The 59,472-nt window shown below is 44.6% G+C and overlaps 3 protein-coding genes across 3 annotated transcripts; all 3 read left to right on the top strand.

The window, feature by feature from the left end:
* Window positions 1-18,376: 18,376 nt before the first annotated feature.
* Window positions 18,377-19,691, top strand: GPA1_3 (guanine nucleotide-binding protein subunit alpha; the record flags this gene model as incomplete). The annotated part of the gene is made up of 5 exons (XM_043147833.1): window positions 18,377-18,476; window positions 18,554-18,902; window positions 18,951-19,073; window positions 19,126-19,500; window positions 19,565-19,691. 5 exons carry the CDS (start codon window positions 18,377-18,379, stop codon window positions 19,689-19,691), a joined length of 1,074 nt encoding a protein of 357 aa, XP_043016547.1.
* Window positions 19,692-21,203: 1,512 nt separating this feature from the next.
* E1B28_001859 (uncharacterized protein) lies at window positions 21,204-22,308 on the top strand (the record flags this gene model as incomplete). The annotated part of the gene is made up of 4 exons (XM_043147832.1): window positions 21,204-21,233; window positions 21,284-21,784; window positions 21,834-21,985; window positions 22,050-22,308. 4 exons carry the CDS (start codon window positions 21,204-21,206, stop codon window positions 22,306-22,308), a joined length of 942 nt encoding a protein of 313 aa, XP_043016546.1.
* Window positions 22,309-34,311: 12,003 nt separating this feature from the next.
* Window positions 34,312-35,433, top strand: E1B28_001858 (uncharacterized protein; the record flags this gene model as incomplete). Its single annotated transcript, XM_043147831.1, has 4 exons — window positions 34,312-34,341; window positions 34,392-34,892; window positions 34,949-35,100; window positions 35,160-35,433. The coding sequence occupies 4 exons, from the start codon at window positions 34,312-34,314 to the stop codon at window positions 35,431-35,433; spliced, it is 957 nt and encodes a 318-aa protein (XP_043016545.1).
* Window positions 35,434-59,472: the final 24,039 nt, after the last annotated feature.

Genomic DNA, 59,472 nt, shown 5'->3' with positions numbered 1-59,472 from the left:
TGCAGTGAAACGATAAGATTTGATTTGAACCATATGAGACCGTCGAGGTCAAAACTAGAGAAATATCCGTCCGTAGGCCGCCGAGGTCTTGATTACTGTTTTGTGATCCATCGAGGGTCTTAGCGTTCGTGTCTGCCGAGGACTTAGTTTTCGTGTCCGTCGAGGGCAATAGTCTCCAATCGTTCGAATTAGTCTTACCATAGACGAAATTCACAGTCCCACTCAGTCCACTGGACAATAAACAGAGCCCCTACACACCCTAGAATCCCCGTAGCTGTGGTGTTTTACACTTGCAGTTACACATTGATTTCATAAAACCTTCATAAGATATTGAGACTGTGATCTTGTGCGTAACCTTTGCCAAGCAGTCCACCCTTGCAATCTTTCCTGGTGTGTAGAGTTATTGATAGACTTTACACGGAGGTTTACTAGTTTTTGAGTTGATTTGGTGTTGGTGCTACTCCCGTAGCTCCGATATTAGGTTGACTCTTGAGTGGTATACTTCGCCCATTACCGTTGTTTGCAGGAGATGGCACGCCGTTATGGTTTTTACTTAGATGTACTCTTTGCAATCATTTGTTTGGGTTTCACGGTGTAACGATGATATATACATACTTTACTTTGACTGCCTATGCATGGTTATATAATTGCACATAGATTATCAGCATGGCCTTGTTACTAGATTTATTGGGAACGGACTCTGTGAGTCTTTGTGGTCAATAACCTGTTCACCCACGCGCTATTCTGCCTTCAATACATATCAGTCAACACAACAGGAGAAAGTGTTCTCAGTTCACAGAGATTTATTCAAAATTTAGAGATTCCATCAAAGATTCCGTTGACTCTATGCATGTCAATGGATGACTCTCCATGGCCCATTTCTAAACCAAATCCTATTCTAAACTCTTAGCCAACCTCAGCCGATGACCCAAATGGCAATGAGTCCGTTTCGGCTGGCGGAGCTCAAAAATAAAATTGACCTCATTCTAGATTTTAGTCTGGAGGGAGGGTACACACCCAGACGCACCCCCCCCTCCAGACTAGATTTGCCTTTCTAAATGTTAGCCGAGTTTTGCCAAAGCAAATGGGGATGCGGTTACATCGTCTGACCACATGATGTCTTTCCGTGTCAGCTTCACCATCTCGCTCGACATTCACCTCATGGTGCACATCAGCATTTTGGCACTTTGATTGCCACGGGTTTTCTTGGGTTGTGCAACCCAAGAAAATGTGGAACAACCAACAACCACGCCATCAGCAACCCCAGTCCGTTTATTTGCAATCAATTGATGGACCTGTCTGACCACCCAAAATCTCTACCATTTTGCTACCATTAAACTTCACCACTCACCATAACACTATTCTAAATTATAGTAGCTATTTTAATTCATCCTTTTGGCAGATTTTGAACTGATGTATAAATAAAATTTCGACTAATGTACAATTTATATATGAGGATTGTGGAATTGTCGGGTGGTGCAGTTGTGTGGCCATCCAAAAACCCACAAAAACCCGCAAAAATCCAGGGCAACCACGCCATCAAAGTGCCCAAATGCTGATGCAGCTGTCACTTGTAAGGTCCACAAATCGGTATGGCCATTCTGCTATGTGTTCCCTATGATATCTGAAGTTTTCACTGATTCAATCTTTCTCTACCTTCTTTGACGCCCATTATTTTATCTGTAGAATACGTTGTAAGTACACATAGATCCTCAGACGTAGTGGTAACGGCTGTATATTTTACCTGTAGAATACGTTGTAAGTACACGTAGATCTACGAGGCATGATAAGTATTATAGAAAGAAGAAAGAATACGTAAATACTCACCCTCAGACGTAGTGGTAACGGCTGAGGGTGTCGAAGTAACGTAGGCAGTATAAAAAGAGATGATATTTGAAAAAGAAGGAGAACTCAGATCATGAAGAATGAAGAGAGGTATGGTACTGTAGGTGAAGTGATCGATTGGATATCTGGACTGCATGGTATAGTAGCGTGCGCCACAGCATAACATATCCTTATCAGTTCTCAACACTCCCCCTGGCGCCACGCCTTCTCCAATCTAAATTCATAAGACCTACTATTTTCTGATGAGTGGCTTTTGGAAGCGGTTTAGTGAGGATATCCGCGATATTGTCGTGAGTTGAAATAGGTTCCACAATAATCTCGTTGTCTTGAACCCGATCCCGTACATAATGGTACCGTATCTGTAAATGTTTGGATAAACCATGGGCCTTCATAGTTTCAGTGAGGCTGATGGAACCAAGGTTGTCGCAAAATATAGACATGGGAAAACCTTGAGGCAGAAATATTTCGTCCATCCAATTCTTCATCCACATCCATCGACTGTTGAGCTCCCCTAGCTAGCGCGACGTACTCGGCTTCAGTAGAAGACAAAGCAACGATTGGTTGTCTCTTGGATGACCAAGAGACTGGTGCACTGCCCATGAGGAAAACATACCCAGAAGTCAACCTCCTAGTGTCAACACACCCAGCCCAGTCAGCATCAACATAACCCTGCAGTTTTAACCCAGAACCAGGGGATTCAATTCCGTTCGCCTTGTAGAGAAGGCCAAAATCTAGAGTCCCGCGAACATAGCGGCATACACCTATTAGCAACTCCCAGTGTTCTGGACTAGGGTTGGCTTGGACTTGGCCAAGTACGCTGCACGCGTACGAGATATCTGGTCGAGTACTCGAGCTCCCCCATAATAAGATACCCAGTATTGGATGATAAGGTTTATCCTTCATGAATAGACTCTCGTCATTTGATAGAGCTTGTTCCCGAACACGGACCTGAATTTTGGGAGGTAATGGCGTATCCAAAGGGTGAAGTTCCCATAACCCGAAGTGTTTCAACACTTTCTCGAAGTAGACTGATTGACTGATTGAAATATCACCATTCGGCAATCGTTCAACAGTCAGGCCAAGCAGAAGGTTTAAATGATCGACCTCTTTCAGATCCCATTTGGCGGCAAATTCCTGGACCACATTGTCGGCTTCGTAAGTAGAGGAGGAAGAGCTGAAAACATCGTCGGTATGTGTTGATGTGAGGGTGGCCTTTGATGAGTAGTAACCCAATTCTTGGTAGCTATTCTCGAGTGTTTTGTACCAAATATGGCCAGATTGGACGAAACCATAAAGGGGCCTTTTCATCAAGCAAACCTTTCCCTCCTCCCCCTGCTTGGTGAAGCCCTTAGGTTGCTTCATGTACACCGGTCTATCCATCCACCCGTTCAAGTACACCGCCGAGAAATCGAACTGTCGTGGGACCAGCTTTTTAACAGCAGTCACTGCCATCATCATCCGAACACTCTCCATTCGAGCTACCATCGCCCAGCCCTTATCATAGTCTACACCCGCAATTTGCATGTCACCCCTGCCAACTAACCTCGCCTTGCACTTCACGAGCTTCCCTTCACCGTCAACCTTTACATCATAAACCCACATGCAATCTACAGCATGTTGGCCGTCCGGTAGGTCAACTAGCTCCCAAGTACCTCTTGACACTAATGTGTCATACTCGGCTTGTATAGGCGGCATCCAGCGTTCAGGTTGCTTCATTGCCTGTTCAAAACTTCGTGGAACGACGATGTCACCTGCTTTGACCTCGCTAGCCAGTATCAAAGCACTCGACATCAACACCGCCGGATCAATTTCCGGGCCCCGCACGTCAACAACGTTAGCGGTGGGGTGTGGTCCATCGTTTGCCCAATCTTGTTGTGCTGCACGGTGTTCCTCTTCTCAACGTTTGTATTCATCAAGACGTAGTTGAGCTTCGGAAGGCTTCGCGATCCTTGTGGAGTGACGAAATGGAGGTGGAGGTGGAGGCTTTGGAGCTTGAGCTGTTCTGGCGGGTTTCACTGGCACTGGAGGTGGGACTGGAATTGCAGGTTTTGGAGGCTGAGGAGGAGTTGTTGGGGGATGTATTGGAAGTGGAGGTGGCGTAGCTTCTCGAATTGCTGAAGGTTCGTCTGCGTTTTCGGTTCCGAATCCATCGGGCTGGGCTGTTGACAAATCACCGGACATGTCGTCAAATTCGTCGTCAAATTTTGACGGGTGTGTTCGATGCCCAGAACCTTCTTCGAATACCACATCTCGAACCTCAAATACTCGACTACGTGCCGGGTCAAAAACACGATACCCTCTTCTATCCATGTACCCAACCATTATTCCTTTCCAACCTTGATGGCCTAATTTCCCTTCCACTCGGTCAAGGTCTGGTCAAGGTCTTTGACCCAGACATCTGAGCCCCATCGTCGAAGGTCTACGCCGTCTCGCAGTGAGGGGAAAGAGAAGGGTCAGATGGAGATGAGATTATTGGGGACAAACAAACTGTGTTTGGTCGCCATAGCTCTCTCGCACTGGACCCTGAGATGGGGCCAGAGCTCAAGCCGGCACAGGCGAGTAAGTACATAGTACACGAGACTAGCTAAGAAAAGAAAGAAAACAGAAGTGGGAAAGTGGAAGGGTGGGAGAAAGAAAAAACCTCAAGAGAGGCTATCGAGCAAATGTGAGATGCGAAAGAAATATGAGGACACGAGAGACGTCAATGTATGCGAAAAAATATATATACGAAAAAAAAGAAAGGTGTGGCTGCTGCCACATACGGCGGTGAGACTTGCTTGCCATCGCCTGATACGATTGTGGCAAGAGGGTAAAGTGGATAGAGCCACGTGTCTCGTCCGCATAGACCTCGGTCAAAGGTTTTTGACCGAAACATCTACGCCGTCTCGCAGTGAGGGGAAAGAGAAGGGTCAGATGGAGATGAGATTATTGGGGACAAACAAACTGTGTTTGGTCGCCATAGCTCTCTCGCACTGGACCCTGAGATGGGGCCAGAGCTCAAGCCACCATGGGAGCGAAACGAAGGGCTGGAGGCTCGAAAGGTGAAGTGGGAGCAGAGGCCCCATGAAGGCGAGACGAAAGATGCAAAACCCGATCCCTAGGAACATCCAGATATAGCTTGTAGGCGTCGCTACGCCAACGCCCAAGAAGTTGAATCTCGTAATCGGAATAACCCACTGTTGCTGCTGACGACGCGGCACCCCTACGAAAACTATGTCCTGCAAATCCTGAAGCATCCAGTCCTAATAACGTGATGTGCCTTTTGAGTGTCGAAATAAAAGATGAACGACAGAGGGGTTTCCCAAACTCGTCAGCAAAGAGATGTTGTGATTGATTGAGTGGAAGGCGGGTAAAAAGGGTCTTGAGAGCAGAAACGGCACAAGTGGTTTGACCAGGAGCTGCAGCAACTAAAATAGAGATTCCTTTGCGAAAGGGGTCCGTTTTCGACGAAGGAAGAGTGAGACGGATATACGAAGGGTTGTCAAATGAGGGGATGAACTCAATGCAACCCCGAGTGAGATGTACTGCTGGATTAAACATCTCTTTGTCACCGACAGTAAATTCGCCGGTTCGCAAGAACGCGGACCAGGCGAGCTTTGCTGCTGTATCGAAAACCAAACCAGAGACTGAATTCGCTTCCCGATTTGTGCTCTGAACCAACTTTTTGAGGATGTCCAAGGTAATGGGGAGCTTGGGATTCCTATCCCTTTCTCCAAAATACCTCTTAATACCTCGGATAAGACGCTGCACGGTAGGTGATTCACATTCATCAAAAGGAAGTCCGGCATCAACGTGTAATGACCGAACACTGGACAGGTAAGCTTTGATGGTTTTAGGCATCAAAGCCTTCATGCCGAGAAAGGCAATCCACTCCAAGATTGCACGATGTGAAGCGGGTAGGTATTGACCCGGGGATTTGAGTAGGTTTGGGTGGAGCCGGACAAAGTCGACGTAAGAACGCTGGCCAGTGGAGTAGGTTTTTCGAGTGCTGGATGCGAGGCCATGCCAGAGGAAGAATGCGACATGTGGAGAGAGGTGAGAGTGCGTTTCATACCAATGAGATGGGACCTCTGAGAGCAGGGTTTTGGATTCAGGTACGGGGCAAGGGTGAATAAGCGGCTGTACTGAAAACGGGAAGCTGCATCAGCAAGAGCGTTTTCAGCGGAAGGAACCCAAACACAAGAAAAAGAAAATTGGAGACAGGCTGCCATCATAAATATGATGCGGACAAGTGGCATCGAGTGCGAGGAACGTGAAGTTCCCCTTGACAACCAAGACACGACATCTTGGTTATCACACCAAAATGTAATATGGTGATCTGCCCATTGATCACCCCAACGAAGAATTGCTTGCAGTACTGCGTACAGCTCCTTGTATTGAATATCACGATCCCGGAATCTACGAGGTGTTCGGGTTGAAAACCACTGAGCACCGCAAATGCCTCCCAGACCTTTGCGCCCGCTCGCATCAGTAAACACATCAACAGATGGTTGACTGGGTGTCAGAAGACGAACTCCGTTCCAATGCTGAGAGAATACGATCCACCATGCGATGTCAGACTTGATCCCTTTTGGTATCCGAAGCCTTGAGAAAGGTGTCTTGAACTTTGAGGTAAAGTCGTAGATACGACGTAAGAACGGCTTGGATAGCGGAATTACCTGCGAGCAGAACTGCAGGTAACCTGAAAGTGCCTGGACATCCCAAAGGTTACAGGACTTTTTGCCTTCCCAGGAATTTAAGAGCTCATGAAGATACGAGAGCTTGTCGATCGGTAACCGCGCCTCCATACGAAGTGAGTCAAGTAAAATGCCCAAAAACTCGACCACACAACTTGGCCAAAGAGTTTTACTAGGCTGAAAACTCAAACCTAACTCCTTTCCCAATGCCATAACCCAATCCACTGCAGCAAAGCAAACCGAGAGCGGTGTGGATGGTGAGAAAGTGAGGAGAAAGTCATCTAGATAATGACGAAGTTGACTGGGGATATGACGTTGAATGATCCAATGCAGAGCCTCGGCGAAGAGGTTGAAGATATAAGGTGCTGTTCTCAGCCCAAAAACCAGCACAAGAGAATAGTAAAAGCTACCATTCCACCGGTAGCCAATGAGGTGCCTGTCCTCCACACGCAAGGGAATATGTCGAAATGCATCCTTGAGGTCAAGCTTCGCCATGCGAGACCCCGGTCCTGAAGAAATTAAATCCTCGACCGCGCGTTCAAATCTGTCATAAATGATGTGAGCCTCGGATTCTGGAATGCCATCGTTAACGGATCCTGACTCGGGCCACGAGAGATGATTAATAATACGGAGTTTGGAAGGGTTCCGTTTGCGAGCAACAACACCAATAGGTGAAGCACGAAAGTAGGGATGCGGTGGGCTGACGAAGGGTCCAGCTAAATAGCCGTCTCGAAGGAGAGACTCAACAGATGAGTCAACAAAGCCCGAGTGCTCATAGGCCGATTTGAGATTGCGGCCAGTTTGAAGAATTTGGTCACCCTGATAACCAACATTGCAACCGAACTGTATTATATGGAGGAGGCTAGATACAAAAGTACGATCAGGGTAGTCACGAAGATAGTATTCCCAAGCTGAGTATTTGAGGGAAGAGTCCACAAAAGGTGCTGGAGGTTGATTGGGAAGTATGCGATTGCAACGGGGGTCTGTATTGGGACGAGGAGGAGGAGTGTAAAGAGGCGAGAAAAATGTAGGGAGATTTGGGGAGAATGGAGCGTTGGCCAGAGATGATGGAACCGAAGGAAGACATGTAACCGATTGAAAAAGCTGCCGGCACGAGCGGGCAGCAGAACGAATAAGGCGACGTAAATGCCGACCCGCTCTGCCCCTTCTTCAGTTCTCAGGTTTCTTACAATCTTTTTCGGTATGAGCTTTGGACTGGCACCGAGAGCACTGGTGGATTCGTTGGCAGTTTGCTGTCGTACAGGTGCCGGTATTGAAGGCAAAGCATGTCTGTTGTTCAATAGGAGTGCGCTTTTTCTTTGTAGCGGAACTGGGGTTGGAGGAGGATGACGAAGATTGGGCCGTAAATCTTTTTTCCCTGCCAACGAGGCAACGAGCCATGAGCTTCATGTCAGGATCCCCCCAACTAGTGTATTTACCAGCAGCCATATCTCGTCGCCGAAGGGAATGATAATCCATGTGGTACGCTAGCACGGCACTCCACTCATATTGATGGTTGAGTTCGAGGAGATGGTCCTGGTATTCCAACAATCCGTCTGTGAGAATGGAGACGACGTCCATATTCCCCCCAGAGACTGCGAATTGAATTAGAATTCGGAAGTACAAGGTGAGGGGACGTAAGAGAGCTGCAAGGGATGGGTAATCTTTGTTGGTACTGATACGTGTATTAAAAGCAGAGAGACCAGCTTCGGTATCATCGGCTTTAGCACGGAGCTTCGAGTCTAGTTTTTGAAGGTCCATAGGGCGAAAATTGTGACGGGCAATGTCCAAAAGGTCTTTTGTCTCCACAAAAGGGAACGAGTCGAATAATGACTTACTCTGTGTGACCGGCCCGGATACAAAGGGCGGTAGGGTCGGAACTGGAGGTGCAACCTGAGGGCCAGTCCGAGTCTGCAAGGCATTAGCTTGAGACTGGAGAGCCTGAGCCAGCATAAGCAGGAGTTGATCCGCGTTTGCGCCAGTGAGAGCAGATGCCATGTTAAGGAATGGATTCTGACTGGAAGATGGGAGAGGTGAAGCAGTAGTCTGCGGGTTGCCAGATGGGTCAACGGAAGGGATGGAAGGAGGTTGTGGAGTTGTGTTAGGTACGTTAGAGGTGCCAGCCTGAGCCGAACCCGAAGGTTGATTGGGAGAGGAAGAATCGTCGTGCATGTTTGAATTGGACGAGTATGAATCACGTTCGGCGAGATCTCGTCGAGCTGCCGCGCGAGGACTGAGGTTATCAGTATGAGAAATGAGGGGTGCGGGAGGTGGAGAAGCTGGCGAAGCGTCTATAGCGGTAAGGATCGCCCTCGGAATTTCTAGGCGAGAGACGAATTTTCCGTCCTTCTTGTACACAACTCTTCCTGTGACAGTGAGAGCCCGGGTGTAAACCCCAGCTGAATTGACAGAGTTGGTTTCCGAAGCAATGGTGTCCTCCTAGAAAGAAAAAACCTCAAGAGAGGCTATCGAGCAAATGTGAGATGCGAAAGAAATATGAGGACACGAGAGACGTCAATGTATGCGAAAAAATATATATACGAAAAAGAAAGGTGTGGCTGCTGCCACATACGGCGGTGAGACTTGCTTGCCATCGCCTGATACGATTGTGGCAAGAGGGTAAAGTGGATAGAGCCACGTGTCTCGTCCGCATAGACCTCGGTCAAAGGTTTTTGACCGAAACATGGGATACGTTGGCTTTCGACTTCAGGTTAAACCACTTAACCCACGGCACAACATTTGGATGGCGAGACGATGGGATAAAGCCGCATACATAACAATGCGCAGCAGCTGATTCTGCCCACCAAAAGTTCGCCATTTTTGTGTCCTCAAGTTGGGTCCGTGTACCTTTGATAACTGTTCGGTTTCCTCTCTCAACATGTCCATTCGCTGCAGATGATGCCTTAGGCACCCTCTCCATCAGAATACCTTGTTCCGTACAATACCCCATGAAGAGGCTATTATCAAACTCCCGTCCCAAGTCGAAATGTACTCGCTTTAGCTGGAAACCCATCTGTTTCTTGGCCATTGTACGGAACTTCTTGAAAGTATCAAGAAGCATTGCAGCATCCTTTGAGGAAAGGAAATAAGGTATTTTGATCGATGTTCCACCATCAGCACATAGTAACATGTACCAAGCTCCCCCACAACTCTTTGTCCTAGATCTCCCCCACAAGTCCAAGCTAACACGCTCTAAAGGATTCACTTCGGGTATAACGACATCATCGAATGGGTGCCTGGTAATCTTCCCGTAAATACAATCTTCGCACATCCCGCTAATAACGCTGTGTAACACCACTAAATATGGCTAGTAAACACACCTCAAGCATGAAGTGCGCAAACCAAAACCACACCAAGAAGAGTATACACAAGTGTAAGGGGTGGAGGTCGGTATTCTTAAGGCTTTAGTTTTCACTAAGAGGCACCAAGAAAGATAGAATAAGAGAGGTCTTCGGTTTTATAGTAGTTTCAATCAAGGTTCTTTCACTACAAGAGTGACAATATGATTCACAAATCCCAAAATTCAATATCTGACTTTTCAACAAAGCTTTTACAAGTCTTCGCCGAAGTTCGGTTTCAAGTTCAATATCCAAACTAGACAATAGCAATCCAAATTCAATATAAGTCCAAATTGACTTCAATATCCAGAGTTCAATTCCAAGACAATATGCCAATACCAAATTCAATTGCAATAATCTAATCTATCCTTCCAAACACAGAACACCAACTTCAGTGAAGACTGGGGCAAAGGTCAAATCTCGAGCGAATCCTAGTAGGTGAACTGCATCTCCTCTTGTAGGTTGCTGGGGAAAATCCCTCTTTCCTGCCCTCCTTATATACGGTTTTTCTAATAGATAATAGTAAAAGTCCAAAATGTGTGTGAAACTGGTAAATAATAATGAAATCCCTTTCAGTCGAACAGAAACTCGCTTAATCAGGTATAATACAAGAGTTTTATGTGCTGAAGTGCCCAATCAAATATTAAACTGAATATCTGTTCCTTGTTTCCTGGTTGCGATGTAGGGACTTGACTTCGCCAAAGTACCCGACATATCCGCATTCTCCTGTTTTTCCTAGGGAACGAGTCCCTGTTTCAGGCGTATCCATTCTTCCTGTTCCTGTTCTATTCCTTTTTGGAGAAGATCTAGCCTCGATCCTAGGCCCTGTCCCCAAGGTTTCCCTCTTGAAATCAAATAACACGTGCACTTCGCTGAAGTCCGTGTTTCCTTGGTTTTCTGAGAAATTCCTATTCTTTCCGTTTTCCGTTCGTGAGAATTGGATGTTCCTTCCTTTATCCTTGTTTGGATTTCTATATCCGAGAATTCCAATATCCGAGCAGTCCAACCAGACCTCGTTGAAGTTTCAATAAAGTGTATAATAAAATCCCTATGTTCGCTATGAGCATTCCAGGAGTAAGAGGAGGCCTTCCAATAAAAGAACAAAGGTTTTTAAATGGCTGCTTCCCGAAGTTCGTACAGTTTTCTGAACTTCAGCGAAGTCTCTCATCTTTCCTAATTTTGTACATTTTGTACAGATAAAGTCTCTTGTAGAGGCTCATGCTTTAACTAGAAGTGCAGGCTCACTCTAGTCCTATTAATCCCATAATTTATAACTCATAAGTGTTAAAATTGTATAAATATGCATCTTTAAGGTCTTTTCCGATTTATATCACGATAACGGAAAAAGGAATTCGAGGTCTAACTGAATTCCTCGAGGAATCAGGAGCCTTTACATTCTCGGGGAAACCCAGACAGAAGGAAGAAACACCGACACTAGAAGAAGTTGAATGGGAAGACAAATGGAACATGGCATGGGACAATGGCGGTTGAACTGCCACAGTCACCCCCCTCAAAACGATGGAAGTATTGTATTGGATCTACAACAGTCCATGTACTGTTCTTATAGAATTTGCTGTAATACTGACCCTGGTGTGTCATGAACTGAACCAGGAGTAGTACCTACTGCCGACTTTTCCGCCTATACAGTCAACTGCAGTTGGACTCGGCGTACAATCAAGGGAGATATCATATGAAATGGGTCAATTCATAGGAGAGTACTCCTAATCTTAGAGAAGGGGTCATTGGTATAGGAGTACAACCCTTTCTATTAGATAGATATATAAGGAGTACTTAGTGGTAGATAGTTCCCTAGAATTTGATCTCCTTTGTCCTCTGTCCTTTATCCTTGGTCCTCCCTTATCCTTTCCCATCCTTACCTTTCACCTCTGCCCCATTCACTCTGTCGCTCTACGTTGTCCAGGTCGCCTTTATTAGGAGACTCACTGTCTAATTGTGGTCCAGACTCATCCTAGAGTCCCTTCTCCCATGTTAGAGTACAGGATGGGGTATGCATGGATTAGGTTACAGGTATGTGGTACACTACACTGGTGTATGTTGGGTACCATCTATCATATGCTCTCGTTGTCATTGGAATACCGGCTCGTGAGGATACGGTCCTCATCATAGGACACTCTCATCGCCAAAGGTCTACTCTCATTATAGGAGTACAGTTCGTCGTACGGTTCACCACACAGTTCACGGATATTCACGATACCAGACATCATCATTATTCATTCTCCTTGGTCGCCAGCTCTTGTCATCCTCTATTGCTGATAGGCCCGTGGGATGGTCCGCCAGCATCAGTCTGGAGTATGATCTCGTAGTAGGTCCGGGGTTTGGTACCCCTCCGAGTACGCCCTATGTGGGTGTTGGGTTGTTTTAGGCATATGCTATCCTCAGCATCAGGGCTCAAGGCCCTGTTAAGGACATGCAGAATGACTTGGAACCGAACAGAACCAAAGGGAGAAATGATAAGATAAGATATAAGATATGTACTGAAGGATATACTAGAAGAGGAATGATCTAAGATGGGGAGAGGGAAGAAACCGGAGTTGATCGGAGTGTGTCGGAGAGCGATGAGGACAACGAAGGAGATAGTGAAGAGAATGACGGAGTCTTGACAGTAGCCGAAGTTATTGGACAACAGCTCCCTGAGTCAAGCTGCCTTAGACCAGGTCACTGGGAAACCAGAGTCGAGTTTAATTCTAAAGAATGTAACTACTAAGTCGTACATCTTATATAGGATAGAAATGTACAAGGTCCGAGACGGATCCAGTAGTCGGATCCGCATTCGGACTGCCGACTCCCAAGCCTATGGCCTAGGCTTTAATGGGGAGTACGGAGATTAAGGTAAGTGGAGTAAGTAAGAATAGAATGAAAGTGATTGTGACCAGTCGGTCCGGATCGGTCTGGCATGGATGTAACAGGCCCGGCATATGCATAGGTGGTTCACCCTCCTGACATTGCCACAGTCACCCCCCTCAAAACAACGGAAGTATAGTATTGGATCTACAACAGTCCATGTACTGTTCTTATAGGATTTGCTGTAATACTGACCCTGCTTATAAGATTTGTATGGCGTCGCCCAGGGTGTACTGGCTGACATTTACTGCACATTATCCTATAAGCTAGCTGTGCATTGCTCCACTATAATTTTCTTATAAGCATGCTGGACCCAAGCTGGACCTACTATTTCTGTACTGGCTTCTTGCCTTATAAGAACTGGCACGCGTCCCATAAGTGTGCAAGGTAAGGGATCACATTATATATTTCTAGAAGCTTACATTTCTGGAAGCTACAAGCCCCATTTCAAGCTGGGGCAGAGACACTAAACACGATTGAAGTTGAAGGTACAGTGGTAAAAGTTGAACCTCACTCGCATTTTAATGAGTTCCAATCTGACTTTTTCAAATTACAAGGTAAAAATCACAAAAAAAGAGATTTGGTAGCTCTGGGTATACCATTATAAGCGGTGAGGTTACCACTGGTTGTCAAGCTGAGAGTAATCGTCAAAAAAAAAAAGTTTTCTGGAACAAATACCAAGCGCCCAGCACCCAGCCGGTGCTTGAGCCAAAGAACATGTTCCAGAAACAGAATTTGCCGAGCACTAAAACAGGTTCACCACCCCAAAACCATGTTCTTGACACTCTTGGGCCTCGAATTTTCTCACAAATAAATTCGAAATATTTGTAGTGCTCATGGCATTATAGTAGTACTCTTAAATTGGATTATTTCTATTTTATCATTTGTCACAAGGTACTGCTGTAACAGTGTGACTACACCTGATCCAGTTTGGGATGTTTTGGACCAGATAGAACTATCAAGAAGCGAATTTACGATTAGATACCAGATATCTGATGACCCGATATCACAGATAAACTCTACTAGTACCTAAATAAACACATTTTAACATTTTATATATATAATATAATCAAAATGGGAACATAATATGAGGATTAGAGCAAGCCCAAGCTGCTAGTCAAAGCACGGGTCTATTTGCAGGTTATCTGAAGTACGAAAAGTATAAATTACCTTATAGACGAGAGTCTTCGACGTTCCAAAACCTGTAGGAACCGATGAAGCAGCCTTTTAAAAACCTTCGTTCATTTGCATAGGCCTTGTCTCACTCGCAAATACTTGTAGCAAACATGGGGACACTTGATTTTACTATCAATTTATTGATTTCTTCGATATTGGTTGAAAAGACAGAAACAACTCCTAGAAGTACATCTGGAAGTAACAATCGGACAGATGTAACGATCTAAAGTCCACTTTGGACTTAAGGAACGGAAACAAAGCCGGTGGCTGTAACTTACAGCTGGAAACAAGAAAAAGGGGCAGATGTCGTCGATGTCCAGTCAGAAAGGATATTCTACCAAGAAAGAACCATAGGAACGATCCCCGGAATGTAGATCAAACAGTTTTGGACTATTCCAGATTGGATAGAACAAGAGAGAACAAGGGAGCACATGGGGACTCACCTTGGAAACAAAAAAGGGGTCAGGATGTATCCACATGCAAATGTCAAAGATATCCAACTCGGAACAGGAATAAAGAAAATATGAGGAAAAGAAACAAGGAATACTATATTCTGGACAGTTTTATATCTAATTGACATGTACTATACCTGATTAAGGGTACGTTGGTATCTCTGAAAGGGATTTCTCTATATTTTCGACTTTTTACCATATCTTCAACATTTGATTATTATTTATTCGAAAAAGTGTATATAAGGAAGGGTGGTAGCAGCAGTATTTCCCCAGTAACCTATGACAGAAGCCTAAGTGCTTTCACTAGGGGACTCTGGCTCATACTTTGCCCCACTTCTTCGAAGTTGGTGTTTGTATTTGGAAAAGATTAGATTTGAACTTTGAATTTGATTTGAATTTGTTGCCACTTTGGTACTGGGAACTTTTGAACTTGTAGAGTCGCTTTGACTCGAATTTGAATTGAATTTGATAGTTCTATTTGAACTTAGAAAGAATTGAACACCTCCTCGAAGTAGTGAACTTCGTAGAAAGCCTTTGTCATTTTGACTTGTGAACACAGAATTTAAATTTGTTTTGAACCATATAAAGCCCCACCTTTGAAGTCCTATCTTAGAGTTCTCAGTGAACCTTGCTGAGAGCGTCCATTGATACCGACCTCCACAAATCAACTACGCTAATTGCTAGTGTTGGGTTTGGTTTTGCGCACTTCGTGCTTGGAGTGTGTTTTGCTGCACCTAGTAGTAGTTCTTAGTGCCGTTACCGAACAGTGGCTATCTATATCCTATAAACTGGCTGGGCCCAGTGTACTATTAGAATGACAAGGACTATCAGATGATGTTAATCGATCTGGCTTATAAGCCGCCCCCCCTTGTATTACTGACCATTCTTATGAGAACGTTACATGGACTCCTCGGATCTATGGTATAGGATATGGGTTATGGGATATTATATGCGTGCACTGCAGTGCGAAGAGACAAAATGTGGCCAAGGAAAATGGCACGATTCAAAGGAAAAGAAACCTACAACAGATAATCTCCACATACAAGCTACAGATTACACTGAAGCTGCCATGACAGGCACTGAAAAGAACTCCTGAAACGAACCGTTCAACCTTAGAACCACTGCACCCAACTAGTGGGGTTTTAAGGCTTATGTGGCAAGCTAAACAATAGGGACCACCGAGGCGACAAGATTTACTTGATGGTAAACACTTGCTGGAGAATACTGGGAGGGAGTTTGAAAGTGCTTGTAGCACACTAGAAAAGATACTGGGGCTGAGGACACTGGAATATTTGGGGAACACTTGGGAACACTGAGGAGAGAGAGAGAAAAGCAGAAAGCACAAGAGACAAAACACAAACGGAGGGTTTAAAATTACAAGGCTGGGGAAAAAGCTAGATAAATGGTGGGTTTATATACTACTGAGCTATCTACATGGGGATAAGACTTAGCCAATAGGAAATAAGATGGAATAATCATGGAATGACTGTAAATGACTGGAATGACTGGGAATGACTGGAATGGCTGTGAATAACTGGAATGACTGTGAATATGGCAATGATGTCCAGTATGCCCAAAAATCGATTTCTGGGGATTATTTGCAGCTGGACATGCCCTGGAAAGTGAACGATTCGATTCGTGACAACTCCCAGAAGGCAATCGGTGCAGAATGTGCCCCTGCATCTTAGTACTAGACTACTTGTACCACACTAAACTAGAGAAACAAAAAAAAAAACAGCTATTCATTCCATTGACGTGAAAAAGTGACCAAAGTGACCAACAATCTCCCATGTCATTTACACATCCAAGTGCCATCGGAGTCAGTTTCAGCACCAGCGAATTGAAAGATAGCCGTTTAGCATGAACGACAAAAATAATTTGAAGGTGCCTTGACGACCCTGTCCTCATACATGGTGATTTATCAATTACCGTTTCAAAGCACAAATCCCTGCCTTGGGTTTTGAAATTTGTGGGCAAACGCAGAACAGGATGCAAGTTGGAATGAGCGCTATATAGTTCAGTTGGCGCAACAGTGCGGGGAACTATGCTCACTCGGATGAATAGAGAATGCTTATTTCCAGTGTTTCTAGGGAACGACAAGGAATGCCATGTTGGAATTCTGACAGAAGCTCATTGTAATACGGCAAGATACAGCCCAATCACGTATATCCCAAAAATCTTCCACCTTGGTAGTCGTCGACACTGTATCAGCTTCAAGTTACCTGCCTCACAAGTCCGAATAGCCCAGTATATATTGTTATAACGCCCTAGTCTCGAGCCAGACCTTCTAGTAGAGTGGCAGTGTAGTTTCCTTTTATGGTGAATTAAGCTTGTTTATCTGTTGTTTGTATTATCTGTCAGGATGCACACTCTAGAAGGTCTGGTGCAATTTAGGCGGGTGACCCTCCCTCGGTGACATTCGTCACAACCTCCCATCCGCCAATGCTCTTGATTTGCACTTAGTCGTACCTTTCGTCAGTTCTGAATGCCCGGGAATGCTGTCATAATGCCCAACTACTCATAGATGTTTCAGCTGGACACAGTTTTTGCATGGAAGGCTGAGGAAAATGTGACGAATGTCACCGAGGGAGGGTCGCCCGCCTAAATTGCACCAGACCTTCTAGAGTGTGCATCCTGACAGATAATACAAACAACAGATAAACAAGCTTAATTCACCATAAAAGGAAACTACACTGCCACTCTACTAGAAGGTCTGGCTCAAGACTAATAACGCCCTAGGAATGGACGGCGGTAGATGCAGGTCGGAAATTGCCGATAAATCGGATTTTGCGCCGTCAGCAGCTGACGGCCCTGACCCAATCCTTTGGTCCTGGGATCCTATATATAATGGGACAAAGAGACCTGATTATCAGCGATTATCAGCGATTATCTCCAAAAAATGATCTATGCGACAGGACCAGGGTAAATTAAAGCGGAGATCGAAATTTCCTGCGTGCACGACAATGTCCCCTCCCTTTGAGCTACAGTAACGTAGTATTTTTCATGTTCCTGTTTATTTATTCCTACTGTTATCTGACATGCATCTATACTTCAACTGTTATGAGATGTAACTTTTATATTCCCACACACTTTTTTGGTAATAATTTGTCATCTCTCACTGTCTCCTCTCCCCTTCTCTAACTGTACTGTTTTTCCACAGGTTACAGGTTTTTCTGTGCATGGGACAGGGAGGGAATGGGGTAGGCCACCCTGTACAAAGTTCTGTACACAGTACAAGTCCTCCACCTGCTATTTATGTCACCCACTATACAACATGTACTGATTTGGCACAGAATACTTTCCCCATGGGTTTGTACCTGTAAAATGGGATAGAGCATGGCCATACCTACAGATAGGGAAGTTGGAACAGCACGGGTTGGTGGGTTTTCCTGTGCATGGGATGGGGCTGGAATGGATTAGTCACCCTGTACAAGTCCCATACCCACCATACTTTTTTCCATGGGTAACGGGTAGGACAGGTGTAATTACGCCTCTGACACAGGATGTTCACAGAACAGGTCATGTGATATGAATACAGTGGGCCAAGGGACACAAACTTTCCCCCCATGGGTGATTCATGCTGTTCACTACCTGCAGAACTCCTACAGAGCACAAGTAAGCAGGTGTATAAACATGCAAAAAAACTCGGCACAAAGGGCCGGGTCATAAGCTTGTTCCAATCACAGCGACACCTCCCCGTCCAGCAAAGCGCAACTTGCATAGCATGAACAACAGACACAGCACAAATTGTATCTTCGACAGCGTAATCCATATCGTCGTCTCCCTGTAGATGAGGGTCTCAGCGACGCCGCCCTTCGATCATGTGTTGAGGTTAATCGACCGACAGCAACGAGGAATGATTAGACCGAAAAAAATGTCAAGGTGAACAGCTATTCATTCCGTTGACGTGAAAAAGTGACTAACAAAGGCGAACATGACCCTACCCACGGTTCTTCAATCTCCCACGTCATTAAGACCAGTGCCGCGAGCTCAAACACTCGCTCTTAACGTAGAAAGACACTAAGGAATGGGCTACTCTATGTCGCGGTCAGAGGGAGAAGTGAAGGAAAGAAGCGATGCTATCGACATGCAGCTGCAGAAGGACGCTCAACAGTTCAGGCGCGAATGTAAGATTCTTTTACTTGGTCAGCCTCTGTTTTCTCAACTTGGTTGCATATTCATCCTTTTAATTTCTGCCTTGTAGGTCCTGGCGACTCAGGAAAATCAACAGTCGTGAAGCAAATGCGCATTAATCATGACAACGGCTTCTCCGATTCTGAGCTGGCGATGTATGCACCCATCGTGTACCGAAACCTGGTCGACTCTGCTCAAGCGATTATCATTATGATGAGGAAGCTCACACTCGACTGCGAAACCCCTTCGAATAGGGCTTTGGCGGACAAGATCGCCAACTACGAACTCGACAAGAGCAATGCATCCGTTCTCAGTCCTGAAATTGCTGAAGCGATACATCATTTCTGGCAGGACCCTGTGGTTGCCAAGATTATGGATGAGCATGGAAGTGAATTCTATCTAATGGATAGCGCGTTCTAGTGCGTAGTGCACTCCTTTTCACAATCTACGACTGATGTTCTCTACAGCTTTTTTTCTGAAGTGCTTAGAATCGGTTCTCCACAATACATTCCCAGCGAAACGGACGTGCTGAAGGCACGACAGAGGACCACTGCCATTTCCGAGACCCGCTTTACGATGGGCCAATTATCGTACGTTTCCCCATGCATCTGGTCACAATTTTGTGCCTCACGAAAACCTCAGAATTCACATGTTAGATGTTGGTGGGCAACGATCTGGACATCGAAAGTGGATCCACTGCTTCGAATCCGTCACTAGCATAATTTTTTGTGCCGCATTGAGCGAGTACGACCAGGCCGATTTTGAAGTCGTGGGCACAAGTCGAATGAGTGAAACCCTCATTCTCTTCGAATCCATCGTCAACGCGCGCTGGTTTCTTCGAACGTCAATCATCCTCTTCCTGAACAAGATAGATGTCTTCAAGCAAAAATTGCCAAAGGTGCCGTTGGAGAGATATTTTCCCGAGTACACTGGGGGAAACGATGTCAACAAGGCAACGAAGTTTATTCTATGGAGGTTTATGCAAGCAAATAGGGCCAGGCTTAGTGTCTTTCCCCAGTAAGCTATCGTCTTCTGTCGTTGCTTTGACGATACTGACCGCCCCTGTCTTTGCGTGACCTAGTCTCACTCAAGCGACCGATACGTCAAACACCAGACTGGTGTTTGGACTGGTATTTAGCGCTGTAAAGGAAACGATTTTGCAGAACGCGTTGAAAGATGCGAATATCATCAAAACTCAAGTTCTGTGATCGAATTCTGCGCTCGTCAGGGGACGCAGGGTCGGGTGTCGAGACGAAGAGTCAGAGATTCGTTAAAGTTCTCCCTGTGATGGGGTTTTGGACCGAAGATATGGTTCGCGATGGGCGATTACTTTGACTCTTGAGAGACTCTGCTCTCCTCCGGCTACGAGTCTGGCTGAACACGACGCATCTGCGCAGCAGGCACGACCCGCCAGCCGTATTATGTCGTCACACGCCACCTGTTGCTGTTCGACATTGTCCCACCGTGGAAGCAAGCTGTTTACCGAGCTCGCCTCGCACAGCCCTTCTACAGTGCTCTTCTACTATCATGTTAGGCCTACGAGCCTGGATTTGAAGCTTCAGCTATGCTGCGCTTGTTTTTGAACGTCCATCTATTTGTTGTCTATTTCGGGATGAGGTGCGTCCATATCTTTCAACTGGATTATCATTCACTTAAGTTTCCAGGCTCCGCGTTTCAACTACGTTCTTATGACATCGATCTATTGTATATCATCCTCCGCTGTCAATTGCCATCGTGTCGAAGTGGAGGAAGAGTGCCATTGTCGATTCTCCCATTGGCAGTCCATGTTGCCTATGAGTTGTATTGAGGTCTTTGGATGTCCTCTGACCCTCGGCGAGACCTCAGTTTTATCCGAATGTCACTTGAGCCGTCGAAAGCTATGACAGCTAGGCTTACACGAACGACCGACATCTTGAACGAATGTATGGGGACTTGGTGGAGACCTCGCCACTTGGTGGGGGCTTCGCCACAGGTTGATCGTGAGTGCCGGTGGTTCCCATGTGGGACTATGCCGAGTTATCTATCTTTCGATTTACCAGGCGGTCACCTCGGTTTTGACCACCGCCAATGGTATTATACATGAAGCTTGGCGGGGGAAAGCCAGCTATGGGTTGGTTTGGCAAGAGCCGAAAGCAAGGATTAGGTTATTCTGAAAGGGTGGACCTTTGGAGTTTTTTTGGCAATGAAGCTCGACGATCTCTTTGTGGGGCTCCTTGGGACTCGAAGGCCTGAATGTTGACTCACTCTAGGTACTATGGCGTTCTGTCATGACATTGGTAGATGGAATACATGTACGGTACCAGAGTTGCTCCACAATGGGCTTACAGGAATGTGCGTCATCGTTATTTTAAGTCGTATCTTTACTGAATCCTGATTTTACCGACGCCGGTCTTCTGTAGTGAAGTTGGAGTTACCGGATAGAACTCGTGCTGACAAGAATAGGTATGCATCTCGGATCCGAAGACGGCCAATTTTCTGGAGCATCACACTTACGATGGAATCGGACCGACCGCTCAAGCGCTCACACTTCTATCCTTGACCAGTTCCGTGTACCTGTGCCCGTCGTGATCAACGCTCCGCTTCCGCGTGGCGGCTTTCTTATCTGGGAGAGACTCAATCTCAAGCAAGGAACAACCAAATTCACCACAATCGTATTTAAGATGCATGCTCTGGCAGCACATACGTAGCACCAAACTCGAACTACGTCTCACCTGGCCAACATGAACAATTCACAAACCGAAAACAAAGTGGTGAGCGAATGGCCCTTGAGAGCAAGTCTTGTAACTGATCCTCCCATTAGGCGTCTGAACCATTGTCTGATACTACGAAATCGTTCATCAAGACCCTAGTCCAAAAGCTCCTTGGGAAATCCAAAACCCCGTTCGAGAAACTTCCGTCAATTGAAGGGGAATTGTACGACGATTGCAAGGAGGTTCTGAACTCCAAGTTCCATTTGCCATTGTCTCTTCCCTACATGGAGAAATACCTCTCCGTTGGGGTCGAGTTCATCCTTGCGTGTTACTCGCATCTTCCGAAACGCAATCAAGTGTTTGTTGTCATTTATACAGTACTTACCCTGGTGCTGGATGATTGCTTCTCTCAGAACAACAAACAGATGGAAGGTTTCAATGAACGATTTGCAAAAGGACTCCCGCAGGGTCATCCCGTCCTCGATGCTCTAGCCCAACTTCTTCAGGATACTTCCGAATATTATAACCGAGTACAGGCCAACTTGATTGTAACATCGACGTTGGATTTTGTAACTTCTTTGATTATGGACATAGAATTTCGGGAGATGACAGTGAGATTTCTAGACTCATGTCTTGTTCTGATCCTTACCTTTCGAATAGAGCTTCAAAACACCCGGTTTCGCGACTTACTGGCGGTTGAATATGACTGGTATTGCTGTCGCCTTCACGATGTTCATATTCCCGAAGGACGTCGATGTCGCATCGTATATGCAATGTTTACCTCACCTGGTAGTCTATATGCTCGGCTTAAAGTAAGTACGGTCCATTTGAACTCTAACTAATATCCTGTGTCTGAACTGATTCACTATCGTACAGCGACGTACTTTCGCTTTACAAAGAAGAGGTCGCGGGAGAAGAAGACAATTATCCGACTATGCTCGCGAAGGAATCTGGAGCCACGAAGTATGAGGCTATCCAACGCATTGCTAACGACGCTGCTGAAGCCGACCAACACATCTTGAAAGGGCTGGCTGACAACCAGCCGGCTTTGGACAGTTGGCAGAGCTTCAAAAGAGGATATGTCCCCTTCCATGTCTCGTGCCCCCGCTACAAGCTGGATGAGTTGTTTCATTAATCAGCTTCACGTTCAAGGGTATCCAGAAGAGCGGCTGAAGCTTGTGAGTCCATAATGATACTTATGGTCATTCCCACGAAACGAGGAATTACACGAAATGTATATAGAATGGAGTTCGAGAGCAATCATACTAATCGAATAGTCATCGCCGAATGCTTTCCCTTCCGACTCGGCATTGGCAAACCAACCGGAGACGGTCTGCAAAGGTTTCACTAGTAGCAGACCCGACGAGGAACTCAATATGCATTAACTTTGCCGGGCCCTTTTCGTTTTGCACTTTTCACTTGAGCATTGGGCGAATGCCCTTCAAGTTCACTAGGGTTAACCTTGCGTCTAGAAGTGTACTAACAGTTATGCGACATAGGCTAATCAGGACTTGGGGCCGGAATCGACGGAGTGTCAAAGGCATGCCCTCCCCCTTGTGCGTGCTTTTCTGTCAAAAATTAGTACAATTCTAATTGTATTGTTCTGAGACTCGGATTTTGTCTATTTGAGGCTTACAGGAGTGGTAAGCACGAGCCAGACTGTTGAGATCAGAATGAGACGGTCTCACGCTCTCACGCGGAACTTTTGACTGGATCAGGCCGAGAAGCACGCCACCGATTTCTCCCGAGCTCCTCAACAATACCTGAACTTCCCGTAGGTTTTCCTCGCCTAATACGTTGCAGAAAAAGCCTAGGAGCAGTATACGAGGCCTTGTGAGGCATAACGTTAAAAACAGCCTGGGTAATACCCGATAACGAGACAGAGTCATATCATGCTTCTACATCAGCAAATTTCCGGCCACGCTGCCACTCCGTTATATACGTCAGGATCCCTTGTATAAACCACGATCCGAGGTACCGGGTGGCAGTCCCTTTTAATATAACTCCAGGGTTTGTAAGACTATCGTGACAGTGTCGCGACCGTAGTCGCAAGACTGTCGCCTATGGAACGATTCGTTGTCACACTCGAGGCGGTTTTCAACGAATTGTGGCCGGTTGCAGCGCATTGTAGGGCGTAATGAAGTGTGGTAGGGGTTTCAGTGGCTTGACCGAGTTGCTACCCATTCCGGGTGTTTGCGGAGGGTTGTGAGGCGTTGTGAGGCATAGTGAGCGTCGCAGCACATCCAGAGCTTCGCAGCCAATTGTGGGACTGAGTGAAGCATGCTGGGAATTACAACGAGTAGGTAACTTGACAGCGAAAGGTGAGGGTCGCAGCGAGTTCGTTGGTTTGTAGAAGAACATACGTGATTTATGGAACTGGTGGGCTGGCAATGAATTGTGAGCGTAGCAACGCGTTAAGGGAATGAGAATGAAAGGCAAGGCTTACAGCGAGTAACGTTGTATGATAGCTAGTATCGTGCAACCCGATGCATTACAGACTATGTAACGAATGTGAACCGCAATTTCTCATATTTCCTCAATCACACCACTCAAAAACCACACAAAATAAACAATAGAAACACAGGTAGCATTAGCAGCACTAGCAGCACATTCTACAGAGCAAGCAAGCAAAGCACAAGAAGAGGAAAAAAGGGGGGAGTTCTACGTGGACGTGGAAGCATCGTTGTCGTATCCGCCGTTGCTAACTCCATCGACATCGCTACTGGCACGCCAACCCGCAATCATATTCCCGATCTCGCTTTCAGGGTCGACTTCAAGACTCTCGTCCTCATCATAATTGACAGCAAAGATTTGCCTGTTTACTAGGGTGAGAAGCAGTCCAGCTTAAAGAAATGAGACTTACGAGTTCAGATACTCGAACAATGCCGCCTTCTTGCCTGGAGGCATGGCATCAAGCATGGCACATATGAGGTAGTAGAAGCGTTTGAGGTCGAAGCCAGTCACCACGGGATGCCACTCCTCACCACAAGAAAGGGCGAACCAGATCTGAAGGGTTCTTGTCAGCGAGATGGAGGAACTTGAGAGGGAGAGTACCTGGGCAACGGTGTAAGCAAGCGTACGCTCAGTGACCGAGGTTAGGTTGTGCAGCTTAGCATTGCCAGCACGAGTGGCTTTGCCGGGACACTCGGTGGCAGCGGTTGGCACCAACCATAGAACTCTGAAGGCCTACAATAGATTTTAGCTTATAACTAACAGTCAACCGGCGACAGCTTACCCTTACAATAAGAAACCCTCGGAAAATGGAGTTGTCTTGATTGGGGGCAACAACAACGCCATCTTCGGCGGCTGGAGAGGGTAGCCTGTACTTCGAGTAATCGAAAAGAAACGCGGGCAATTGAGTACAATGAAGTTGTATTGCCTGTCTTTGGAGCTTCAATATCAATCTGAAAGACAAACGTTAAGTCAAGTGAGCACAAAACAAAGAAACACATACTGTTTACGAGTATCGTCCGTCTCTGGACGGTCGATCAATTCTGCCATGTGTTGAGAGGGGCAAAGCAAGGCCGTGGTCATGGGGTGGTTGTGGCCACGGATTGATTTGAGGGCGGGTTTGAGAGCGGGTTTGACGATGCTATCGTCGATAACCGTTTGCTGCAGGTTGTTGGCAATCAGGTGAACGATGTTCTGTTTCAGTTGATGTGTGTCGTTGCGCCTTGCAGCATAGAAAGAATTGGTGATCTAAAGAAGTATAGTTAGGACAAAGCAAAAGATGTAAAATTGCCGTACCATTTTTGTGAGCTTCTTGAACACGTCAATGGCGCCGTACTCGAGGCAGGACTTGAGTTGGCCGTGTAGCTTGGGGTAACGTCCCTTCCATTGCTTGTAAGTTGAGGTGAGCTTCCTTTTTTCAGCCGCGGTCCTGTGGATGTATGTTAGCAATAAGTAAAAAAAGAACGCATATATATGCGCACATATTGTTTCCAACAGAGAACAAGTCGTCAACATCCTTGTCAACACCCTCAACATCCATCTCCTCCTCATCATCATCATTATCTTCGTCTTCTCCATTGTCGTTGGGATCATCAACCGGCTCTTGACACAGTAGGACGCCTTCGGCGACGAGCTCTTCCTTGATGCCATAGCGCAGAGTGCTGTCAACGGATTGAGTAAATACATCGATTCCATGCGGCCACCATGTCCCGCAATCCTTGTATGGACTCAATGCGTTCGCAACACTAGGCTATGTATCAGTACAAGCGACCATGCGAGCATTGAGACGTACCCTTTCTTAACTTTCCTCGCCCATACGTTGAACACCTTTCGTTTTTGTTTCGCCCGCCTTCTCAGAATCTCTTCTTCCGTAGGTCGCCGATCACTGTGATTGAGCCGTCGATCACGTTGAGTGTTGCTGCCGTTGCCGTTGTTACTGCCATTTCCGTTGTTGTTGGTACGTATTGGAGGCATCTAGAAGTGAAATAAATCAGTAGAAGACTCATAAATCAGAGGAGAACAATACGGAGACAGGGATGAGAGGATGATAGAGGTAGAAGACAAGGTAGATGTAGAAAGGGCGATGCAAATTTAAAGAGGCGCCTATTTGTGTATGTTTGGTACACGCGTCCGTCAGACTCGAGCAGTCTCTGTATACAAAGCACTAGATTAACGATAAAAAATACAATAGATCTACAGCTACAAGATAAGATTGATGTGTTACATGGGCCGTCCAAGATGCGTACAATACAAGAAAATCAGGCGATAGGACGTATTTTCGTTTTACGGTTGTTCTTGTGAAGGATATTGTCTCGGACAGGCTTCAACAGCTTGTTGGCCTTTGCCCTGTCTTTTTCAGACTCCTTGACCCTCACTAAATGGCATCTAGGATCCAACTCGAGCCGTTCTTCGGTTAAAACCTCATCGCCAGTGCCTATATCCTTGACGATAACCCCGGCGATGATCCAGTGTTTATCCTCGTGCTTCGCACCAAGATAGAAGTTGGAGAGGCGCCGCACGAGCTTCCCGATGTGTTCAGATGCGCTGGCAACCACCACCATCAAGCTCTTCTCGGTGCTGGGCTTGATCAAGTCTGAAGACCGCTCAATCCTGGAGAGATCCTCGAGATCTTGACTACCCGCGTTGACTTTGACACGTGGTACAACTTCGCCGTTGGGGTTTCGAATAACGCTTACATAGGTGTTTGTTCCGTCTACCGCCGCTTCAACGTCGAGACCGACCAACTTTGGATGGATAATCCAGTGTCGAGGAGGAGCTGCTGCTGCTGCATGGTCTGCGTCAACGGGATCTACAGCAGAGGCGGTGACAGCTGACGACACCGAGACTTCCTGATTTGGATTCCATAGTGGAAAATCTCCTACTTGATCCCTTACAGGAGAGCGTGCTTTCGGATTCCACGCATCTTCTCCTGTCTCTAGCACCCCCGTCAATTCACTGGGTGATGGAAGGGGGGTACCAGGAGGAGTACCAGGAGGAGTACCCGCCAGCAGACCTCTCCATCTCTCGTCTCCCTCCCGGTACATTCTGATCAGCTCCTCGAGCGACGGCATTTCAGGATTTGTTGGGATATCCCAGACGTCAATGGCTGCGATAGCTGCGATGGCATCGAACGGGTTTTTTAGGCCTTCGTGAGGAAGCCAGAACTGGTGGCTACGACCAAGTGGGCGCCAGACGTTGAGGTGTTTCTTTGAACTGAACTCAACGACGTGGAGGTAGTCGATGACTTCAATGGCCTGACTTTGATGCACCTGGATAAGGTCCAGTTCAACTTTCAGGTGCAGTCCAGACTTGGGATCAGGAGACCTGTCCAACAGAACCGCGCGAACTGTACCGGTCGAGCCCTTGAAGTGAGAATCTATGACCCGCACTCTCGTCCCTAACCAAGGCTCTCTCACCACTGACATCTTGGGTCCCACACCATAAATCCGTTCTTGAACCTCATTCAGAGGTCGCCAGTCCAACAGCTTCATTTGCGAACTCGACTCAACTACATCATTGTGGTTGAGGAGCGCATGGCATTGCAGCTCAAGGACGTGGACGCTCAGCATCAAGCGTCTTCCCTCCCTTCGCTCCTGCCGCACAACATCCTTCACGATACACCGTCTGTAGGTATGAGGGCCGCGCTGTACGCTGACAGTCACTCCTACCCAAGGTGTATCGGTGTTTGTGGAGGCGATGACCTCAGTAGAGTTGGAATGGACCTTGAACTGTGGAGATGTTAATATTCAAATTTTAGCATAGAAAACAAGAGAAAACATACCCTAGTCCGGTGAACATCTTCTTGCGCGACTTCTAAGATACCTTCCGAAGACCCAAACACAAGGCCTTCTTTCTCTGCATGGAAACCCTTCAAGACGCTAACGGCACTAAAAACTACTACTAGGTGCAGCAAAACACACTCCAAGCACGAAGTGCGCAAAACCAAACCCAACACTAGCAATTAGCGTAGTTGATTTGTGGAGGTCGGTATCAATGGACGCTCTCAGCAAGGTTTACTGAGAACTCTATGATAAGACTTCAAGGGTGGGGCTTTATATGGTTCAAAACAAATTCAAATTCTGTGTTCACAAGTCAAAATGACAAAGGCTTTCTACGAAGTTCACTACTTCGAGGAGGTGTTCAATTCTTTCTAAGTTCAAATAGAACTATCAAATTCAATTCAAATTCGAGTCAAAGCGACTCTACAAGTTCAAAGTTTCCAAGTACCAAAGTGGCAACAAATTCAAATCAAATTCAAAGTTCAAATCCAATCTTTTCCAAATACAAACACCAACTTCGAAGAAGTGGGGCAAAGTATGAGCCAGAGTCCCCTAGTGAAAGCACTTAGGCTTCTGTCGTAGGTTACTGGGGAAAATACTGCTGCTACCATCCTCCCTTATATACGCCTTTTCGAATAAATAATAATCAAACGTCAAAGATATGGTAAAAGTCGAAAATATAGAGAAATCCCTTTCAGAGATACCAAAGTACCCTTAATCAGGTATAGTACATGTCAATTAGATATAAAACTGTCCAGAATATAGTATTCCTTATTCCTTTTCCTCATATTTTCTTTATTCCTGTTCCGAGTTGGATATCTTTGACATTTGCATGTGGATACATCCTGACCCCTTTTTGTTTCCAAGGTGAGTCCCCATGTGCTCCCTTGTTCTCTCTTGTTCTATCCGATCTGGAATAGTCCAAAACTGCTCGATCTACATTCCAGGGATCGTTCCTATGGTTCTTTCCTGGTAGAATGTTCTTTCTGACTGGACATCGTCGACATCCACCCCTTTTCTTGTTTCCAGCTGTAAGTTACAGCCACCGGCATTGTTTCTGTTCCTTAAGTCCGAAGTGGACTTTAGATAGTTAGATCCGTCCGATTGTTACTTCCAGATGTACTTCTAAGAGTTGTTTCCGTCTTTTCAACCAATATCGAAGAAATCAATAAATTGATAGTAAAATCAAGTGTCCCCATGTTTGCTACAGGTAATTGCGAGTGAGACGAGGCCTATCCAAATGAACGAAGGTTTTTAAAGGCTGCTTCATCAGTTCCTACAGGTTTTGGAACGTCGAAGACTCTCATCTATAGGGTGTTTTGTACTTTCTGTACTTCGGATAACCCGCAAATAGACCCGTGCTTTGACTAGCAGCTTGGGCTTGCTCTAATCCTCATATTATGTTCCCATTTTGATTATATTATATATAAAAATGTTAAAAATGCGTTTATTTAGGTACTAGTAGATTATATCCGCGATAACGCGAATGAAGTCTCCGGGCTCGATAGCCTTGCGAACCTGTCGAACAGGGAGGCTGAATTCGCCATCGTCAAAGGAAACGGTACAAGTTTGGGGAAGGGTATGGTTGATTCTTGTATCCAGGCGTACGAAGGAGCTGCAAGATTTGATCAAAGACGGTTTGGAGTGGGATATCTGTTCGTCAACCGCAAAGTGCCAGTCTTCTGAATATGGCATAGTAGACTGCTTGATGAGAGGGTGGTGTGAACGGCTGAATCCAGCATCGAGACGAGGAGAGATGGTGGCAGTAGACTCGAGTTTAGTCTTTGTGACTGTGGTGGAGAGTAGTCCATGAACGAATGTATCTCCACCGAATTCGTAATGCGAGGCTGCGATATCGACTGGTGTGGATTTCCGGAACAGACGTGGTTGAAAAAGCGCAGGAAGGGGTCTCGTTCGACTTCTTTTGCGCTTGCGAGATTTGCAGTCTTCGTTTGGATCATCCAGGCAAGGAACGAGCAAGATAGAGTACTTGTTCCCTCGCTTTGCAGTAACTAAGGCTACGTCGCCCTTGTACTTCCCAGACCGCAAGCGTACCCATTCACCGACAACGAACTCATAGGACTCGAATCGGAGCTCCTTCAGCTTCTCTTTCATCCACACTGTCCTGCTCACTCTCCCCACTTTTTGACCTTCGGGATCGTTCGGTCGCCTCTGCATTCGCGTTTCCCTAACTCCAGTCGCTGATTCCGATACCGTCTTGTCGATATATCGGGCCTGAAGATACTGTATAAATGGTTGCTCTTCTTCATCATCTCTATGCGTGTTGCGAGGAGGGTCTTCGCTCCCTTCTTCCTCCGAATGATCATCGAGGAGGGCTAAGAAATCAAATGATTATCAACGAAAGTCCAAGATTGAACAGTTGTCCTTCATACCATCAAACGGTTCGTCGTCCTCAAACTCTTCAGGATCGGAATCGCTACTATCTTGCTGGGCTTCTATGTCGAGGAAACGACGAGCGTCTGAGGCCTGGAAATTTTGAGTATATTGGATATTTTTTATTTTGCTGCGAAGGAGACATACCATGGCGTTTGAACGGCTACAAGTGACTACACAGAGAAAATCGCAATGACTGAGCCTGTAAAAACGACTGTCAGCACCATTCGTTGGTTGTTTCTTTTTTTTTTTGACTCAAAAAAACGTTTATTACGGGGCTATTTGCTCCCGTTCTTCTCTCTCTCTCATTCAGAAGAGATAATTTAATTCATTGTACTATCTACTCTATGTAGTATATGAAAACAAATGAAAACAAACGAGAACTTACCATAAATTCACCAATGCGTATGTTGATGATGGAGGTTGGGGAAGAGATGTTGCATGACTTGTTTCTCATTGGGCGTCGAAGGAGACAACTATCAGCATAGCTTCCTTGAACAGGCTCTCAAGTGAAGTGATCCAGCAGCCAGACTTCGATCCCCGTCATTTTGATGACTTTGAGGCGCAACGCGAGTTGAAAAGACTCGATAGGTTTCTAGGAACGCTTGGTGACGATGATCCTACCAAACCGAGGCCGAAAATTTTTCACGTACTACTTTTCGAAGTGAGTGACGTCTGGCGGCGTGGTACGATTTCTATCCCGATGCCGTGTAAAGGTCGTACATTCGAGTCTGAGGACATGGCCCCTCAACTCGTTATCACAGATGTCTGGTACCGGCGACCGCTGGACATCATCAAGTCCATGGTGAAGGATGAAGAGTTCATGAAGTTCCATGTTCGTCCCTTCAAAGAGTTTTGGGATTGGAATGGACGCGTTCAGAGACTCTACGGGGAGGCTTACACGTCAAATCGCGCAATGAAAATTGATCGCGATAAGGTGGAGAGGCTAAAGGAGAAGGGTTTGCTCGACGACAACTTGGAGGTGGTTGTTCTTTGGATGATGCTAGCTTCCGACTCTACCCACCTCACAAACTTCGGCACCGCCTCCCTCTGGCCCATCTACCTCTACTTCGGTAACTGCAGCAAGTATGAATGTGGACATCCTAAATTCCATGCAGCTCATCATGTTGCGTACATACCCCAGATCGCCGACTTGGCTCGCGATGTTTATCGTGAAGCGTACCACCAACCTCCTTCAGATGCCGTTATGCGACAACTCAAACGAGAGGTTATGCAGGCAGTCTGGAGACTCGTCATGGACGACGATTTCGTGGATGCCTACGAAAATTCCATCGTACTGGAATGCTTTGACGACATCTCTCGACGATTTCTCCCCGATTTCTTCTCTTATTCAGCCGATTACCCCGAAAAAGTCGCCATTGTTTGCACAAAATACTTAGGTACCTGCCTTTGTGTTCGTTGCTTGATTGAAAAGCATCAGGTACGACTGCTTGGTACGAAGCTTGATATGGACCGTCGCCAAAGGTTGCGGCGCATTGACAGTACAGCTCGCCAGAACTTGGTGAAAACCGCGCGTTGGCATATATTCGTTGATGGTCGAGGCGTCGAGAGTACGGTAGTGAAGGATTTACTCGACGGTAAATCCCTCACACCCGTTGTTAATGCCTTTTCGGAGTTCGGCTTCGATGTCTACCAACTCTTAACGGTAGACCTGCTCCACGAGTTCGAGCTTGGGGTGTGGAAAGCAGTCCTCACACATCTAATCCGCATGCTTTACACTCTCAAAGACGGTTCCGTCGATGTATTGGACAAACGCTATCATCATGTTTCAACTTTCGGGCGGTATACTATACGGAGGTTTCACAACATTGTCTCGCAAATGAAGAAGCTGGCTGCTCGTGATTACGAGGACATCCTACAATGTGCCATTCTGTGCTTCGAAGGCTTGTTCAAGTCTGAGAAGATCAGGTCAAAGAAGACAGAAAATCTCATACCGGCTCTCCTCTTCGACCTTGTCACATGGCATGCATATGCCAAGCTCCGTCTGCACACCGATTCAACAGTAGCTTCGCTTGAGGAGGTCACCAAAGAGTTGGGCAAGACTCTGAGATCCTTCCAAACAGCTGCCAAAAAGTTCAATATGCATGAGACTCCCAAGGAGGTGGCAACGCGCCAGCGTCGTGAGGCAGCATTGCTTCAAAGGTCTGGAGCCAAGGCAGTTGATAGATCAGAGCCAGGGTCAATGAAGGGGAAGAAGAAAAAGGTCGATACAGCACAAAAAAGACAGTTCAACCTGTCAACCGCAAAAACACACTTCCTTGGAGATTATCCGCAGGCTATAAAGGAATATGGATCTACTGATTCATATACTACCCGAAATGTTCGCGTTCTGCCCACCCTCTCATCCACCGTCTGCCACTGACTAATCCCCCCCTACAGAGCGAATGCCAGCACCAGCAAGTGAAGCAATTCTATCGGCGAACCAACAAGCAGAACCACACTGCGCAAGTCGTTCGCCTCGAGCAGCGGGGTCGAGCACTCGAAGTCCTCACTTGCAACATCCCTACTGTACAGAAACAGAAGAAAAGGAATACAAAACCCAAGAGGGTGAGATACCTTGCTCAGGGCCGCCAACGGTTGCCCAAGACAGACCCCTCTGTGCGTTACCACATTGCTAATGGGCAGGAGTTTCGAGTAGATTTGTCAGAGTTGGATTGGGTGGACGAAGACGGAGATGAAGATATCGCACTTTTGGTAAGTGTCGGCGCATTACCCTCAAGCCCAATGCCAACTGATTCGTCGTACTTAGGACTTTGTTCCCAAGCTGAAGGACCACCTCATTCATCGCCTATTAGGGCCCAATTCGAAGGCGGAATTCACAGACGAAGAGCGAATGCTTTTTTCGTTTACCAACAATTGCATCTATGCCCATCGGACTCTCCGCGTCAACTATAATACCTACGACAGGCTCAGATCCCAAGATTCCATCAATATCCGTACCCATCCGGATGTCATTACGCTGAACTCCAATGCAGCCAAAAACGAAGAACTTCATCCATATGAGTACACGCAAGTACTTGGAATCTTCCACGCGAATGTTCGCCTTTCACCATCACTGCAAACGAACAAGTTATCGATCACTAGACGCATGGAGTTCATTTGGGTTTGATGGTACGAACTCGATACGTCTCACAAGGCTGGTTTCAAAGCCAAGAGACTGTATCGTGTGTTTTTCCCTCAGCCAGATGACCACAAAGCTTTTGGGTTCTTGAATCCAGCCGACGTTATACGAGGATCCCATCTCATTCCCTCTTTTCATAACGGAGCGGCAGATGAGGCTACATCTCTCGTACCTTACTCATTGGCACGTCAACTAGAATCCTTGAATACTCGTGGATTGCGGGAACGTGAAGAGGAAGACTGGAAATTCTACTATGTCAACATGTGAGATTGTCCCTACTGTGTATTAATGGTTCAAAACTGACTTGTTTGATGGCAGGTTCGTGGATAGAGACATGGTCATGCGGTATCGGGGAGGTGGCGTCGGCCATGTCCAATTTCACGAGCATCTGAGATACTTTGAGAAGGACGCTGGCCTGCCCGAACAAACATTGCCAACCTATGACTCGGACAGTGAGGAGATACCAGCGGAAACTGATCACGGCGATGAGGACGAGAGCGAACGGTCTGATCCGCAAGGTTTAGCCTCTTCAGAGTCAGAATCAGATAGCGACTGGGTCTTGAGCAACCCAGAGGGTAGTGCAGGCGAGGATAGTGGAGATGATGAGGACGAGGAAGCCGACTGGGGTAACGATTACCAGCATGCCACTTTATGACGCAGAGTAGATACTACACCTGGTATTTGCGTGTTTTATAGAAATCTGAAGACCCGTTTTTGTGGATTTTACACTCAAATCGCTATGCTACTAGTTCTGACCATCATATTTTTGACCATTCCAGACTACCTATCCAATGCGCTAATTCCTCAAGGATGCATTGTACCGAGTTATACCAATCGTAATTCTGTACTTGCTCACAACGTCTATAATGCAACACAACGGCCACAACTTAATACAACAGCCACAACTTAATACAACGGCCACAACTCTTTGCCTCGGTATACTACGCCTTTCACTGCCTTACAACGGCTTGGGAACGTTGTATCGGCTTTCAGTGAGAGCTGATACTCTTGCCATAATATTGCGACACTCTCAAAAGTTTGTACATCCCATGGTAGACATTGGGGAGGGTTGTCTTGAATTCCATTCTTAGTTGCAAGACTATCGCGACATGATCGCAAGACTATCACTATGTAGACTACCCGTAGTACGGCGTTGTAAGCGCCACTATCCATGATATCGGCGTTGCAGCGTGGCCAGGATTTTGCTGATGTAGATGTAACCTTATTGAAGGTCATTCGCCCAATGACCTTCAATAAGGTAACCTAGGCCCTGGCCCCGCTCGGCAAAGGTACTGGTATTTAAGACGAATGCTCTACCTGCACATACCCTGGCACCTCGAAACTCGAACTACCTCTCACGTACCTGGCCAACATGAGCAATTCACAAACTGAAAACAAAGCGGTGAGCCAACAGCTGTCGAGAGCAAGTCTTATAACTAACCCTCCCATTAGGCGTCTGAATCATTATCTGATACTACGAAATCGTCCATCAAGGCCCTAGTCCAGGAGCTCCTTGGGAAATGCAAAACCCCATTCAAAAACCTTCTGTTCGATGGGGAATTATACAATGATTGCAAGGAAGTTTTAAGCTCCAAATTCCATTTGCCATTGTCTCTCTATCCCTACTTGGAGAAATATCTCTCTGTCGGGGTCGAGTTTACCTTCACGTGTTACTCGCATCTTCCGAAACATAACCAAATGTTTGTTGTCATTTATGGGGTACTTACTGTGGTGCTGGATGATGTTTTCTGTGAGAACAACAAACAGATGGAAGGTTTCAATGAACGATTTGCAAGAGGACTCCCACAGGGCGATCCCATCCTTGATGCTCTAGCCCAACTTCTTCTGGATGCTTCCGAGTATTATAACCGAGTACAGTCCAACTTGATTGTAACATCGACGTTGGATTTTGTAACTTCTTTGATAATGGACTTGGAATTTCGGAAGATCGCAGTGTGTTGTCTAGACTTGTATGTCTCGTTCTAATCCTTACCTTACCTTTCGAATAGAGCTTCAAGGCACCCGGTTTTGCGACTTACTGGCGGTTGAATATGTCCAGTGCCTGTGTCGCCTACGCGATGGTGATATTCTCGAAGGACATCGATGTTGCATTGTATATGCAATGTTTACCTCACCTGGTAGTCTATATGCTTGGCGTGAAGTACAATCCATTTGAACTCAACTAACATCCTGCGTCTGAACTCATTCACTATTGTACAGTGACGTACTTTCGCTTTACAAAGAAGAGGTCGCGGGAGAAGAAGACAACTTTCCGACTATGCTCGTGAAAGAATCTGGAGTCACGAAATATGAGGCTATCCAACACATCGTTAACGATGTTGCTGAAGCCGACCAACACATCTTGAAAGGACTGGCTGACAACCAGCCAGCTTTGGACAGTTGGCAGAGTTTCAAAAGAGGATATGTCCCCTTCCATTTCTCATGCCCCCGCTACAAGTTGGACGAGTTGTTTGAAGGTCGTGTTATTAACTAGCTTCATGTTCCAGGATATCCAGAAGAGCGGTAGAGGCTTGAGATCTGAGAGTTCATAGTCATTCTCACGAACAGATAGTTACATGAAATGTATATAGAATGGAGTTCGAGAGCAATCATCCAAATCAAATAAGTTTTAGGAAAAGGAAAGGATTACAATGTTCCGAAAACAAAGGAAACCTAGACCTCACGAGGTTGACATGACAGTTGTTACTGGAGACAGGAACACAGGAAATAGGTCAAGGACGGTGACTGGTTCTTTTCCTTATTTAGAGGACATCAGGACAATGGTGACATAAGAGATATGTTTCCAAGGATATGTGGGCAACTCGGAGACCTTGGGAAGTCTAGGCTCTGTCAGTGTAACATGGATACAGATAGGGGACTCTTGGCTTATTATTTTTATTCATGGTTTCTGGCACAATCTCTGGCATTATACCTGATTAGGCAAGTTTCTGTTTGACTGAAAGGGATTTTATTATTATTCTCAAGTTTACTACATATCTCGGACTTTTATTATTTTTATTTTGAAAAGTGTATATAAGGAGGGAGGGTAGCAGGAATTTTCCCTCCAGCAGCCTACGAGCGGAGACGCAGTTCACCTACTAGGACTAGCTCAAGGATTTTACCTTTGCCCCTCACTTTGTCAAAGTTTGGTGTTTGTGTTTGGATTGATTTGGACCTATTGCAATTTGGATTTGATTGGATTGTTATTGGAATTGAACTTGGATTTTGAAGTCAATTTGGACTTATATTGAATTGGAATTGCATTTGGACCTGATCGCAAATTTGAACTTGAACTTGAACTTGAACTTCGCGAAGTCTTGAGAAAAGCTTTGTTGAACCCTTATTGTTAAAATATTGAATTAGTGTTTTGTCTTGTCATTTGATAAGAAGGAATAGAACCTTGATTGAACCTTAAAGACTGAATATCCCTATATTCTCTCTTTCTTAGTGCCTCTTAGTGCAAACTAAAGCCTTTGAATACCAATCTCCACCCCATACTCTAAGAACACTCTTTTGGTGTGGTTGGTTTGCGCACTTTGTGCTTGAGGTGCGTTTTCCAGTCCCATTAGTAGGGCATTCCAAGTGTTATTACTGACATTTGATATTGGCAGTTTTATACACAGAGACCGCTATATATCCCATCCTTGTTAGAAGATTGATATTGGCATTGAGGTACCTTTCCTATCTTGTCACCCGTTAATGTGACTTTTGACATCTACGCTACATTATGTCCATTTCAGCACATATACTAAGTGCTTTGGAACAATATAGACATCGTATGAGAACTAGAGTGAGCCTGAGCTGCTAGTTAAAGTTTATGGCCACTAGAAGAGTACACTAGTACAGCTGAGAAACAGCTAGAGAGCATTCCGTAGAGCTAGCCTGAAAACTGTAAGGCTGTCTGAAAACTGTAAGACACTATGCGAGCGGTCACTATTCAGAAAGACCACTCTCTGTACTCTAGTATGCACAAAGCGATTAAGGGATATTAGGTTGAGGCTTATGCTTCAGTACTGGACTCGTAGCTAAGAGGGATGAAGTCTTAAACAGACTCCTAAAGAGAGAGAGCGAAGACTCTCGAACAAAGACAGACTTAGAGAAAGGCACGCCGAAGCGTTGAGCACTAGCAGTTCATATGGACTGAGCGGATGCTACGGAAAGAAGTAAAACATGCCCAAGACCAAGGACAAGGTGAAGTCAAGTGCAAGCGATCGGAGAGGTGTCTGAACATGTGCAAGCATCAGAGAGAGACTGTCTTTGGACAGGTCGGAGAGAGACTGTCTTCGGACAGGTCGGAGAGAGCTAGCGCTCTCGGATAGGATTGAGGATCGGATTCCATGCGCCGAACCATACGAGTTCTCGCTAAGAGACTAACCGATGAATAGAGACCAGTGATGTTAATGCGACTTAGTTGACTATACTACAAGGTGCTTTTTGCACTTTAAACCGTGCTACAGAGCGATATTTATCGTATTAAGAACTAGAGTGAGCCCGAATTGCTAGTTAAAGCTAGTGCTGCTAGTAGAATGTGCTGTAGGTGCAGCTAGACCAGTTAGAGAGAGCCGTAGATCGTGTCAGAAAATCGTGTCAGAAAACTGTATGACCATTCGAAACCTGTAGAACGCTATGAGCAGAGGACTTAAGCAGTAATTCACCGAGTTCTACTCTCTACATTCTACTATGCACTGGTATATCAAGGGATTGTACTATTAGAAGACTTGTAGTCTTCACAGAACCGTTCGTAACAGAACTTAATGGAGTCAAAAGACCTTCATACTAGGAGTACCTACTTCTACGGGGGATTTAGTTGACAAGAAATCGGACATAAGACCACACAGACTAGGAGAAATTTGATATGACCGTAGATCGAGTCCCGATCTGAGGAAAAGACAAAAAGACATAATACAGATCACAGATAGAGTACCTAGGAACCAGGCAGAGAGGAACAACAGATCTCAGAGTCCGCACTGTTCATGTGCTACAGGAGTTCAGAACTCTGGATCCATATGCTGGAACCACTTGGACACACAAAGTCCATATGATTTGATAACATCGAAATGCAGGATAAGGTCCGTAGGCAGGAAATACCATATGGTACGCCTATGTAGGTCCATTCTACATGCTGAAACAAGAATGAAGAACGGTCCAGATTGGTCCAAAACATATGATTTGAATATGGAAAAGCTCTGTAGACGAGATTCTGCACATGTAGCGGTCCCTACTGATAAAATTCTGCATGGATTCGTAGCTACGGTGCATTATTTTTAGAGATGAAACAAGTAGAGATAGGATTATAAAGCTAGTGTAGAAGTAGTATAAAAGCAGCTCCTGTATCCGTAGATAAAAGAGTACTACCTGTGCGTAGGAAAGTCCTGAGTGGGTTGCCCGTGAGTAGCTGCTCTTGACACCCAATAGAGAGATTTGCCCTGTCATTGTGCAGTGATACAATAAGATTTGATTTGAACTATACGAGACCGTCGAGGTCAAAACTTGAGAACTATCCGTCTGTAGGCCGCTGAGGTCTTGATTACTGTTTTGTGATCCATCGAGGGTCTTAGCGTTCGTGTCTGCCGAGGACTTAGTTTTCGTGTCCGTCGAGGGCAATAGTCTCCAATCGTTCGAATTAGTCTTACCCTAGACGAAATTCACAGTCCCACTTAGTCCACTGGACAATAAACAGAACCCCTACAAACCCTAGAATCCCCATAGCTGTGGTGTTTTACACTTGCAGTTGCATATTGATTTCATAAGAACTTCATACAATATTGAGACTGTGATCTTGTGCGTAACCTTTGCCAAGCAGTCCACCCTTGCAATCTTTCCTGGTGTGTAGAGTTATTGATAGACTTTACATGGAGGTTTACTAGTTTTTGGGTTGATTTGGTGTTGGTGCTACTCTCGTAGCTCTGATATTAGGTTGACTCTTGAGTGGTATAGTTTGCTTATTACTGTTGTCTGCAAAGAAGTGGATGCTGGTTATCCATGGCCTGCTTGAACACAGGTCGATTGCCATCTTCACACCCATGCTGAGTGCCGCCATTTTGCCGTCATATACTTCTGCTCCTCTTCCTAGTCCCAATTTCCAGTATCTAATCTCCTTCCCCTTGTAGTATGCGACTGCTGCTGTGCCCACTGCTGGAAACCTGCCTTAATGAATAGCTGTTCACCTTAACCATTTTTTCAGTCTAATCATTCCTCGTTGCTGACCCTGTCAGTTGATTCACTTCAACACAGGACCGAAGGGCGTTTTCAGCATTTGAGCAGCATCGCTGAGACCCTCATCTGACAAGGGAGAGTTACTTTTGGCTGTTGCTGTGTACAACAGGGAGACAACGATGTGAGAAGATACAATTTGTGCTGTGTCTGTTGTTCATGCTATTCTGCTTTGCTGGACGGGGGTGTTCACCCTCAGATTTGGCAGGTCACATGTTATTTTCACATGCTTGAGCCAGTGTAAAGATGTTCAAGTCCCCCATTCGGTCAATGCAAGGACATACAGTGACCCAAAAAAACCGTCCAGTTTGGTACATAGTCCAAGAAAATCCTTAAATAACACCATGGGAAATCAATATTACATAAAACTCTAAGTGTATAAAATATAGCCCTACATCGCTGCTACACACCTTATTTTGTTCTGCATAAAAATATTGACATTTGATGAAGTTATTACTAAAATATGAAAAAAATCCAACTGGACAGTTTTTTTGCTTGACTATTTTACACATGACATCATGACATATTGCATGATATCATGTTATAAATCATTAAATCTTGGATGACATCATTAGTTGACTCTTATATGACATCATATGCTCCACTTTAGAATATAAAAATGTGATATTCCCTTCATAAAACCATCAACAGCATGCCTCGCCTCACTCAATCTCAGAAAAAACAAATTCTTCATCTCTCTACCACTACTGACCTCAGTACTGGTCGCATTGCCCAGCAAGTCGGCTGTAGCAAGACTACAATGACCACCCTTGTCTCCAAGAAGCTACCTGACAAGGAGAACTCTGTTGGGGGCAGACCAAAGAAGCTCACACCTGCTGATGAACACTATATTATTACACAAATGCGCTCAGGGCATGTGGGGAATGCTACTGAGCTCACTCAAAACCTTAATATATCACTCTCCTCTTCTATTACTCCCCAAACCACCCACAATGTCCTTCATAAACACAAGTTTTATGCAGTAGTGAAGAAGAAAAAGCCTTTTCTCAGCATTCACCATAGGAAGGCAAGATTGAAGTTTGCTGAAGCACACCTGAAGTGGACTTTAAATGACTGAAAGAGGGTTATATGGTCAGATGAGACTAAAATCAATAGATTTGGGTCAGATATACACAAGTGGGTGTGGAAGAAGAAGGGTGATCCACTGTTAGAGAAGGAGGTTGAAGGTACAGTCAAGTTTGGAGGAGGAAACATCATGGTTTGGGGATGTATGGGGTGGAATGGAGTGGGGAAAATGGTAGAGGTGGAAGGGAGGATGGATGCACAGCAGTATGTGGACATTCTGGATGACCACCTGCCAGATAGCATTGAAAATTTACAACTTTCGATGGACATGGTCATTTTTCAGCAAGACAATGACCCAAAGCATACCTCAAAAAAGGCAACAAAATGGTTTGATGAACATGGAATCCAGCCTATGGAGTGGCCTGCACAGTCTCCAGACCTTAATCCAATTGAACATCTCTGGAATGTCTTGAAACGCAGGTTGAATGAATATTCAACACAGTCTAGTGGAGTTTATGAATTGTGGGAAAGAGCTGCTGAGGAGTGGGGTAAAATTGAAGTGGAAGAGTGCCAAAAGCTTATAGAGAGTGTGCCTAGAAGAGTTCAAGCAGTGGTAAAGTCTAAAGGAGGTCATACAAAGTATTAGAAGTTGAAATATAGCATAAATTTAGTGTAGCAAAAAAACTGTCCTGTTGGATTTTTTTCATATTTTAGTAATAACTTCATCAAATGTCAATATTTTTATGCAGAACAAAATAAGGTGTGTAGCAGCGATGTAGGGCTATATTTCATACACTTAGAGTTTTATGTAATATTGATTTCCCATGGAGTTATTTAAGGATTTTCTCGGACTATATACTAAACTGGACAGTTTTTTGGGTCACTGTATATATAAACAAAAACAGATTGGTGGTAGAGAATTCTACTATCTCAGACCAGACTTCAATATCAGAGTTAGTTTTGTCTCCATCTCAAGAGTTCAAAGAAGGCGTAACCTTCGACAAGCTGAACTTTCAAACCCCCACTTTTAGGGAATACTAAGAGCAATAGATTCGTTGATCTATTTGCTTGGTGTAATTTTTCTTGCATTAATGTAGCTGAAGAAGAGGATCAGTTAGAAGAGGAGGACAACAATGATGAACTAGTGTTCTCATTGGTTTGGGTTAGCGCCAGTTTGAAACTGAACTGTGAACTGAATTGCCGAAATGGTTCCATAAACAGTTTGCCGAAAAAACCAAATATAGAACAGTTTTGGCCCGAGAAACCCTGTTTTCAAACCACGCAACCCAATGGACCACTTGTACCTATTTGTCACAGGACATGTCACATCAGAGAACCATTACTGTCACATCAAAGTGATGCCATTTGCCATCATTGTTACAAAAAGTTGTCAAAAAGTTTAATATATTTTTCTGGGGAAATTTTACTCAGGAACCACAGTTTAACCGGTTTGGGTCAGGTTTTCGGCCTGAACCGTGTCCCTGAATGGTGTTATGAACTGTTCACTTTTCAGGCCTACCATACCCTGCTAACCAGCACACAGTACCCTTAGCAATTTTTCCAAGTCCTAATCTTATCATAGATCCTTATTATCAGCAACCCCCACTCAATTCACATGTGATATCCCCTCAGCAGTCTTATCTGAGATACAACACAGTCATTACACCCTCACAACTCACTCTACAGTCACTCCTTATCAATATTTCTCATGTTATCTCTTCACTAGTATATATTTCACCCACACACACAGTCATTCTGACTCAATCTCTTATCTTTCTATTCATTTATATAGTAACCCTAGTCATACATAGATAAAGTAAGTGACTCATGCATAGATAACAGTAGAGTATATAAACCCTGAGGTTTTGGCACCAAAACCTCAACCTCGATATTTTTAACCCTTTTAACTGTTCTTAACCCTTCACTCTGTAACCCATTTAACTTCTCTTAGTAGTGCTGAATTATATTCTGTCTCTACAAACAGCCACCTAGTGTGAAACTATTATTCCAGCCAGCTTTTAAGCTAGACATCACCCAACAGCCAGCCTCCAGGCTAGACACCACCTTCAACAGCCAGCTTCCAAAGCTAGACAACAACCCAACACTACTCTAACTACATACATTTTACTCCCTTATCACTCCTCATAAGTAGAGACTACAGGTTAAGTTACTGAGTCCTGACAAATGGTTCCTGCCGACCCATCAAAGCCCAAACTGGTACAAATCGCACCGAACTGAACTGAACGCGCCGATGATAACACTATGATGAACTGTGGCCATCAGCAGAGTCCGAATCCTTAGAGGATCTATCTGCCGATGGCTATACCTCGCAGGACGACGACCTCAACGAACTCGAGGATTTTTGATGTCGTTTGAGGGACTTGTAGGGTAGCTGTACTGTATCTCTTTTTTTTTGTTTTGGTAGCTAATTCATATTAATTCATGAACTGCAGAGTTCATATTAATTCATTTGAATGTCCTATGAAATTCATAGTAGTATATATTTGTTCATATATGTTTAGTTGTTCATATTCAATTATATTACATTGAATGTTTATATCCGTACATAAACTGCATGAACGCCCATATATGTACATGAATCCCCTGCTATTTTGCTGATGCAGATACATCCATATCTGATCTGAATCCAATCTGCCAGGAGCACTAATAATACCATTGGTGGTGGTCAAAAGCCGAGCTCAGTGACTGCCTGGTAAACCGAAGAATTCCACAATAGATATATAGATTACTCATAGTGATGTGCGGTAATGCAACTTAGTTGACTATGCTACAAGGTTCTTTTTGCACTTTAAACAGTGCTACGGAGCGATATTTGTCGTATCAAGAACTAGAGTGAGCCCGAATTGCTAGTTAAAGCTAGTGCCGCTAGTAGAATGTGCCGTAGGCACAGCTAGACCAGTTAGAGAGAGCCGTAGATCGTGTCAGAAAACTGTATGACCGTTCGAAACCTGTAGAACACTATGAGCAGAGGACTTAAGTGGTAATCCACCGAGTTCTACTCTCTACATTCTACTATGCACTGGCATATCAAGGGATTGTACTATTAGAAGACTTGTAGTCTTCACAGAACCGTTTGTAGCAGAACTTAATGGAGTCAAAAGACCTTCATACTAGGAGTACCTACTTCTACGGGGGATTTAGTTGACAAGAAATCGGACATTGGACCACACAGACTAGGAGAAATTTGATATGACCATAGATCGAGTCCCGATCAGAGGAAAAGACAAAAAGACATGATACAGATCACAGATCACAGATAGAGTACCTAGGAACCAGGCAGAGAGGAACAACAGATCTCAGAGTCCGCACTGTTCATGTGCTACAGGAGTTCAGAACTCTGGATCCATATGCTGGAACCACTTGGACACACAAAGTCCATATGATTTGATAACATCGAAATGCAGGATAAGGTCCGTAGGCAGGAAATACCATATGGTACGCCTATGTAGGTCCATTCTACATGCTGAAACAAGAATGAAGAACGGTCCAGATTGGTCCAAAACATATGATTTGAATATGGAAAAGCTCTGTAGACGAGATTCTGCACATGTAGCGGTCCCTACTGATAAAATTCTGCATGGATTCGTAGCTATGGTGCATTATTTTTAGAGATGAAACAAGTAGAGATAGGATTATAAAGCTAGTGTAGAAGTAGTATAAAAGCAGCTCCTGTATCCGTAGATAAAAGAGTACTACCTGTGCGTAGGAAAGTCCTGAGTGGGTTGCCCGTGAGTAGCTGCTCTTGACACCCAATAGAGAGATTTGCCCTGTCATTGTGCAGTGATACAATAAGATTTGATTTGAACTATACGAGACTGTCGAGGTCAAAACTTGAGAACTATCCGTCCGTAGGCCGCCGAGGTCTTGATTACTGTTTTGTGATCCGTCGAGGGTCTTAGCGTTCGTGTCTGCCGAGGACTTAGTTTTCGTGTCCGTCGAGGGCAATAGTCTCCAATCGTTCGAATTAGTCTTACCATAGACGAAATTCACAGTCCCACTCAGTCCACTGGACAATAAACAGAACCCCTACAAACCCTAGAATCCCCGTAGCTGTGGTGTTTTACACTTGCAGTTGCATATTGATTTCATAAGAACTTCATACGATATTGAGACTGTGATCTTGTGCGTAACCTTTGCCAAGCAGTCCACCCTTGCAATCTTTCCTGGTGTGTAGAGTTATTGATAGACTTTACACGGAGGTTTACTAGTTTTTGGGTTGATTTGGTGTTGGTGCTACTCCCGTAGCTCTGATATCAGGTTGACTCTTGAGTGGTATTCTTCGCCCATTATCTGGTGACCACCGCAGGGGGTGGAAATAAGATTACATTCAGTATCAAACGAAATATTGTGAAATTCCGGTAGTTTTAGCCCTACGGCGAGAACTACAAAAACAACAAAAACCAAAAGAACTTCTCTCAGAAAGATTAGTTCACAGCGACGTAATACTCGCACTTCACTAGCGGCTGGCAAACAAGTCTTACAGCTTTAGCATCTAGTACCCCAGCTCAAGTACCGAGAGCTGGTCAGTCTTCTCGATCTACGCGCAGTTCTACGCAAGGAAGAGAAGCTACCCAAGTTATCCCAAACGATTTAAGAAACCCCGGTTTCTCTTTTGACAGAAGTCCGAGAGAAGCTTTCCGAGATACAAGATCTACGCAAGGTCCTAGAAACCAAGCGTTAGAAACCCCATACGAAACCCCAGAGATTTTAACTGAAGACATTGAACCGTTTTCTTCACCGTTATCATCACTACCCTCCGAATATAATTCAGACTTCGACCTACGGGAAGAAGAGTTTTATTCTTTTGAACTAAACCCGAGTTTATTTCTTGAAAGACCATTAACAAGTATGTCCCATATATCGAATGACCCAGTAGCGGCAGGTGCGCCAGATGAAGAAAGACCGATAAAGAAGTCCTGGACGGAGTTCTCTAAAGGTGCTTTGAAAGAATTAGACAAGGACACGTCGAAACGAAGGCTCCCCACATTCAACCGTCTAGATCCTGGAAATCTACGGGAATGGATGGCGGCTATCCTACAATATGGGAAAGTCAAGGGCTGGAAGTTAGATGAATCGTTTATTATTCTAGCAATGATTCAAATGGAGTTCGAGACCTCTCGACTCCTGGCACATCATTTGCCATCTACGAGAGGCTATAGTGAGCCCCATTCGAAAAAGAAATGTTTGGTTCGTTCCCATCGATTAGGGATTTAGAAATAGGAGCACTGGAGAATTTAGATCTGTTGAAGGCTAGGTTCTCTGGTATAGGAGAAGAACAGCTACAAAAGCTTACTTCGTTTAATATGGAGTTTGAATTTGAAGCAGACAAACTTGCAGGAAGTTTGTCAAATCGAGAGAAGGTACAGAAGTTTGCGGAATGTCTAGACCCGACATTCTGGCGAGAGATCAGAAAGAGGCTACGGGACCCTCACTACGTTCGAAACCTGCAGGCAGAAAAGCCCGTAGAAGTAGATAGTGGGTGGGTGGCTTCCCAGCTAGACCCTTTTGCTTTCTCCCAAGTTAGGGATATGGCTTTGACCATAAGTAATGAGTTAGTAGGCGATTGCTACGCACCTCAGGGCTTAGATCCTGTTAGCTATACTCTAGGAGTGAAAGCGGCGGCTCCCGTAGGAACCCCCTTGATCACTCGTGCAAAAATCGAGCCTACGATAGCTCCATTGTCTTCGTACAAGAAGGAAATAGCTTCTGATGAGTTGACAATGAAACTTTTGGCCTCCGTAGACGCACAGAATACTCGAATGAACGACTTCGCGCGTGCAGTTTCTGAGCTTTTGAAGAAGATGCCTGACTTCAGTCAGCCTAACTTCTACAAAAACATGCAAGCTATGGCGTATCATAATGGAAGCCAAGGGCAGAGTAGTGGTGGATCTAGGCCTTCGAACCAGATCGCATCCAACTCTACGGCCGCAGGGCAGCCATATAGGGCGCCTACGGACAAAAATTGCATTATTTGTGATGAACCCGGGCATTTCTGGAGAGAATGCAGGCAAGCACAAGAGCTATCCCAGAAGAAGTGGATAGTTAAGAATGAACATACGAATAGATTGGAGATGTACGATGGGAATAACCTCCCACCGCCTGATCCAGTGAAGAAAGAATCACGAGCAGACAGAATTAGAGCTATTGCTAGAGAGAAGGGATGGCCAGGTGCTGAAAAGACCAGTTTCTTCTTACAAGGAGACTTGGATCTTGATGATGATCTCCCAGACCGTCAATCTGTGCCTACGATAGAAGTTTTGTTACAGAGAATTGCTGCTTTGGAGGTAGAGACTCGTCGCCAGTCGGGCGACAGCTCAAAAAACTAAAAGGTCCAATGATGGACTCCTCAGATAAGAGAGATAGATCTCGAGATACCCAGAGGAGACCGGAGGACCCCAAAAAAATAAAATTACCACCAAAACCCCAAGTAGTGATATCTACGCCGTCGTTCTTAAGAAAACAACCGTATGTGATACCCCAGAGAAAGCCTTTCGAAGAAGAGGTCTCTGAAGAAGAAGATGAAGCAGAATCAGATGAAGAAAAACCTCCGTCGCAGGTCGATAGACGTCCTTCTACTCCGCCACCTAGGGTATTCGATAAAATTCAGCCCGTAGAACGTGTCCCACAACCAAGGGATTCGGTATTGCCCCGATATCGCGATATAAATCGTAAAAGACCTTAAAAATGCATATTTATACAATTTTAACACTTATGAGTTATAAATTATGGGATTAATAGGACTAGAGTGAGCCCGCACTTCTAGTTAAAGCATGAGCCTCTACAAGAGACTTTATCCATACGAAATGTACAAAATTAGGAAAGATGAGAGACTTCGCTGAAGTTCAGAAAACTGTACGAACTTCAGGAAGCAGCCGTTTAAAAACCTTCGTTCTTGTATTGGAAGGCCTCCTCTTACTCTTGGAATGCTCATAGCAAACATAGGGATTTTATTATACAATTTATTGAAACTTCAACGAAGTCTGGTTGGACTGCTCGGATATTGGAATTCTCGGATATAGAAATCCAAACAAGGATAAAGGAAGGAACATCCGATTCTCATGAACGGAAAACAGAAAGAATAGGAATTTCTCGGAAAACCAAGGAAGCACGGACTTCAGCGAAGTGCACGTGTTATTTGATTTCAAGAAGGAAACCTTGGGGACAGGGCCTAGGATCGAGGCTAGATCTTCTCCAAAAAGGAATAGAACAGGAACAGGAAGAATGGATACGCCTGAAACAGGGACTCGTTCCCTAGGAAAAACAGGAGAATGCGGATATGTCGGGTACTTCGGCGAAGTCAAGTCCCTACATCGCAACCAGGAAACAAGGAATAGATATTCAGTTTAATATTCGATTGGGCACTTCAGCACATAAAACTCTTGTATTATACCCGATTAAGCGAGTTTCTGTTTGACTGAAAGGGATTTCATTATTATTTATTAGTTTCACACACATTTTGGACTTTTACTATTATTTATTAGAAAAAACCGTATATAAGGAGGGCAGGAAAGAGGGATTTCCCCCAGCAACCTACGAGAGGAGACGCAGTTCACCTACTAGGATTCGCTCGAGATTTGACCTTTGCCCCAGTCTTCACTGAAGTTGGTGTTCTGTGTTTGGAAGGATAGATTAGATTATTGCAATTGAATTTGGTATTGGCATATTGTCTTGGAATTGAACTCTGGATATTGAAGTCAATTTGGACTTATATTGAATTTGGTTTGCTATTGTCTAGTTTGGATATTGAACTTGAAACCGAACTTCGGCGAAGACTTGTAAAAGCTTTGTTGAAAAGTCAGATATCGAATTTTGGGATTTGTGAATCATATTGTCACCCTTGTAGTGAAAGAACCTTGATTGAAACAACTATAAAACCGAAGACCCCACATATTCTATCTTTCTTGGTGCCTCTTAGTGAAAACTAAAGCCTTAAGAATACCGACCTCCACCCCTTACACTTGTGTATACTCTTCTTGGTGTGGTTTTGGTTTGCGCACTTCGTGCTTGAGGTGTGTTTACTAGCCATATTTAGTGGTGTTACACAGCGTTATTATCTGGTGACCACCGCAGGGGGTGGTATTACTTGGAAAGAAAGAATTCTTGAAACCGTACACTTCGCAGAAGTTAGCTTCTAAGGAGTACAATTGTTCATTTGGTTGAGATCAAACCGAAGTACTTGTCAAAATTGCACCCAGATCTAAGAAAATAGATAAGGGAAAAGCAGTTAGCACTTCGAGAACGAGATCAACGCAGACTTCGAGCGCTGCAGGAAACTTAGAATTAACCGAACATCGAATTTCTAAGATCCAACAGGAAAAAGAATTAGAAAAGCAAGTTGCTCTTCTAAAGGAAAATATACAATTGCAACAAGAGATTAATAGTCTCAGACTTGCCTCATTAAGGGATAGAGCCTTAGCAACTACTTCGGCTGTATCTATTTTTGAAAGAATAAGGAACTTCGGCGAAGAAACTGAAGATCCAGAAAACTCTTCGTCACAAGTTAGAGAAGGAACACCGGAACCACCGGTACCTCCAGCGAATACTCCAGTTTCAGAACCGGAAGATATTTCGGACCCTTTTCAATCTTTTGAGAGAGACTTAGATTTTAATATTGAATTATTGAGTGGAGCTAATATGGCAAACTCAGTAAATACAGAAGGACCAGAACCACAGGAAAATGTGGTTCGACCAGTGAAACAGTCATGGATGGACCTCACAGCGGAAGCTAGGGAGGTCTTGAAAGGAGACAAACATAAGATGAGATTACAGGTCTTTAGTAAAGACCGTCCGGAAACGTTTGAAACTTGGTTGACTGCGCTAGAAGATTATTTTCGATGGAATAATATCGAGAATGATGAGGCGAAGATCAACATCGCAATGACACAGATGGATCTGACCACCCGAGAGTTGCTCGAAGATGTTATTGCCTCTGCAAGAGGTTACGACTGGGAGCTTTTCAAGGATGAGTTGCTTCAGGAATTTCCTGAAGCGCAGGATAGGAAGATCGGCTCAAGGGAGCGTCTTCTTGCTGTCTGTGAACGAGCAAAGTACATTCCGTTCGGTCATACGTCGAAGTTAGCGGCATTTAATAGAGAATTCAACTTAGAAGCTAAAAAGTTGAAGAATACTATGCCCCCGCTGATTACGAATATTGACTTAGTCTCGTATTATTTGAATACATTGGAACCAAGATTTGCAGACGAGATTAGAAAGCATTTAGTAGCGAAAGCTATGTCTGAAATGCGAAGGGACACTGACATTCGAGAAAAGCTCAAGAAGCGTCAGGACCCTTGGACAATCGATGAAGTCCAGGAAGCTGCAATTACAATGTCAGCTACCATGGTTCAAAGTGTTTATGCACCAGGACTTGGAGTTTCGAGTAGAGATACTTACTCAGGTGTCTCCCCGGAAGGCCTAAATAGACTTCATGGTGTGAAACAGACAGCGGATCAGTATGTTCGTCCTCCGATGCCGGAGACACAGGATAGAAAAATAAAGGATGAATGGGAACACAAAGTATCAGTATCAATGGATACCTACAATGTGAAACTTCGCGAACTTGGACACCAAGTTTCCGAGCAGAGTAAAGCAACTGAAAATACCAATCGGTTACTTCTCGAAGTCATGAAGTTAGTAAAAGTTGGTGCAAATAATGGTAACCAAAGTAGTGGAAACCAGTACCAGCGACCTAGTGATCGACCAGATCGGCCGCGCAATAATAACGAGACTTCGGCGAAGTCCAACTGGCTGGATGATCTTCAGTGTTGGTTCTGTAGCAAAGAAGGGCATACCGCGAGGGACTGTCCAGAGCAAGCGAAGTTGCTGGAAAATGGAATTTTGAAAAGAAATTCCGAAGGAAAGATTGAGTTGAAGGACGGAAGTCGACTTCCATTTGTAAATGTGAAGGAACCCGGTCCTACTCGTGCAGAGAGAGTGTTGGCAATTGCCAAAGAAAGAGGATGGCTGGCCGCAAGCTCTGCAGCAGCTCAAAGTATGTTGTATGAAGTAGAAGAAGAACCGACCGTAGTGAACAGTTTTCAGTATGCGTTAGAAGAAACGTTGAAAGAAATTGGAAGCGATGAGTCGCACGCGTTAGCGGTTCTTATGAAGAAATTGAATGGGCCAAAAAACTAGGAGATCCGATGAAAGGGCAGGATAGAGAGGGCAGGAATGCTAAAGCCCTGAATACCAAAAAGACCCTAGAGGAACCTAGAAAATTGATACCGCAGGTTGTAATAAATACACCTAAGAATTTCGATAGATCCAGATATATAATTCCTCAGATGAGAGAGGAGGAAGAAGAAAATGGAGAGAAAACGGAGACTTCAGTGAAGTCCCCAGATAATGCGCGAATTGAAGAAATCGAGGAAGAAGATGTTCCTCAGGAAAGACCATTTGATCGTGTAAAACCGGTCGAAAGAATATTTCAGCCAAGAGACTATGCTCTCCCAAGGAAAGAAGAGCTTAAAGAAAATAGTTCTTCTAAGGAAAGGGTAGTTTATACTCGTGCTGAAGAGATCAGAAAGGCTGTAAGGCCGAAGGAATCATTATCCGACACGGATTGGAAGTCGGTAAAACAGAAAGCAGTCGATAGTATTGCAGAAAAGATTTTGCGGAAAGAAGTTGAAATTTCGGCAGAGCATGCTATTAAAGCCTCTCCGGAATTACAAAAAGCTTTGATGAGGAAGATTAGGAACCGAAGGCTTCCTAGAAGAAATGCGAATGCGTTCTTTAAAGAAGCCGGAACGGAAGAAAAGCTCGGACGAGACATTTTGTCAGGCTTCAGCGAAGATACTGAATTTGTCGATATCGAAGACGTTGAAGTCGCACAGACTTTCGAAATTTTGGAGGAGCCCCGAGGCCATCTTGAAGAAGGCTCGGTGGTACACAAAGACGCGGTAGAACAATATATCAGCGACCTACCTCCGGAAGATAGAAAGAAAGTGATAATCGTCGCAAGGGTTATGGATACCCTCCGATGCATTTTCCCTGAGATAAATGGTTCTAAGGAAGAGGTTGAAGCCGTCACTGACGGCGGATCACAGATAGTTGCGATTGATATGGTCGTAGCTGTTGGACTTGGTCTGACATGGGATCCGGAATCCAATATTTTGATGCAATCGGCTAATGGCCAACTTCAAAGAACTAAAGGGTTAGCTAGAAATGTGCCCTTCCGGTTCGGAGAAATTACGGTCTATCTCCAACTTCACGTTGTTGAGGAAGCACCGTATCAAGTATTATTGGGTAGACCGTTTGATGCCTTGACCAATTCGAGTATTCAGAATTTCCCGGATGGAGATCAACATATTATTGCCACTTGTCCTAATACTGGTGTGAAATGTACAATCCCTACTTACCCGAGAGGTGGTGGAAAACGAATCCGTCCGAAAGTAAGGGAACCGGCACTGAAATCCGAAGATGCGGTTTCCGCGAAGTCCAGAAAAGAATACGAAAATGACGAAAAGTCGGAAACATTAAATTTTCAGTTAGCCTTGAGGAATTGCTAGATGATCAAGGAGAGGTTGCTGTTAGTTTTATATTTTCCGAGGATAAAAAACATAAAAATAGAAGGATATAAATTGCCAGACTCTCGCCACTTCGGAGAAGAAGAGTTGGCGGAAGCTTTTGTATTGGCTAATGCAGCTAATTTCGAAGATCAGATTGCATCTCAGAGAGTCCAGGATTTTCAGAGATCAAAGGAAGAAAAAGGATATGCCGTATTTAGTGTATGGCGAGATAACATAGACTTTGAGTGTGGAAATCTAGATTTTCGCGGTTCCGAAGACTTCAGCGAACTTGAAGTTAAAGAAAAAGGCGTTGATAAAACGGTCCCTAATTTGAATTTGGAAAAGGTCTCAGTCTATGGAAAGTATAAACCAGTGCATTTGAAGGTTAGACCTCAACTTGCATCAATGCCAGAAGAATTTCGGGTTCAAAGGAATATTACAGGCGATCCGCTTGCGGAATTACCTGTATTGTCGAAACATCCACCTGAATATTCACCAGGCGAAAGATATACAAAGGAAAGAAAAGATGGCATTGACAAGAATCATTCAGAAGATTTCTTGTGGCCAGAAGAAAGAAAATTGTTGCATCATTTTATGCTCACTCAAGAGAAGGGTTTTGCTTGGACAGCAGAAGAAGGAGGAAATTTCAGAACTGATTTCTTCCCTCCTGTAAAGTTTCCAGTATTGCCTCATACTCCTTGGGTAGAAAGGAATATTCCTATACCTCCTGGCATTTATGAAGAAGTGTGTAACATTTTGAAAGATAAGATAGCAGCTGGTGTTTACGAACCCACTACTTCCTCTTATCGGTCCAGATGGTTTATGGTTTTAAAGAAAGATGGAAAAAGCCTTCGCTTAGTTCATAGTCTTGAGGCTTTGAACCGAGTTACGATTCAACACTCAGGTATTCCGCCGGGAACTGCAGAAATTGCTTCTAGCTTTTCAGGAAGGGCATGTTTAGGCATGTTGGATATTTGGGTTGGATATGATGAAAGGTTAATAGATGAGAAGTCTAGGGACTATACTACATTCCAGACTCCTTTTGGTCCCTATCGATTGGTTAAATTGCCAATGGGTTGGACTAATTCTGTACCTATCTTTCATGAAGATGTTTCATATATCTTTAGAGATGAAATACCTCATGTAACAAGACCATATATCGATGATGTTCCTATCAGAGGACCAGCCACAAGATATGAAACTTCAGATGGTTCATTTGAAACCATCCAAGACAATAAAGGAATAAGAAGATTTGTATGGGAACATTTTCAGAATGTAAATCGGATAGTTCAGCGCATGAAGTATGTTGGAGGGACCTTTTCAGGACCAAAAGCGTACTTATGTGTATCAGAGGGTTTAGTAGTAGGACACAGAGTGTCCTATGAAGGAGAAAAACCAGTAGAAAAGTTAGCGGAAGTGATCCTGTCTTGGGACCCAGCTAACTTTGAGAATAAAACGCATATCAAGTCTTTCTTGGGCACTGCTGGACAGATGCGGATGTTCATTAAAGACTATGCAAAGATCACTAGGCCGTTGACTAGATTGACAGCGGCGAATGTACCATTTGTCATTGGTGAAGAACAGATTGTTGCAGTTCGCAAAATACAAGAAGGTATTAAGAACGCTCCTGCTCTTAGACCAATTGACTACCTGAACCCAAGTGGAATCACACTAGCAGTGGATACTTCATGGCATGCTGTGGGATTTTATTTGTATCAAGTAGATGAAGAAAATCCTAAGAGGAAGTTCTTCAATTATTTCGTTCAATTACTCTCAATGAAGGAGGCTACCCAACCAAAGAGAGAACTGTATGGTTTGATTGGCACTTAGAGATATCAGACCTTTTTGCAGGAATTTAACGGTTGAAACTTGCTAGTTACATAAGGGAACTTGGACAATCCCAGCAGTGGCCCAAATGTTAGTATCAACCTCATGATAGAAGGAAAGATACCTTAGTACAAGAAAGGATTTGATCATGGAACCTCGCCTGGAGACTTTGGCGAAGTTCAGAATAAAGGGGGATTTTATCGGAATTTTCTAAAACAAGTTAGAGGGAAATTTTCTTATTTGACTCCAGAAAGGAATACAACATTGTATTTTTATGCTGCAAAGCAGCAGGATGGTAAGAATACAAAAGAGTTTTAAAGTGACTCTACCACTGTATACTGAAGTCCGACTACAAGTAGTCTACAAGATACGCAAGAAAGATATATATAGGGCCCGTATAAAGCCAAGAAGTCCCGGTCTCCAAAGACCTCGGCGAAGTCCGATTGAGAGCGACTCTTTGCAAATTGGGTCAGGAAATGGAATAAAGGAAGAAAAGAATGGCTTACATTCGAGCAGAGAAACAAGCGGATCAGCTGAAGAACTTGGAGTGTCAACAACCATAGGGTTGTTAACCTCTTCGTCGTCCTCAACTCGAACCTCCTCTTCGACCGTCTGTTCCTCGAGAACGGTGGCGGAAGTGCTCTCAGCAACTCCAGGAAGTGCCGCAGCCAATCGTAAGTGAAGCGGGGAAAACTGTAAGCAAAGTCAGAATAGAAGAATAAGAAAAGATATTGGAACGTACCTCAGGACGACGAATAGAATATCCGCTCAAATCAACTGAAAAGGTTTCTTGAGTCTTGAGGTTCCAGAACACCGTTTGAGATCCTTGGACGGACACCTCGCGAAAGTCTTGAAGTTGAACTCAAGGGCCATTTGAAAAGACAACCTAGACCGCGGATGGACTCCCTCGAGAGTTGAAGCCCCTCAGCATGTAGCTGAAGGTACTCCAACACGATTTTGGGGTTGGGGCGATTTGACGAATTTCGGACTCCTTGTCCGTAATACTCTTTCGAGTAAGGGAAAGGGTGTCGGCAAGAGAACGGATAGTCGCAGAGAGTCGGTCTTGAGTCTCGAGAAGCGGGTCAACTCGACCATGCGCTCGTGGAAGTCTAGAAAGAAACAAAACTTAGAAAGAATAAGGAAAGAAAGATTAAAGACTTACGACCAGGAGTGGGTGCACCCCAAGCTCGAACCTGATCCATCTGAGAAAAGGCCTCGTCTTGAGGGAGGATCCAGTTGCAAAGGTACCGATAAGTTTTGCATCGGGCACATTTGTCGGACCGGCCGACATAGTTGCACTCCATGCGGGCAATAATGCATGTCAAGCATGAAATCCGCATCTCCTAGGAAAAGAATAAGTTAACAAAGGAATAGAGATACACAAAAGAAAGCTTACCGCTTTCATAGATCGCCCAGACTCCAAAATATCACGGAGGGAGAATGCTTCCCCGCGAGGAACATCGAAGCGATAGGGAACTTCTAAGAAAAATTAAATTAGAAATTCAGAAACAAGATAGGATAAATAAAACTTACCAACGGAGGACCGCGCTAACGGATGCTTGACATCATGCGACTCCTAAGAAAGTTGGTTAAGTAGGAAAGAATATAAAAAAAAAAGGAGGAGAGAGGAATAGGCAAGGACTTACCATGTCCGTACGCCGACGTTGGATATTCTTTTTGGCAGGCGGAGGGCTTATTGAAACAGCCCGGCCTTTTCCCTTCTCACTGACAGTATTCTTGGATGAAGCGAGAGGAGCCTTGGACGAGCCAGCCTAAGAAAAGGAAATTAGACTAAAGAAAGGATTTAAAACAGACTAAAGGATGACTTACCGTGGCACTGCGCGTGGTCGGACAACCTTCGACGGTCAGAGGAACTGAGGGAGATGGCCTTTCATCGTCTTCGCGGATGGTCTGTAAAATAGAATAAGGAAAGGAACGAATAAATAGAGGAAGGACTTACAGTGGATCGACGAGAAGGAGCAGGTTTTGGAAGGGGTTTTGGGCGAGGCCGGTTCGGAATGATCACCTCTACCCTACCTCTGCCTCTGCCCCGCCCGGATCCTCGAGCCCGTCCTTGCGTTGGCCTAGTCATGGGCTACCGAAAAGGTTAGCATCAAGATTAGGAGAACATATGGAAAAGGATACATACAACAGGGGGAGACGACCTTAGCTCATCCACTTCGGATTTGCCGGAATCGTCCTCTTCTTCGTCATCTTCAGCGGCATTGTCAACACCGTCTTCGGAAGCCGTTTCTGGCTCAGTTGTCGATGTCTGAAACAAAGGGAAGATTGAAATAATATAAGGAAAGATAAAAGAAAGAAAGAAGGAAACTTACCCTCTTCGTGGAAGAAGAAAGTCGAGGCTTCTTGATTGGCGGAACCGCTTCGATTTCGACTTCGGAACTTTCAGAAGGTGGAGGCCGAGCTTTCTTTGCGGAAAGTGAACGCCATTGGGCGAGATCCAAGGAACATCGATATTTGGGAGTCCAAGCTGGAGGACTGAATACCGCAAGAGGGGCTACTTCACTTAAGTAGTTTTGGTTGGGAGAAAGACGAAGATTGCAGGCCGGCTGAGAAGTTGGTTAGAAAGGAAAAGGAAAAGAATGGATTATATATGCACCAAATTGTAACTATCCCAGAGAGCAAGCTCATCTGCGGATAGAATCCAAGCATCAGGTTGGATCTCTGGAGGTGCAAGGCGGGAAACTGCAGCGCAAAGACTGCCGACAGCGGTAGGGAATAGTCGATGTGTATGTTTTGCACGGAACTCATCCGCAATACGATTCTGTAGAAGATACATCAGATAGACTAAAAGGATGGAAGAAGATTGACTTACGAGGCCGCGTTCTTCAAACTGGAAGGCTGCCTTGATAAGAGCCTTGCGCTCGTCTTCGTTCTTGACAGGACGCGTTACTGCATCTTGAAAGCAGCGGTGGACGCGGTAGAGATCGTTGTTGAACACTTCGATACCGTGATTATTGAACTCCGTAAGCCCGGGAAGCAGAGACATGGCTAAGAAAGAGACGACGCGTTAGAAGGGAAGGAAAAAGTAAGGAAGGAAGTTAAACAAAACTTGCGAAAAGGGGACATACATAAAAAGGGGTTTGGCATACGCCGGATGACTTAGAAAAAGTGCGAGTTCCCTCTCGCGGAACCAAGTGGAGTGGGAATTTCCCAAAAGGAAGACTTCTTGCTGTTTAATACATCGGACCCTTGATGGCTTAGATGTCAAATCAATAGCAGGAACAGATCATCTTGATAAGATGTGATAGATAAGAAAAAGGATAGATTAAAGGGTCCAGTACCCGCAAAATATGCGTGAACTTCATAGAATTGCATACCAACCAGAAGGAACATTGCGGATTAAGGCAGAAAGATTGCGGATTGACTCCAATACACCTAAGACGGACTGGGGACAGTCCTTTCTTTTGTTAGGGGGGAGATATCGCGATATAAATCGTAAAAGACCTTAAAAATGCATATTTATACAATTTTAACACTTATGAGTTATAAATTATGGGATTAATAGGACTAGAGTGAGCCCACACTTCTAGTTAAAGCATGAGCCTCTACAAGAGACTTTATCCGTACGAAATGTACAAAATTAGGAAAGATGAGAGACTTCGCTGAAGTTCAGAAAACTGTACGAACTTCAGGAAGCAGCCGTTTAAAAACCTTCGTTCTTGTATTGGAAGGCCTCCTCTTACTCCTGGAATGCTCATAGCAAACATAGGGATTTTATTATACAATTTATTGAAACTTCAACGAAGTCTGGTTGGACTGCTCGGATATTGGAATTCTCGGATATAGAAATCCAAACAAGGATAAAGGAAGGAACATCCGATTCTCACGAACGGAAAACGGAAAGAATAGGAATTTCTCGGAAAACCAAGGAAACACGGACTTCAGCGAAGTGCATGTGTTATTTGATTTCAAGAGGGAAACCTTGGGGACAGGGCCTAGGATCGAGGCTAGATCTTCTCCAAAAGGAATAGAACAGGAACAGGAAGAATGGATACGCCTGAAACAGGGACTCGTTCCCTAGGAAAAACAGGAGAATGCGGATATGTCGGGTACTTCGGCGAAGTCAAGTCCCTACATCGCAACCAGGAAACAAGGAATAGATATTCAGTTTAATATTCGATTGGGCACTTCAGCACATAAAACTCTTGTATTATACCCGATTAAGCGAGTTTCTGTTTGACTGAAAGGGATTTCATTATTATTTATTAGTTTCACACACATTTTGGACTTTTACTATTATTTATTAGAAAAACCGTATATAAGGAGGGCAGGAAAGAGGGATTTTCCCAGCAACCTACGAGAGGAGACGCAGTTCACCTACTAGGATTCGCTTGAGATTTGACCTTTGCCCCAGTCTTCACTGAAGTTGGTGTTCTGTGTTTGGAAGGATAGATTAGATTATTGCAATTGAATTTGGTATTGGCATATTGTCTTGGAATTGAACTCTGGATATTGAAGTCAATTTGGACTTATATTGAATTTGGATTGCTATTGTCTAGTTTGGATATTGAACTTGAAACCGAACTTCGGCGAAGACTTGTAAAAGCTTTGTTGAAAAGTCAGATATCGAATTTTGGGATTTGTGAATCATATTGTCACCCTTGTAGTGAAAGAACCTTGATTGAAACAACTATAAAACCGAAGAACCCCACATATTCTATCTTTCTTGGTGCCTCTTAGTGAAAACTAAAGCCTTAAGAATACCGACCTCCACCCCTTACACTTGTGTATACTCTTCTTGGTGTGGTTTTGGTTTGCGCACTTCGTGCTTGAGGTGTGTTTACTAGCCATATTTAGTGGTGTTACACAGCGTTATTATCGCTCTCAATCGGACTTCTCCGAGGTCTTTGGAGACCGGGACTTCTTGGCTTTATACGGGCCCTATATATATCTTTCTTGCGTATCTTGTAGACTACTTGTAGTCGGACTTCAGTATACAGTGGTAGAGTCACTTTAAAACTCTTTTGTATTCTTACCATCCTGCTGCTTTGCAGCATAAAAATACAATGTTGTATTCCTTTCTTTCTGGAGTGAAATAAGAAAATTTCCCTCTAACTTGTTTTAGAAAATTCCGATAAAATACCCCTTTATTCTGAACTTCGCCAAAGTCTCCAGGCGAGGTTACCATGATCAAATCCTTTCTTTACACTATCTTTCCTTCTATCATGAGGTTGGCTATTGAACAATTATACGCCATGCTAGCTCATTGTGAGTTTTCTTATCTTATATCCAAGATTTCACTAACTTCGCTGAAGACGCATATCCTGCCAATTTTATTCCTCCAATTGGGGGTCCTCCTTATTTCCAGGATGACAATCGCATTGTGCTACGGATTCCTCTTTCTACTGAGCGAGAAGCTGAGTTGGCTATACAACTTCAGTTCTTAGTAGCTATCCGCCACAACGGACCATACCTCCAATTTATCCTTTTATTCGATCCTGCTCAAGGCCGTATCTATCACAGTCCACTCAATAATCATCGATTCCATCCGACTTCACGCAAGGTGTTTAATCGACTTGGCAACGCGATGGCTAGAGTTGGATTCCTTAAGCTCGAAGTTGCTTCTATCCCCGGAGCCGTTGAAGCTTGGGCGTATGAAGTTAACTTCTTTCTTCCTTTAGTCCCCGATTCCGCTCTCTATTTACCTGAACATGGGTACTATGGGTTCTATTCCTTCGAGCCTAACACTGCTAGGTACTCTTTTCCAGGAAGTATAAATTATACTCCTGAAGAGGTGAGTTTTCCAAGACTTCTCTGAAGTCTCCGAAAACTTACTCTGATCTTTCCGTAGGGGATGATAGACGGATTTCAATGTAGTATTTCCAATTACCAGCTCGCTCTAGAACTGTAGACCCTATCTATCATATCCCAATTCCTTTGTTAAAGTGTAGCAAGTGTCTGAAATTTGAAAATGC

Source organism: Marasmius oreades, chromosome 1 (assembly GCF_018924745.1).
Source record: "Marasmius oreades isolate 03SP1 chromosome 1, whole genome shotgun sequence".
NCBI classification, from domain to species: Eukaryota; Fungi; Basidiomycota; class Agaricomycetes; order Agaricales; family Marasmiaceae; genus Marasmius; species Marasmius oreades.
This window is presented reverse-complemented; position numbering and strand designations above follow the sequence as displayed.